The following is a 72,089-nucleotide window of genomic DNA, read 5'->3' as shown; positions in this document are numbered from 1 at the left end:
CTTGAGTGAGCCAGACATCTTGGGGAGCCCCACCAAAGCCCACAACGGTGTCAAGATGACTGCCAATAGTTTCTTGTTTGAGGGGATTCAGATGCTGGCTGGCTTTCATACTGTGGAGTCTTTGTCTTTTGCTAAGAAATTTTTCGTGAAAGATGATGATGTCATCTTAGTGACCTATCCTAGATCAGGTAACAAAAGTGTGTGTGTGTGTGTGTGTGTGTGTGTGTGTGTGTGTGCGTGTGTGTGACTTGTGGTGGTTCGGGGTTAACCTTTATCTTAGCCACTTCTCTATTACTGAGAGTAGATACCATGGCTAAGATAACTTATAAAGGAAAATATTTATTTGTGTGCTTGCTTATAGTTTCAGAGTGTTAGTACATAATCATCATAGCAGTGGGTATAGAGGCAGAACAGCAGGCATGTTCTTTTATTAATACCGTAGAGTTCATATCTAATTCACAAATTCAGGCAGAGATTTATGGAAAGATGATAGATAGGTAGATAGATAAATAGATAGACAGACAGACAGATAGATAGGCTGTTGTGGGCTTTTGAAATTTCAAAGCTTATCTGCAGTGACATAGTTCCTCCAAAAATACCCACATTTCCTCCAAGAAGACCATACTTCCTACTAGCTCTACTAGCTCTACTAGCTAGAAATAAAGCATTCAAACATACGAGCCACAATCTGCCTTTTTTTCCCATGTTAGTTACACCATTTTATATTTTACCAAAAATGCTTATAAAATGTTCTACAAGTTTAGTTCCCCAATCCCTGATCCTTGGGTATCTGAGGAGGCACAAATAGGCACGATTGATTAAAATATTGGTGAAAGTAAGTTATATGTTTGAAATTGTGAATGAATTAAAAAGAAAAAAAATATATCTTCAAACAAATATTGACTATTTGCCATCAATTTAACTCCCCTGTTCACAGGTTAGGGAGGGGGCTGAAAAATTCCAATCCTAGACTTCTGCTGTAGGGAATCTAATGACTAGCTTACATCCTCATGCCACTTATGGGACGCAGGTAATTTTTTACTCAGAAAGCCTCTATGTCGACAGAGATTACATGATATTAGGAGTCCATGTCAGGAAACTCAGAGTTAGACTCTATCATCTATCTATGTATCTTTGTATCTATGCATCTATCTATCTATCTATCTATCTATCTATCTATCTATCTATCGGCTTATGTATCATCTACCAATTTATGTACTTAATTCTCTATTTATCATGTTTAAGACTGCTCTTCAGGCATAGATCTGTACATCAAGTAAATATGTAACTGAAAAGACACTAGCACATCACTATTCTGTCATAATAAAAAATAATTTATTCAGCCCATCCTATTTCATGGCTTTGTCTCCCAGGGAAAGGTACATCTGGCAGGTTTCCATTTTCTCTTGTCAGTTTCTAAATCTGGGCTGTTCTCAAGAAACACACAGCTTCCCTTTCCAACACCTGGGGGATGGGAAATACTGAAAGTGGACAGGATATGAGGTCGACTCAGGGTTCACTAATTGTCAGACACCGAAATGGGAAAGATTTGAGCACCGTTTGATTTCCAATTGACTCTGCCATTTCCAGGTGTGTGAACTTGAGCACAGTCCCTCATCCCTGTGTCAAGTTGAGGGTTCTGAGGATCATGGTATTCAATCAAGCTGTTGTGAATAGACATGTTAAAAAATATAGAGGTTAAAATGAAATGAATGTGGTTTATGCTATCACAGGGCTGAACCAGAGGGTGGGTCAGGAGGGATGACATACCTCTTTGTGCACAGTCATCTAATAAGAAATTTTCCTTTCCTTTTATTCTGTCAATGTTGTCACAAACCCGGATAAGTCTAAGGTGCTCCATGTAACCCTATATGAGTTGGGATAAGAGAAAGCACTCAGCCTGCTTATGTAGTCATTACCAATAACCCAGCATAACCACTGAATCTTTATTATGCTGCTCAGATATGAGTAGAAAGACACAAAGACCTATGGATAATAGGCAACTGGAAGAAAGTTTGAACAATCAATATAAAGTCATAGTTAGATAGATGTGAGATGTTGTGGCATGCCACTCACTATAGGGTAGCTGTAGATTACTGTTTCAAAAACGAAAAAAAAGTCATGTTCACAAGAGTCAACATGAAGACATGATATTCATTTGAAGAGGTAGATACGTTTAAAATAACATAAAATTGTGCAAAATCTACACCACATTAAGCCAAGTATTTATTTATTCTTTAATATGGCTGTTAAATTTTAGTGAATGGAGAAAATAAGAAGTAAGGAGGGGCAGGGCTGGAGAGACAGCTACACAATTAAAAACACTTTCACACTTTCTGATCTTGAAGAGACCTCAGTGTCTACATATGGTGGCTCACAATCATCTATGACTCCTATGTAAGTCATAGAATTTGGGAGTCAAGTCAGGACCTCAAACAGAGTAGGAACCTGGAGGCAGGAACTGAAGCAGAGGCCACCTATGAGTATTACTTACTGGCTTTCTCCTTCTGGCTTACTCAGCTTGCTTTCCTGTCTTATTTGTACTAGGACCACTCACCCAGGGGGGGTACTGTTCACAGAGGGGTGGCCCCTTCTACATTGATCATTGATCAAAACTCTTCCCCACAAGCTTCCCAACAGGGCTGTTTGATGGTGGCTTTTTCCTCAGCTGTGGTTTTCCTTTCCCAGCTAACTCTATCTTATGTCAAGTTGACAAAAACAAACGAATGAACAAACGAACATATACATAATCAGCAATATGTGTGTGTGTGTGGGGTTAAAGGTGGAGGACGTAGTAGAACAAAGGCAGAAGGAAAGTAGAGAGGGTGATAATGTGGGTGAAGAGTTTTAAAAAGGTGTGTGGATGTGAGGGTCAGGGTTATGGAGATGATGACAGTCCAGGAATGGGGGAAGTGTTCACCTCGATTACAAGGTGTAATGAAGTCATGTGGAAGTTTGCTGGCTTGTATCAAAACAGAAACCACAGAAAAGATAAGTCTAAAAACAAAAACAAATAGAAATGGCTTCATCTTTCAACATACAAAACATCTTTACTATGATAATATAATGCAAAATTTGATTGTTCCCATTGCCCCACAACCAGGAACACACTGGATGATTGAGATAGTCAGTCTGATTGTATCCAAAGGGGACCCTACTTGGGTCCAAACTGTCAAAAACTATAACAGGTTTCCATGGATTGAATCTCAACATTGGCAGAAAATATTGATGGACCAGGATGGCTACACATCTTCCCATTCACCTGTTTCCCAAGTCTTACTTCACATCCAGGGCTAAGGTGAGTGGATGCTTTCATCTGTGATGAAGTCTAAGAGGAACCTCTTTCATTTGATAAAATGACACATACAAGGGCACGTCTAATTCTGTGTATAATTCCTAAGTCTCATATGTATGGAAACATAATAGAATCCACAGTGCTTCATTAACTTGTGAATGAATCATTGATGTCAAAGACTGCTTGTTAACTCAGAAGTTAGCTTTCAACTTTTCTTTCTTCTTTCCCATGTGTTATATGTGGTTGCATGCCTGTGGGGACAGTTGTGTGTGGGTGCACAAGGCCCAATATTTTTTCCCTTCTTTTTTATGATAATATTTTTTATTTAAATTCGAAAAAAGCTTGTTTTACATGTCAACCACAGTTCCATCACCCTTCCATCCTCCTGTCTCCCCCCAACCCCTATCCCATCCCCTTTCTACTCCCCAGGGAGAGTGAAACCTTCCTTGGGGAATATTCAAAGTCTGTCATATCATTTGGAACAGGGACAGTCCCTCCCCCATGTGTCTAGGCCTCCAATTGATGATTTCCTAGTGTCTACTCCTTCCAGGTGAATTTGCTTCTTTCTGTCCTAGGGCTTACAGTTGTGCTGTTAATTCTCTAATGTAACTATCCTTGGTTTTCTTCAAATGAACTTTCCGTGTAACACTGCTTTCAAAGTGTTCCATAAGTTCAGGTATGTTGTGTCTTCATTCTCATTGAATTCTAGGAAATCTTTAATTTCTTTCTTTATTTTTTTCCTAGACCAAGTAATGGTGCAATTGGGCATTGTTCAGTTTCCATGAGTTTGTAGGGTTTCTGCAGTTTGTGGTGTTGAATTCCAACTTTAACGTATGGTGGCCTGATAAGATACGGGGGGGGGTATTTCATTTTTTATATCTGTTGAGGTTTGTTATGTTGCCTAGTATGTGGTTGATTTTAGAGAAGGTTCCATGTGGAGCTGAGAAGAAAATATATTCTTTTGTGTTTGGATGGAATGTTCCATAGATGTTTGTTAAACCAAATCTGGACATAACTTCTGTTAGTTCTTTTGTTTCTTTATTAAGTTTCTGTCTGGAGGTCATGTCTAGTGGTGTGAATGGAATGTTGAAGTCTCCCACTATGAGTGTGTGAGGTTTTATATGAGCTTTGACTTCTGGTAGCATTTCTTTTATGAATGTGGGTGCCTTTGCATTTGGGGCAGAATGGAGACTTTATACTGCTGGATTTCGCCTGTGATGAATACAAAACAACCTTCTTTATCTCTTTTGATTGATTTGACATCTAACTTGTTAGATATTCAATAGCTACATATGCTTGTTTCGTGGGTCCATTTGATTAGTCTACCTACCTATTTTTGTGCCAATTCTAGGCTGTTTTCAGAACTATAGCTCTATAGTAGAGCTTAAAGTCAGGGATGGTGATGCCTCCTGAAGTTCTTTTATTGTACAATGTTGTTTTGGCTATCCTGTGTCTTTTGTTTTTCCATATAAAGTTGATTATTATCCTTTCAAGGTCAGTGAAGGATTGTGCTGGGATTTTAATGGGGATTACATTGAATCTGTAGATTGCTTTTTGGCAAGATTGCCATTTTTACTATGTTTATCCTACCTATCCAAGAGCATGGGAGATCTTTCCATTTTCTGGTATCTTCTTTAATTTCTTTCTTTAGAGCCACAAAGTTCTTATTACATAGGTCTTTCACTTGTTTGGAAAGTGTTACCCCAAGATACTTTATGTTGTTTGTGGCTATTGTAAAGGCTGATGTTTCTCTGATTTCTTTCTCAGCCTGTTTGTCATCTGAATAAAGTAGGGCCACTGATTTATTTGAGTTTACCTTGTATCCTGCTAGTTTTCTGAAGGTGTTTATCAGCTGTAGGAGTTCCCTGGTAGGGTGTATTGGGTCACTTATGCAAACTATCATATCATTTGCAAATAGAGATAGTTTGACTTCTTCCTTTCAAATTTGGATCCCCTTGATCTCTTTTTGTTGTCTTATAGCTTTAGCTAGAACTTCAAGTACGAGATATGGAGAGATATGGAGAGAGAGGACAGCCTTGTCTTTTTCCTGATTTTAGAAGAAACGCCTTAAGCTTCTCTGTAAGGAATACAGTTTTTCCACCCGCCGCCCGGTCTTGTCCCGCCGCCACACCAGCCCCAAATAACACACTGAGACTCTGCATTAGATATAATTCTGTTGGCCCGGTTACTTGTTTCTTATCGGCTAATAACCCATATCTGTGTATTTCCACGTGGTCTTACTGAGAGCGGAGGAATGGCGGTTCTGTTCTCTCCAGGCTCTCCATCCTGACTCCTCCTATCTACTTCCTCTTAATTCCTTGTCTCCTAGTCCCGCCTATCTTACTTTCCTATTGGCCAACAGTGTTTTATTCATTAACCAGTATAAGAAACATATACAGACATCTCCCATCACTTCTCTCCATTCAGTTTGATGTTGCTTGTTGGTTTGCTGTATATTGCTTTTATTATGTTTAGTTATGTTCCTGTTATCCCTGATCTCTCAAATACCTTTATCATGAAAGAGTGTTGAATTTTGTTGAAGGCTTTTTCAGCATCTAGGGAGATGATCATGTGGTTTTTCTTTTTCAGTTTGTTTATATGGTGGATCACATTGATAGATTTTCGTATGTTAAACCATCCCTGCAATCCAGGCAAGAAGCCTACTTGGTCATGGTGGACGATTTCACTGATGTTTTCTTGGATTCGGTTTGCCAGTATTTTATTGAGTATTTTTGCATCGATGTTCATCAGGGATATTGGTCGGTAGTTTTCTTTCCTAGTTGGGTCTTTGTGGGGCCTGGGTACCAAGGTTATTGTGGCCTCATAAGAAGATAAGAAGAGTTTGGCAATGAACTTTCTGTTTCTATTGTGTGGAACAATTTGAGGAGTATTGGTATTAGTTCTTCCTTGAATGTCTGGTAGAATTCTGCACTGAAGTCATCTGGCCCTGGGCTTTTTTTTGGTTGGAAGGCTTTCAACGGCTGCTTCTATTTCATTGTGGGTTATATGGCTAGGGATTCCAAACTCCGGTCTTCATTTTTTGTGCAGCAAAACATTGAGGCACCTGGTTCTCAGCCCTCCTAATGCTGAGTCTCTTTAATACAGTTACTCATGTTGTGATGACCCCCCAGACATAAAACTATGTTCATTGCCACTTCACTACTATAATTTAGCTACTGATGTGAAGAATTATATAAATATCTGTGTTCTCTGATTATCTTAGGGGACCCCAGGGTTAAAACTACTTATGTATACCTTTAGATTTTCTTACAACATGGAACAATGCATACTTATAGTGGTTAATTAACATCTCCAGATGGAAGATCAAGTTAATATCTTTACCTCAGAGTTAACACAATGGTGGAAGAGAAGGCAACCCTACATTGAGACAGTCATAGATGGAAGGAAAAGATTTGAGTCATTATTTGGCCTTCACATGTGTGTTCTTGCTTTTTGTAAAGACTTAAGCAGCTTGGTTTTAGGATATGCAGAAATTTCAATGTTGAAATGAAAACAGATAGACATATTAATAAACTCTATTTCTGTCTTTTAGGTTATTTATATCATCAGGAGTTCAAAAGATGTTATCACATCTCTTTATCATATGAGTAAAGACTTTCCTGTTTTAAAGTATCGCAAGACTTTTGAAGGAATTTTTCATTCATTCATTTATCCATGGTGACTGTAAGTAGAAACTAAAAATACCAATTTTATGTCTTGAAATCAAGGCAAGACCAGAGATCTGTGCTGCAGGTTTAAAACCTAAGTCTATGGGTCACAACAGTTTAAAATTTATTTAATGTTGGAATGGAAAGATGGTTTACACATAAGAGTGTGTACTACACTTTCAGAGGTCCAAGTTTGATTCCAAGCATTCAGTTCAGGTTCTGGTCAACTGGTTGTAATTCAAGACCCACAGGTCTAGCACCCTCTTCTGTCATCTACAGACACTGAAATCTTATATATGGAAACCCACACACATACGTATGGGTGTAATTTAAAGTAATAGAAACAACTCTTTTATAATTTTACTCATTGTGTTGGGGCTGGAGAGAGATAGCTTGATGGTTAAGAAAATTGGCTGTATTTCAAGAGGACCAGGGTTAAATTTCCAGCACCAATATGGCAGCTCACAACTGTCTGCAACTCCAATTCCAAAGTATATATCTCCATCATGCAGACATTTATGCAAGCAACAAAAAATCAATGCTCATTAGTAACATAAATAAATTATTAAGTTTGTTTTTTTTTACTCAGTGTGATGTCAAGAATTTCATGACTATCCAGATATATTCTGACTTTTGTTTAACATATTTTTTTCTTCAAAAATTAATTCTTGAATGATATACCATACAGGTATGAGTTATCAACTATCCTTTATGTTTACATTTTTCAGTTTTCAGATATTATATTCACTCATTTAGTGTACATGTTTATGGGGTTACACGATGAGGATATCTTCTGTACATGATTCTATTACTGCTTGATGAATAACACACTGTGGGCAGCAGGGCAGCAAGATAGGTGGGTCTAGGAGAAGACAAGGATTCTAGGAGGTGTAGGCAGAGTGAGTCACCATGTAGGCTACCAGAGGTATAACACCATGCTGGGCATCAATGGGTAAGCCACAGCCTTGTGGCAATATATAGATTAAAATGAATGGGATCATAATTAAGAATTTCTAGCAGATAAGAAACCCAAGCCAACGGCCAACAGAATTATAACTAATATAGCATCCGAGTGTTTGCAGGGAGGGGTGCTCTGAAACAGCTGTGGAAGCAGGCAGGAATTCAATATCAGTTACACACATGCCACAGTGCATATGTGGTTGTCTGAAAACAAGTTGTGAGAATCAGTGTCTTCATCAAACTTTCACTGAAGGGGCCATGGACACTTGTTTTTCCAGGGGCCTGTTTGCTAAGACTTCTAAACCATATGAACCCACTATCGTATGTTAACTCTTGGCAAGCCATTGGGAGAAAGCTATTCATTGGTAGCAATCCAGTAGTTATCAGTCCTCCATGGTCTCCACTTCAGTTCCTGCCTCAGATTTCCCTGATGAATGACCTGCAAGCTGAATTAACCCTTCCCCTCCCTCACATCAATGGAATGGAGATGAGAATAGCATTATTTTGATTTGACACACATCAGAAAACTCAGTTTTTAAAAAACTTGATGGATCCTGGAGTAGACACATTTCCAAACCTGAATTGTAAGTAATGTATTTATATTAGACACCAATATATTGTTACTTTTAAACAATTACAATGATGAATTTGATGATATTAAAGGGGGTCAGCAGAGGAAAATGTATCCTTGTCTGAGCTTTAACTCTATAGTTAGAAGAAACACACACATTGTTAACCCTTTTCTAGTCAGAACTCAAAACAAGTGGGGGGGGCTATAGCAGTAGGTCAGCAGTCGATAGCATTGTGGCTCTCATAGAAGACTGGGTCAGCCTGCACCCACACTAGTTCCTCACAGATGCCTTTACCTCCAGCTCCAGCTCTACCAGATCTAGTACCCTCTGCTGGTATCCACAGGCAATATTACTCATGTGCAAACATACAAATAATTTAAAAGTAAATTACATGGACCTGGAGAGCTTGTTTGAAGGTTCTAGGAGGGGAGCGGAGCTACTTATATACCTTTGACTGAAGACCGGTACTTCTTATTTGGGGAAGGTTGTTCTCTTCGACATCCTCTAGAGGGATGCACATGGAGCTGTGGGCTTGGAAGGGGACACCCACCTAGTCAGCCAGATCAGCCGAATCAACCCTGGCAATCAATGGGGTAACAGATGTAGCAGCCAAATCACCCTCCCATCCTCCCTTCACTAGTGAGGTGTGTAGTGCCGTGTCCCTTAGGCCCATACTTCCCCTTCTTCAAGTCCCCTGACATGTGGCTGCCCGATCCTTTCTACCACTGAATCCCCCAAGAAACCTGTAGCAGAACAAAGGACCCAACATCAGGCACCAGTACTGCCCTGCTCCTCCACCGGACACTAGAGAAGAGAGGAAGAGACCCCACCTGGAAGGAGATTGGATGGTGACAGTATAAGAACACGTTCAACAACAGAGACACTTATATGACAACACCAGAATCTAGCGATCCTACGCCGGCAAGACCTGGACACCCCAACACAGATAAAGCAGAAGAGAATGAATGACCATAAAAACAACTTTATGAAAGTGATAGAGCCCCTCAAAGAGGATATGAGAAAACCCCTTAAATAAATGGAAGAAATAACAAACCAAAATATGCAAGAAATCAACAAATCTCTTAAAGAAAGCAAGGAAAACCAAGAAAAAACAAACAAACAGATGAAGGAAACAACTCCAAGTCCATGACCTGAAAACAGAAATAGAGACAATAAAGAAAACATTAGGAGTAGCTTGTTGCTATGTTCTTTCAACAGAATGGTAGTGTTTGGTTTTACCATAGCTACCAGGCCTGCCTAGTCTCAGTGACAGGTGTGGGCTCCATCTTGTGGAGTGGCCTTGTCATCTGCTCTATCCAACACTTTCACAGGTGTTCCATTGTGCTAAGTCAAGCAAATGGACAAGCACTCCTCATTCCCTGCAGACAGTGCCTGCACTGAGGATTTTAGGTGAGACTTCTTTGCAACACTTGGCCTCCATTAGCTTCCAAAGAAGAGCATTCTTAGAAGGAAGCTCCCCCATTAGCTTCTCCAGAAGATGAAATTTTGAACATGTTTCTGCCAACTCAGTTAGCTACTGTGAGGACCCAGGGAAAACATCTGGCCAAACACACTCCATGTTGAAGAAAGAACTTCCATGCAAAGGCATATGGTGAGCAGGGTCTGATCCTTGCTCCAGGAATGTGTTGTGGCCCCAGAAATTTGAGCAAGCACTCTAGATGCACCCAATCAGAAGCTCCAACCTCTAAGGTGAGCTAGTGGCAGCTCAATTCTCTGACCTTCAGACAAGCTTCAATTGTACAAGCAAGATATTACCACACAGGGTAATAAGCTTTACTAGTTACAGATGCACTGCAGGCATCCTGTCAGTAGTTAATGATTTCCAAATGTACTTAAGAACCATGCTGACTGTTTATATTTTGGTATCAAAGGACTGACCATTAATTTTAAACATTGACTTGCCAAGCAACCCCAGGCACAATCGAGCAAGGCATGCAACCCTCTGCTGATCGTCTACTGTCATTTAAAAACTTGACCTCCCTTGGGGCCAGGGTTGCAACCCCTTCATCTGCTGATTCAGAGTGTGGTGGTGTGCACTGGAGAAAGCTTCTACAATGAAGAGTTTACATTGTGTGCTTACATTGAACTGTGCCCCATGAGGTCTCCTGGCAGGTCCTCTGACACAGGTATAACAGTTACAATTGCCATTAACATAGGCTAACTCAAAGATAGTCAAAAGACCACCTAGAAACACAGATGCCTGCCCTGCCACCATGGGAAACACCATGCCCTTCCTTCATCCAAGAAGACTACAACTACATTAAGTAAACAAAAGCTTGACTAAAGAAGATGAGAGCTCTTCCATGACTGTGGATAAATTATAGAAGTGATTCTCTACTCATAGTTGGATGTGAATGAGAAAATGCTCTCATTTCATACATGCAACTTTTTAACTAATGGGATCTGAAGCCTACAAGAGGAGAAATAGATTTTTAAATGAAAATAATTAAAGCTGCAGTCAAATGCTCTACCACTGAGCTATACCCCAGCTTCAGGACACCGAGGAAAATCCTCATGGACCCAAAATACGTATCTGCAACAGGAGTTACTTTCACAAGTGTCAACACAGTCATCACAGAGCCTGTGAGTAATGGTGCTGCTCCTTGTCTGCATGAGGCGCCGGCCACACGATGTGAACACAGACAACTTCCCTTAGAAGAAAAGTCATCAAATCTAGTATCTACTGTCTGACACACAACCCTCAGAAACCCAGTGGCTGCTGACAAAGAGGTGACTCCTGTCATTGCCCCTAAAATCATGGCTGTTATTAGCCGGGTGCCTGTCAGCATTGATCTGGAGAATTCACAGAATATATCATTGGCAACACCAGGTCCTCAGACCCTGACTGGCCTGGTCAATGTCTCTCTGGTTCCAGTGGATGCCTTAAAAGGTCCTGTGAAGGGCTCAGTGACCACACTGAAAGGGTTAGTAAGTATCCCTGCTAGGCCTGTGAATCCCCTAAAGAGGCCTGTGAATGTCCTCACTAGGCCTGTCAATGTCCTGGCCACTCCAGTGAATGCCACCGTGGGCAGTAATCCCTGCCAATTTAGGTCCTTGAAGGCACATCATCACAATCTCATCATCATCAACATCATCATCATCTGTCGCAACCACCTCAACCAGCAAGGAAGAAGCAATGCTCAGACTCTTCTTTAAGCAGTTTATTCAGGAATCTTAAACAATCTTCTTCTACTCCTCACAGCCCAGCAAGCCCTTCAATTGCACTCACTGCCCAATCAGCTCATGCCACCTGGCAATCCGGGATAGGCCACAGAAGGAGGAAGCACACCAGATCCATCAAACACTTCCAAATAATAAGGCTTGTTTACAGCTAAGCTCAGACTACCTGGCATCCATCCAGGCACCACCTTGGGGCTGTGGCTTCCCACAATCATCATCATCATCAGAAGAAGATGAAGAAGAAGAAGCAGAAGAAGGAGGAGGAAGAATAAGGATAAGAAGAAGAAAGAAAGAAAGAAAGAATAAAGAGAAGGAGCAATTGAAGGAGGGGCTACTGAAAACCAGGTGGGCTGGTTGGTCACCACAGACAGGAAAATAGTAATTCCTGAAATGACCGCTCCCAGCCTAGTCTGGCGAGCTCTTAGAACAACTTATCTGGAAATCTTACCCTAGAAGAATTGTTTCAAAGATATGTGGTAGCCTGGAGATTGCCAACATTGACCAAACAAGTTGGCAGAGGCTGTCGCAGGGTACTTAGAACAATACCAATCAGGGACCTAAGACCGATATGCTTTTACAAAAACGGGTCCTTCCTACCCATTTGAACATCTAGAAGTGGTCTTTAATGACACTCCACCCAGAAGAATGTACCAATACTTGCTGGATCTGGTGTGCACTTTTGAGTAGAAGACTGTTACCCATATAAAGGCTTAACTTGGAGCTTGGGCTCATGCTACAAATCATTAATTTGGGTTGAGAGATTTATTAGAACTTTGAGATGACACTGACCAAACATTACTAAGAAGCAGATTTCCCTTGTGCAGAAATTCTGCCACTTTTACTGTTTAGGGTACATTGTGCTCCCTGTAAATGTGATTAATCTTCTTTTGAGATCATGTCTGGCCACCCATGTCCACTGCTCTCAAACACCTCATAGTAACCAAGTGAGTATGGACACACACACCTCCAACAGATCTTGAAAGACTTGGTTGCCACTGCACAAAAAATTTGGTAACCCTCAACCCTCCATTAAATGTTAAGTTGTAGGTATCAATCTATGAGCATACCACACCCATACCAAGGTGACTTTCAACCTTGACTGAGAGTGGACTGTGAGAGCTGTCCCAGAGCAACCTCTGAAACTGGCCATCTCAAAATAATCCCAGAATGGAGACAATGGCTCAGCACCCACTCTGCCTCCTCATGTCCTCCCAAGCCTGTGGATGTGTGCCTATGCAGTCCCCACTAAGTGTACTGAGCCTGTTACATAAGTCAGTCTGGAGAGCAACTTTGTCCCAGGGCATGGCCAATTCCTGGGCAGTCATTAGTATAACTTACTGCCGCCTAGAGGGCTTCTGTCTCATCTCCTCCAGGTAGTGCTAGTTGGGAATGCACCCACCTTGGATCAACCCTCACCATGCTGTGATGGAACTGCCTACACCAATAAAACAGAATGAGATTCACTTGCAGATGGCCTCAGCTGGTGAAAGTTTATTAACAAGTGGCCAAAAGACAAGATAACAATTTTTGGAGATACTGACTTTTCAAGACACCCATAGTCAATCTTCAGAATCAGATGGATTCACGGGCAGCAATGTTCATCCAACAGCATAGAGGATTTGATGACTGCTGAAAAGGGGGGGCATATCCATGCTTTTAAATGAAGAATAAAATTTTGATGCTGATCAGTTAGAAATAATCACAGAAAATTCTAAAGTGTTCTAGAAAAGATTAAGGGTAGAGTTTCAGATGGTGGAGGCAATGAAGTACAATACGGATTCCATGGACACCCTGGCTGGCTCTGCTATTGCTGTCTCTCATGATGATAGTACCAGGACTTCTGTTAGGACCACGTGTCTTAGACACTCTGTCCAGGTTCATCAGAACTAGAGTAAAAACAATAAATCTGTAGATGATATAACAGATGTCATCAAGCCATATATTCAAGAAAGATTCATAAAGTGTCATGAAGGTTACACATGTGGGAATGAAGTAGAATATGGTAGAAAAGACCAATTATTAAATATTGATCTATTGGCAGGTTTTTTAATTACATAAAGCTCTACTTGTATTGCCTGTTTCCAAGAACAACTTTAAGTAGAAGAAAAAGATCAGGAAATGTAGCTGAAATAAGGGGTCGTTGCCCTTAATGACCACCTGATGACCAGGAAGCTTCCAAGAATCGAGCTTGCCTGACTGCCCCAGCTTGTGGTCTTAGAGTGTAAAATGGGACTGTAGACTGGACTTGGGACCAAAGCCTTTCATGAATTATCCTGGCTTCAGTCTACCAGTGACGCTCCTCTGTTCCATCATCTCTGCTATTGGAGGGTCTGCTTGTTCCTGAAGGATTTCTGCAATACTGCTTGAAACCTCCGAAGTGTTGTCACATTTAATTCTGTCACTCTGCCAAATACCACCCACGTGAACTCTCACACTTATGTAAGATTTGTTCTTCTTGGAAATCTAGAGGGCTGTCCACTGCACTTTGCTCGACATTGGCAGGTGGGCTCTTAACAGCCTCCACTGAAGCATATAAGGGCCATTTACATTCAAAACCTGAGTGAGCCAGACATCCCGGGGAGCCTCACTGAAGCCCACAACTGTATTAATATGACTGACAATATTATCTTATATAATAGAGGTCAGATACTGCCTGGCTTGATGACTGTGGATTCTATGTCCTTTGCTCAGAATCTTTTGTTTAAAGATGATGATGTCATCATAGTTACCTATCCTAGATCAGGTAAGGAAAGTGTATGTGTGTGCGGGGTTACTTGAAGTGTTTTGGTGGTTAATCTATTTCTTAGCTACCTTTTTTTATTGATGTGAGTAGATAGATCCTCTGGCTGAGACAGCTTACAAAGGAAAATATTTATTGGGGTTCTTGCTTACAGTTTCTGAGTGCTTGTACATAATCATCATGGTAGAGGTGCACTAATGTCTATGTGGTAGTAACTTAGACCTCACATCTGATTCATAAATGCAGACACAGAGAGAAAGAGACAGAGACAGAGACAGGGAGTCACAGAGACAGACAGACAGACAGAAAGGGCGGCTTGTTTAAGCTTTGAAATCCCAAGGCCATCACCCTTGACATAGTTCCTCTGAAAAGGCCTACATTTCCTCCAACAAGACCACTCTTCTTAATTCTTCCGAAGTAGCTCCACTAGCTGGAGATCATGCATTCAAACACATGAGTCTATGGGGGGGATCCACACCCAAATCAAAAATATCTCTATGTTTTTCCCATGCCCATTGATCCATTTTTCATTTCCACTAAAATGTTCACCAAATATTCAAAATATTCAGTTTCCCAAACACTGTCCTTTGGGGCTCTTAAGAGGCACAAGTAGGGGTGATTGAGTAAAACATTGGTCAAAGTAAGTTGCATATTTGAAACTAACAAAGAATAAAAATAAATAAACAAAACAGGTGCTGGAACCTCAGTCTCTGTCGCCAACACCAGACCACGCAGCTGCTCACCCAACACTGTTAATCAGGCACTAGTGGTCCCAAAAAGTTCAAAGTCCAAGATGGCAACCCTCAAGGACCAGCTGATTGTGAATCTACTTAAGGAAGAACAGCCTCCCCGAACAAGATTGAGGTTGTTGGGGTTGATGCTGTTGGCCTGGTTTTTGCCATCAGTATCCTAATGAAGGACTTAGCAGACAAGCTTGCCCTTGTTGATGTCATGAGAGACAAGCTGAAGGGAGATATGATGGATCTCCAGCATGGCAGCCTTTTCCTCAGAACAGCAAAAATTGTCTTTGGCAAAGACTATAGTGTGACTGCAAACTCAAAGCTGGTGATAATCAGAGCAGGGATGTGGATGTGAGGATTACGGTTATGAGATTGATGAGACTGCAGGAATTGAGGAAGGTTTAGCCAGGATTAAAAGGTGTAATGAATTCATGTGGGAGTCGTAAACCTAACAATGAAGCCAAATAAAACTGCTTCCATCGTCCATCGTTCAACATATGAAATATGTACTTTACTATGATAAGTAGCACAAAATTTGGTTGTTGCCATTGTCCCCAAACCAGGAACACACTGGATGATTGAGATAGTCAGTCTGATTCTCTCCAAAGGGGACCCAACTTGGGTCCAAACTGTCGAAAGCCATACCAGGTGTCTATGGATTGAATATGAACAGTCACAGAAACTACTGATGGACCAGGATGGACCGCGTCTCATGGGTACACATCTTCCCATACAACTGTTTCCCAAGTCTTACTTGACATCCAGTGCTAAGGTGAGTGGATGCTCATTTCTGTGATGAAATATAAAAGGGCTATCTTTCATTAGATAAACTGGCACAATCATGTCCAAAATATGTGGACCTTACACTCACTTTCTTAAGACACACAAGTATGGAAACAATTCAACTTGGCACTGCTTATTAACTTGTGAGTCAACCATTGATATCAAGGAATACTTGTTAACTTAGAAGTTAGAGGAGCAGCCTATGGCAATTGACTTCAGGGGACTGTCCCACCAGGAAACAAAACCCTAATGTGTCAGAGCCAGCCAACCTGTCAAATACTTCCTGAAATGGGTTGTGAGGATTAAGAAAGAAAGAGACAAGCAACAGAAGATAGAATGCAGCAGACTCTCAGATACTGCATCAGATACAAATTTATTTCTCATAGGTCTTCTATACCCAAAACAAGAAGGTGGGCATGGAAAATACATCCTTACCATGGTTCAAGGAGCAAACACATCCTTAATTCTCAGAACATCTAGTAGCTGTGCCTTTGGTTAAACATCCTGCTATTTGGCCAAGAGGAAATGGATTCACTGTGGGCTTGCACACTGTGGGGTACAACTTGTATAGGCAAGGCCCCAAGAGACTTGGCACCACAATGTTTCTTGCTATGCTGTGACTTTTCATGTTTGACACTGTCATTTTTCTCTGATCTCTGCCATGGTGTGAATGAGCCTGGGGATATCCCCACTGCCATTATTGCAGTGTGATCATATCTTGGAAATACCCTTCCTGGTGGGAATGTTTTACTTGTGGATTATTATGAAGGTGATTTCCTCCTAAGCTGTATTGTTTAACTTAAGCAATGGTTTTATACAATAATAGTGTTAGTTTTAATAGAATTTTGATGAGTGAGGGTTCTTAATACATATAGTAAGAATTATGAGAGATTAGTGGAAAAATGAACATAGGTGATGGTAGGATAAAATGTCCCCTCCCTAGCTGATCTGAACAAGGGAGTTCATGGACCCCACTCTGACAGCTGGGAAAACAGTATCAGTTGGGGGGACTGAGCAGCATATGAGGCCTCTGCCATTGGAACAAGTATTTATCCCTGGTTCACAAATGGGCTTTGGGAGCCCATCTCCTAATGAGGGATACTCTCTCAGCCTAGATGCAGGGTGAAGGGCCTAGGTCCTGCCTAAAATGAAATGACAGACTGTGATGATCACCATGGGAGGCCTCAGCCTCCCTGGGTAGTAGGTGGGTGATAGGTGGGCATGGAAAGACAGGAAAGAGAGGGAACTGGGATTGGTATGCAAACATAAGATTTTTCATTTAAATAAAACTTTACTTTTAATGAAATAAAAAAAAAAAAACCACTTCCCCTGTTTTGATAAAGCAGAGGCTGCAGAAGGGTTATACAACCCAGAATGCATGACTTTTTATTGAGGAATCATATAGATTGTGCCTTGGATAATGATTTAAAAATTGATTTCCTGTAGCCCAGCTAGGTTAAATTTTTTTAAATTTGAATGTTAGAAGATGTGTTGACAGTTTTCAGAGTGAGTCATAGCTGAAATAGCTTTGAAGATAACTTAAAGATAGACTATGATGTTTTTGTTAATAGCTTTGAAGTTAAAGACCCAAGAAGACAAAGTTTTAGAAGGGCACATTATTAGAAGAAGCCCATTTATTGTTAACTGGTGTGCCTCTCTTTCTGTCATGGCTTGGTGACCAAAGACAATGATTAATTCCTTGTGTCCATTTCTTCCCTAAACAAAAGCAAAAACAAACACATGTTGATTAGTGGGTATGCACCCTGAGAAATTAAAATAGGGATGACTGATTCTTTTTCATATATAAAAGTATAGATTTGTGATTGTTCTAACATGTCTATTAGATTGCCTAATGAGATAAATAATAAAAGGATAGGTCCTTTCTTTGTCACCACAATATGAAGCCTGGAAGTAGAAGAACTGGCTGAGAAAAATGCTATTTGCTTACTTATGTTAATCTACAACAAGTTAATTGGATACGAATGTGGGTTCTTTTTACTGTATCAAGTGAACTGTTTAACCAAGTAAGGGAAATGGGGAAAATGTGTTTTTTTTAAAGTTCTTTAATTTATTTCTATTAAAACAATACTTTTTTTGCATACCAATCCAAGTTAACCCCTCCCATCCTTCCATCCCATCTATCTTACCCCCACCCCAGCCCCATCCAATCCTCACAAAGTGTGTGAACTCACATTGCGAATCAACAAAGTTTGTCGCATCACTTGAGGCAGGACCAAGTCGTACTCCCCCACAATATCTGGGCTGAGAAAATATCCCTTCTTATCAATGCATTCCTTCCTGTTCTCCCCCCCTTCTCTTCCAGCCTCTCACTTCCCCCAGCCCCCCCCCCATTTACTCAGGAGATCTTGTCTGTTTCCACTTCCCAGGGGAATTCATGTATGTCTCCATTGGGTTCTCCTTGTTACATATATTCTCTGGGGTTGTGGACTGTCGGATAGTTATCCTTTGCTTTATGCCTACTAACATCCAATTATCCATGATGAGTGAGTACATACTGTATCTTTCTGGTTCTGAGTTAGTTTATTCAGGTTGGGGTTTCCTACTTTTTTAAAATTTCATTTTACATATTGATCCCACTTCCCTCTCCCTCCCTCCCTCTCTCTTTCCCTTTCTCCCTCCCTCCCTCACATACACCTCTACCGCCCTCCCCTCCCCGCCCCCCCACTCCACATGTAGGGTGATGTCATCCAGAAGGGGTCATATAATTCTGTCAAGTCATCTGAAGTAGGGATTAGGACTTCTCTCCTGTCTCTAGGTTAAGAGGACATCCATGGGGGATGTGACCACAAGGTCTTTTGAGCACCAGGAATACATCCTGGTTCCACTGACTGAAGTCCCTAAGACTGCTCAGGCCTTCTAGTTGAGACCCATATTCAGGGGGTCTAAGTCAGTTCCATGCTGGATTCCCAACTATCAGTCAGGGGGCCCATTAGCTCCTCCTTATTCAGGTCAGCTGTTTCTATGTGTTTCTGCAGCCTGGTCTTGTCCTCCCTCTCTGCATCTAAATTCTAGTTTGGCTCAGGGTTTAGTTGTGGGTGTTTGCTTCTGTTTCCCACAGGTACTAGATGAGGGCTCCTTCATGGTGGATAAGTTAGTCGTTGATCTCATTATCAGGGAAGGGCATTTATGGTAGCCTTTCCACTGTTGCTCAAATTGTTAGTTGGAGTCAGTCTTGTAGGTCTCTGGATATTTCTTTAGGTTCAGTTTTCTCTTCAGTCCTATAATGGTTCCCTCTTTTATTCTCTCTCTCTCTCTCTCTCTCTCTCTCTCTCTCTCTCTCTCTCTCACGCTCTCTTTCCCTCCCTCCCTTCCTCCCACTCTCTCTCTCTCTATTTTCTGTCTTCTATTCCTCCCCTGACTTAGCCATCCTAGTCCCACGTGCTTTCCTCTCCTCCCCCTCTCTTTCTCCTCGTTCCCTCTCCACTCACTGCCCCCCCACTCCCCATGTGCTCTGGAGAATTGGTCACTTCCCCATTCCGTGAGAGACCTTGATGAATTTCTTAGAATATACCTTGTATCCTAGTTACTCTGGCGGTGTGCATTATAGGCTGGTGATCTTTTGCTCTACGTCTAAAACCCATATATGAGCGAGGACATACCATGTTGCTGTTTTTGTGACTGGGTTACCTAATTCAGGATGGCTTATTCAAGCTCCATCCACTTGCCAGCGAATTTCAAGATTTCATTGTTTTTTCCCACAGAGCTGGTATTCCATTGTGTAGACGTGCCACATTTTCTTTATCCATTCTTCAGTTGAGGGGCATCTAGGTTGCTTCCAGTTTCTTGCTCTTATAAATAATGCTGCTAAGAACATAGCTGAACACATGTCTTTGTTGGATGGATATGCATCAAGTGGGTATATGCCTAAAAGGGGGATTGTCGGGTCCTTTGGTAGACTGATTCCTATTTCCTGAGGAACACCATACTTATCTCCAAAATGACTGTACAAATTTGCATTCCCACCAGCAGTGGAGGAGTGTTCCCCTTTCTCCACATCCTCTCCAGCATAAGTTGTATACTCTCTACAAAAATATGTTTTTTAACTTTATTAATTGCAATCATACACTTGAAAACTAAAATGTAACCACAGTGTAATTTTTGTGCTTCGTGAAAGATATTGGTGAGGCATATAATCTGTAAGGGGAAACATAAAATCAATTAGAAACATGAAGAATGAGAGAGTTAGAAAAAAACCTGAAGAGAAGGAAAACATCTAGAATGAGAGAAAGAAATCTCAAGAAATTCTGTAAAGGAGGAACACAGAAGAATAAAGGAAATGCCAGAGAGTAACCATCCTGTGTGTGTGTGTGTGTGTGTGTGTGTGTGTGTGTGTGAGTGTGTGTGTGTGTGTGTGTGTGTGTGTGTGTCTTTTCCCTCTCTCCCTCAGATGAAATCTTAGTACACTGACTCCATGGATTGGCTTTGAGCCTTGCACTAATGGAGGCTGTTATGAATGGCAGCAGTATACTTCTGGCCTCAAGATTTGGATCAATGGCATGTGTCTTAAGATCTTATTCAAAGGTTTTTGCCTCAAGATACAGATCACTGGTGTGCCTTCCATTTCGGGATTGTAGTTCATTTCAGATACAGCCAAGTTGGCAACCAAGAATAGCCATTACTTACGTGTTTCTAAGGATTCAAAACTCCAGTCTTCATGTTTTGTGCAGCAAAATTTGAAGCACCTGGTTCTCAGACCTCCTAATGCTGAGTCTCTTTAATCCAGTTCCTCATGTTGTGATGACACCCAGATATCAAACTATGTTCATTGCCACTTCACTACTAAGATTTATCTAGGGATATGAAGAATGATATAAATTCTGTGTTCTCTGATTATCTTAGGGGACCCCAGGGTGAGAACTACTGTTTTCACCACTGAAACATTTATGTATCCCTTTAGAATTTCTTACAACATGGAGCCATGCATACTTACAGTGGTTAATTAAACATCTCCAGATGGAAGATCAAGTTAATATTATTTACCTCAGAGTTAACAAAATGGTGGAAGAGAAGGCAACCCTACATTGAGACAATCATAGATGGAAGGAAAAGATTCGGGTCATCATTTGCCCTTCACATGTGTGTTGTGGCTTTTTGTAAATAGTTAAGCAGCTTGGTTTTAGGATATGCAGAAATTTCAATGCTGAAATGAAAACAGACATGTTAATAAACTCAATTTCTGTCTTTTAGGTTATTTATGTCATCAGGAATCCCAAAGATGTTGTCACATCTCTATATCATATATGTAGAGACTATCCTATTATGAAGAATTATAGGACTTTTGAAGAAATTATTCACTCATTTATCCATGGTGACTGTAAGTGGAAACTAACACACCAATTTTATGTCTTAAAATCAAGGCAGAACCAGAGGTCTGTGGTGCAGGTTTAAAACCTAAGTCTATGGGTCACAGTTTAAAATTTATTTAATGTTGGACTAGAAGGATGGTTTACACAAAAGAGCGTGTACTACACTTTCAGAAGTCCAAGGTTGATTCCCAGCATTCATTTCAGGTTCTGCTCTACTGCTTGTAACTCAAGATCCATGGGTCTAGAACCCTCTTCTGTCATCTACAGACACTGAAATCTTATATATGCAAACCCATACACATATACATATGGGTGTAATTTAAAGTAATAGAAACAACTCTTTTATAATTTTAACCAATGTGTTGGGGCTGAAGAGAGATGGCTTGGTGTTTAAGAAAATTGGCTGTATTTCAAGAGGACCAGGTTTAAATTTCCAGCACCAACATGTCAGCTCACAACTGTCTGCAACTCCAATTCCAAAGTACACATCTCCCTCATAGAGACATTTATGCAAGCAACAAAAAAAAATCAATGCTCATTAGTAACATAAATAAATCATTAAGTTTGTTTTTATTTACTCAGTGTGATGTCAAAAATTTTATGACTATCCAGATATATTCTGACTTTTATTTAACACATTTTTTTTTTCAATTCAAATATCAATTCTTCTTTGATATACCATACAGGTATGAGTTATCAGCTATCCTTTATTTTTACATTTTTTAACTGTTTTCAGATATTATATTCATTCATTTGGTGTATATGTTTATGGGGTTACATGATGAGGATGTCTTCTGTACATGATTCTATTACTGGTTTTTGAATAACACACTGTGGGCAGCAGGGCACCAAGATAGGTGGGTCTAGGAGAAGACAAGGATTCTAGGAGATGTAGGCAAAGTGAGTCACCATGTAGGCTACCAGAGGTATAACACCATGCTGGGTATTACTGGGTATGCCACAGCCTTGAGGCAATATATAGATTAAAATAAATGGGATCATAATTAAGAAAGAACTAGCCAATAAGAAGCCCAAGCCAACAGGCAACAGAATTGTCTGAAAACAAGTTGTGAGAATCAGTGCCTCCATTAACTATGTGGCTTTCAGTGATGAAACTTTCATTGAAGGGGCTATGGACACTTGTTTTTCCAGGGGCCTGTTTGCTAAGACTTCTAAACCATATGAACCCACTATGGTATGTTGACTCATGTCTGGCTTCAATGAGACCTCATGAAGAGCATCCAATCTGATAAAAAATCCGGGAACTACCTGGCCTCAAGCAGAAAGTGGTCTTGCCTTTTTGAGTCATACCATAGCAGGCAGTCCCCGGACACCACAACCAAAGTTTCTGATCAGATGCTATGGGCCAATGATAAAATGGCTCATGTATTAATAAAGAGTCTATACCCAACCACTTCAAATAACACTCAGCCACAGCTGGAATTCCCCTGAGCAGTCTTTAAAGGAGCTGCTTTACCCTCTCCTGGAGTCAAAGACGTTTTGTGCAGGCCCCAGATTGCTGGGTTTTTTTGTTTTTTGTTTGTTTGTTTTTTTTTTTTTTTGAGAATAAGGCTGATTTCTGCAACTGCACATCAGGTGTCTTCGGGTCATTTGGAAAGATCCAAGGACCCTACAACATCACCAGACTTTGGGTCATGTGCCTTTAAGCACCGAACCATTTCATCAGTTCTTGGTATTTCCTTCCTGATTACTTATTATCTAATAAATATATGATTGCTAGGTAAAACACTTTTTGCAGGCATTTGGATTCTATCCAGCTGTTTTTAGACGCTTTTTTTTTTTGTTGAAAATTCTAAGAGTCAGGCTGAAACATGGTTCAGTGTTAAAGCACAATTTCTATTTTTTAGAGGAAACATGATCAGTTCCCAAGACCCATAAGATGGCTTACAACCATCTATAATTCCAAAATCACATTGTTAAGCTTCCTGTCCAGCTCTGTACCCACCTCAGTGTCCTCAAAGTAACACATGGATGCTTTATTAGTTATAATCGTGTTGGACACTGTCTAGGGCTTCTTATTGGCTAGCTCTGTCTTAATTACAAACCCTATTTTTAAAAATCAGTCTATGTATTGTCATGATGCTATGGCTTACCCAGTAATGCCAAGCAGGGTATTACTTCTCCAGCAGCCTACATGGTGACTCACTCTGCCTACATCTCCCAGAATCCTGCTGAACCTACCTATCTTGCTGCCCTATTTCCCACAGTGTTTTATTCTTCAACCAATAATACAAACATATGCACAGAAGACATCCCTATCATTCCTCATTTCGGGCAAAAAAAAAAAAAAAAAAGAAAGAAAGAAAAAAGAAAATTCTAACACAGTAAAATTGTGTCTGTGTGTGTGTGTGTAGTAAAAGAGGTATAAAGTAAGAACTATAGTAACAGCATTTAGTCCATTAACATTTAGCACAATTTAAAGACAATATTATGTCATCTATCCTTTCTTTGTGAGTCTAAACTCTTAAATGTAACTTGTCATTTATCATAACTAAGGAAAACCATAACCAAAACTATCTGTCTTCAATTCCTTCAAACTCCACAGAAGGATAATATATAATCTCTAGAAATGTCAGGGAAGTTTTACACTCGTACTTCCTGTCTACTCTAATGTTTTTATTTTCCTTCTCAGGTCTTTGATGAGGTTGAAGACTTGACAGTCATAGTAATATCCTCTCTTATTTTAGACAGACAAGATTTAGAATTTCCGGATTAGGACTGTTACCAGAGTAATCTCTGTCATGCCTTTACACTGATACTGCACATTTATGCAAAACATGTAGTATATACCTATTGCAGAATGTTGCTCTTGCTGATAGCACGTTTTAATTAGTGTATGTTTGCCTTTCCTTTTCCTGGAGTATAATTGACATTGGGTATCATTGTATACAGTTATTGCATCAGGCTTAAACCTTCTTCTTTAATCTAATAGGGGAATTGTGGGCATTGGGCTCTTGACCTGAAACGGCAGCCACACCCCTTTGGGTGTGGATTCGGGAAATAGAAACGGAAAAGGAGGGGCTTGGGGCGTGGCTTTCCTTTGTGCATTCTTTCTGTTGGTTTAGCAGATCTGATAGGAAAACAAGGAAATGCTGAGGCAGGTCTTTTATTTTTCTGTGTAATTGTTCCCCAAAATACCCACATTTATTGGTCTAGTGATATAATTACATCCCTGACTTCAGTTCCAAGAGATTCTAAGCCCTTTTCTTGTCTGTGGGAACATACATACATACATACCAGCAAACATTCACATGCATGAAATAAAGTTAAAAAGTCTTTTAAAAACTGTAGATAGGAAGCATGTATAGGTTTTTTTTATCTACAGAAAATGAATGTGAGCTATCTTAGCCAATGTCATAATTGTATTGTGGACCACTAGAGGGGCAACTTGACATCCATTACTTTCCTCAAAGTAAATAGTAATTTATAATCCAGATTAGAATAAATATTCATGAGGTACTAAGTTTAGTACTCACTTCCTTTTTCACCCTATCTACACAGTGGTTTATGGATCTTGGTTTGATCACATCCTTGGATGGTTGACAAGAAGAGACACAGAGAACTTCCTACTAATGTCCTATGAGGAGCTACACAGGGTAATTCCCCTTTCCTGGCCTTACTACATTCCTCCTATTTTTCTACCTTTGTTTCTTTCCTTTCTAATTCTCTAGGGGAAAACAATCAATTAAGGCAGCAGGTGACTGTTAGAGTGAGCATCCCCTGTCTACTTGACACACCTGGAGGAGGGACTACTGATGGAGAAAAATGCCTGTACTGCATGTCTATGAAAGCATTTTCTTGATTAACGATTAATATAGGTAGCTGAGCCACACTGGCCCAAGCTTCATAGGCAGGTGGGCTTGGGTTGTTGTGAAAAGTTAGCTGAAAACACTGAGCTGACCTTCTGGAACCCAGTTGGAGAGGGGGGATAATAAGAAAATGGGGACAAGACCAGGGTACAGAAATCCACAGAGACAGCTGACCTGAACAAGGGGGAGCTAATGAACCCCTAGACTGAGAGCTGAGAATCCAGCATAGAACCAACTCAGACCCTCTGAACAAGAATCTCAGTTAGAAGGCCTAGAAAGTCTATGGGACCTCTGACAGTGGAACCAGGATGTATCCCTGGTGCATGAAAGGACTTTGGGGCACATTCCCCAAGGAAGGATACTCCCTTAACCTAGAGGCAGGGTGTTAAATAAAATAAAAAAGTTAGCTGAGAAAGTCATAGGGAACTAGTTAGTAAGTAGTATCCCTTGGTGGTCTCTGCTTCGGTTCCTCCTTCAAGGTGATTCCCTGGCTTCACACCAGAATGCTCAAACCCCATAGGTGGATGAACCCCCTACTCCCCCAGGTTGTTATTGTTCATGATTTTTATCATGGCAATAGAAAACCAAACTCACACAGGGACAGTGTATAAACAACAACCTTTCATTGTCTTCATGACCTCAACAATTTCTAACCCAGGCTGTAACTCACTCTTCTCCTAAAACTGCAAAAACAGTGGCTTTCCACCAGCACAACACATGATAAACGTTAGAATACTGAATGTCAAAGGATGTGTTTCCGCTGCCTGGTGTCCAATGTCTAGCAATACAGAAATTTCACAGGAAGAGTTGGCAAGGCTAACTTTTCTGTCTGAGGAGGTATAGGGGAAAATGCACTCACAGTCTCTTGTTGATTTCCTTCTTTAGTCCCCTCTTTCTTGATTTTCTTTCTTTATTGTCTTTCTCTATACTCTCGAGTTTTTTTCAAAGCTTTTAGACCCCAACAGCATCTTCTTGGCAATACAGTGGTCAAACAGTGGCATTCCTGTTCAAGTTCATGAATATCGATAAAAACATGTTATTCATCTCCATCACACGATTAAACATTTTATTTATTATAGGTTAAAAACAAATTTTTCCAAGAACACACGTGAACTCATATCCAAGCAACCTGAAACGGATAAACTGCTGGGCAAGCAAGGTGCTCTTTGCAGGGTTTTCAATGGCATGCCACATCATGCAGTTATAAGGGGCCAAGTTCTTTATATACTTACCTTGAGAATTAATCCTGTAGGAATCCTAAAAGAATAGCAAACCTTAAATGAAAGTGATCAGCTAGCACATCACCTTCGGTCATCAGCCAAACTTAGCACGGAAGATTATCAGCCAGTAGTAGTTGGGTTTGCTTCATTCTTGTTCTCTGACCTTAAATGTTTCACTTTAACGATGTGCCTTTATACAATTTTCGCCTAACTTTGCTGTTCTCAAAGACATGTTTCACCTGTAAGGCACTCTGAGAGCTGTGAACACGTGTCCCAACATTAAGGTTAAGAGAATTTAAAGTAGCTTGGGTACTGGGGCTCAATCATTTGCCTTAACTTGAGCTATAATCCATGGAGCTCCTTAGGTGAAACTCACAGATGATGGCTGTGGGAAGTATCCTGGTATTTACATTTATTCTCCAAAGCTCTGAATTTACTATCATTTCTATTATCAAATTAGGCAGTACAGCTTAGGGAGATGTCATCTTCTTGACAGTTCATAGGTAAACATGCCACATAGAATAGGATTTTTTCAAGAGATAAGCACACTATATTACGGGCAGCAGAGATCTCCCCATTCCACTCTCATCATGCTCGATACCAGAGAAAGGGAACTTCAGCAAACATTTAAAGGCGCAGCAGAAGCAAAAGGCCTCCCGGAGTGTGCAGTCCTATGGCCTCGGCCAAACGAGATTGGCTCATCAGAGGATTCCCTTCTGTTGGGCTGATAACTGCACCTTCAATTGCAACTCACCGCTCCTCTGGTGTGGCCAACAGCAATGTGTGGTTGATAAGTGTTAGACAGGTCTTACTAAAGACATGTGCTTCATATAAATGTTCCTCCAGTTCTGGTATAAGAATCTGTTGGCATTTCTTCAGGATAGTAGCCTTGCACATGTTCGAGTTTCAAGCTCGGTGTCGTTAGTGCATGGAAGTTGCACATCCCAACACCCTGATCACATCAGCACATTTGATGTGGCACCTTGCTTGATACCTTCAATCTTGGGCAAATGGACAATCAAAGGGACTACTGAATTGAAAAGTTAGGAGCGGGACATTTTATATAGAGTTCCAGAGAATGTACCAGCCTCAAGTCCTAATTCTGAACTAAGTTCTGGCCAATCTGCATCTCACCACTATAAGCTATATATTAAATGTAGCAATTCCAAAGATCTGAAGAATAGGGGATTTCATATAACTCTCTTTTTCAAATGCACTTCTATTGGCTGACATAATCCAGTGACCACTGAGATTCCTATTATGTTTTGTGGTATACAGTGTTTTAGAAATCATATGTTTGTTCACCACCTCCAAATTTCAAACCAATTTACACCGATGTGGATTCATGAGCCTTGGCTTTCCAATAAAATTTGCCAATGAAAAGTTGGCAATGAAGGGTAACGATGATCATGATAGGGAGGACTAGGAAATATTACATGTATTCTCATATGAAATCCAGATTAGCAGTGTGTTGGGCACTCTGGGAAAAGGTAAAGATGGACTGTTCAGTTGAGGGTAAGGACCCCTATGGAGGGTTGAGACTGACAGCAAAGAATGTTAGATGATGAGGTGAATGTGTGCTCAGTACAATGATAGATATGTATAATGCATGACTTGAAATTAGCCCAGCAGATCAGAGGATTAGCTGCTCTTCTAGAGGACCTGAGTTTTGTTCCCAAACACATGCCACTTAGCAGAAATCTGCCTGTAAGAATTCCTTCAGGGCTATCTGATTCCTTTCTTTTGGCATCCTTGGACACACACACACACACAGACACACACACACACACACACACACACACACACATACACACACACACTAAACTTTTTCTGCAATCTGGGGCTGGCAGTCAGACTTAAGGAATAGGTTTTCTTTACACAATTCCTTTATCATTTACAATATAAGACATAATATGAGAATTGATGAAGGTGGGGCTGGAACAATGGCAAAGTGATTAAGTGTACATTCTGCCCTCTCTGAGGACTTGGCTTCAATGCCTTGCACCCATTTGTGGCTCACAGCCAACTCTTATTGCAACGCAAAAGGATCCATTGCCATTTTCTGGCCCAGATGGTACTGCATGTACATGCTATACATGTTACACAGTATATATTCATCATCAAATTATATCCTACATCATATAACATATTATTACATATTAATATAGCATATAATTAAGGAATTATACAAATTTACAGTATAAATTTATAAATATACTACATGCTTATCTATTAGTATATATTATATATAAAATGAATAATGTACCATGTTCAACATACATTATTATGTCACACAACAGGGAAGTATTCGCCTTGATGAAAACTCAAGGGCTCTGTCAGCATCAGTGTTAGTTTCTACTCTCTTGATCATTCTCTTCCACCCACAGGATCTCAGAGGCAGCATTCAAAAAGTGTGCCGATTTTTGGGCAAATATCTGACTCCAGAACAACTTGATTCTGCTATGCAAAATGCATCCTTTTCGGTCATGAAGGATAATAGGATGTCCAACCACGTGTTGCTAAGAATTCCAAAACATGATACTGACTCCAATATACCATTTCTGAGAAACGGTGAGTCAAGGTAGAGCATAAAAGTTGTATTGTAGTAATGGGTAGGTTTTCAATGTTTGTATAAAGCATGAGGCATGAAAATGGGGACGTGCTTGGAAGGGAGCAACATGTTCTATCATATTCTTTCAGAAGAGTCACCCACCAAGCTGTTATTGAGAATCTTAGAACCATGGTTAAGCTTAGGAGGAATGAGAGGTACCTGTGCGCTGTGGCTCTGGGCATGCAATGGATAAGTCCTGTCTATACACTTAGCCCATTCAGTGTCAGTGACATTCTCCTAGTCTGTAAGAAAACTGAAGTAGAGTCACGGTAACAAGACTTTATAATTCAGTGTTTTGTGGGATTACAACAGATGACACGTACAAACATCCATGTGTCTATATGATGGATAGAATGACATTCGTTCATAATAGAATCTGTTGACACATGTAGTAACTTGGATGGCTTCCACTGACTTTATGCTGAGTGACAAAAGTCAACAACATAAATCTATACATAACCTATGTATGTAAAATTCATAAAATGAAAATATACTTACAGATGTAGATTATGTTTTGTTTATGTTTGTGGATCCAGGCTGATGGGGCTTAATGGTTCATTTTGACTAAACTAGTAGTACTATGAGGAGGAGTTTGTAGCTGTGGACTACCTACATATTTCAGTGGAAATGGACAATGAAAAAAATCCCACATGGAGAAAAATGATGTGGAACACATCCATTCTTCTAGGGTAGATTTTATTTTCTGATCACAGCACTGTGTAAATCTTCTCTTACCTTGATACAATCTATGTTGGAAAAATCGTTTAAAGACACACACTTTTGGTGCCAAGTCAAATAACTGTTACTCTCTCATGTGGTTTTCCCCACTGGTGGGTGATGGGATGGAGTTTCACTTTCGAAAACGTCCTCAGTTTTCCCTCAAAGGTTCTAGACTAGGGTTCTCCAGGTGACATTTCTGGTGCTCACAGCTGCCACACTGAAATCATCTCAAGTCCTGTCCCAAGTGTGATAATGGAGTTTGACAACTGAGAGTTGGCATAGAGCAGAAAGTTCTAGGATGTCTTATATTCTTCTGGATGCCAACTGGATTGGTGAGATGAGAGTGTGACAAGCTTGGCTGCACACGTGTGATTTTGCTCATTTTCCTGGTGCTTTTCCTTCTGTGTTTGACAGGCCTTTGTGGGGACTGGAAGAATCACTTCACTGTGGCTCAAAGTGAGGCCTTTGACAAAGTCTATCGGGAGAAGATGTCGAGCCTGGATCCTGGTCTCTTCCCATGGTCAGAAGACTGTTGATTCCCCTCCATCCTAGACAGGATTTCTCAGTGAAGCACTGGTTGTCCTGGAAATCACTGTGTAGACAGGCTGGCATTGAACTCAGAGATCTGCCTGTCTCTGCCTCCTGAGTGCAGGGACTGAATACATGCACCATCACTGCAATGCTGTCTCAATGGATTACTCTAAGCTTTGTAAGAACTGTTATTGTTAGCTACTCATACTTATAAACAAATCTAGACGTGATTCTGTTTTCATCTGGTTGGAAATTAGTCATCTAGAATCAGGAAATTTCAAATGTGAAAATGCCCTCATGTGATTGGCCTTTGAGAGGGCCCTCCCATCTCAAGGTGATACCATCTTTGGGGAAGTGGCTCTTGGATATATTAAAAAGAGCAATCTTGGCAAGCCATTGGGAGAAGGCCATTCATTGGTAGCAATCCAGTAAGCATCAGTCCTCCATGGTCTCCAATTCAATTCCTGCCTCAGATTTCCCTGATGAATGACCTGCAAGCTGAATTAACCCTTCCCCTCCCTCACATCAATGGAATGGAGATGAGAATAGCATTATTTTGATTTGACACACATCAGAAAACTCAGTTTTTAAAAAACTTGATGGATCCTGGAGTAGACACATCGGTACCTACTTTCCAAACCTGAATTGTAAGTAATGTATTCATATTAAACACCAATATATTGTTACTTTTAAACAATTACAATGATGCATTTAATGATATTGAAGAGGTCAGCAGAGGAAAGTGCATCCTTGTCTGAGCTTTAACTCTATAGTTAGAAGAACCACACACATTGTTAACCCTTTTCTAGTCAGAACTCAAAACAAGTGGGTGGGTCAGCAGTCGATAGCATTGTGGCTCTCATAGAAGACTGGGGTCAGCCTGCACCCACACTAGTTCCTCCCAGATGCCTTTACCTCCAGCTCCAGCTCTACCAGATCTAGTACCCTTTGCTGGTATCCACAGGCAACATTACTCATGTGTAGGGCAGGCAGCTGTAACCGCAGGAAAAGGCAGCAGGGGGAAGTAAATTCTTAGCTAAGGTCTTAATTCACAAAATTCCCCCTTACCCATCCTCGGGGGGACCTGGCATCCCCAGTCTTAGGTGGGAGGTTTCCCTACAAGTTGCCCGTCATAGGTGATCCTCATTTCTGCAGCATCTGTAACCAGACCTCATGACTGCTGGGAGAGCCATGGGCCAGACTGAGCAACACTTGTCTATGTAACTGTTCCTTTTGTGCAAAGATTTGTCGGAACGTGCATAGCGCAAGAATCCCTGCCCCGGCCGCTACCAGTCCCAAGACCCCTAGAGACAATGCACCGCCCCAACGCTGTATCCAACCTCTGACCTGGGCCATGGCATTCCACCAGCCCTCTGCTGAAATAGGAGTAACTCGAGTCTTATTGACCTCTACTACATGGTGAGCCAAAACATTGGTAAAGTTTACAAAAGAATGCCAAGGTCCTGCCAAGTGTGCACTGAGGCAGTTGACCCCTACAGAGACATTTGCACTTCATATAAGGTGAGACAAGAGGAATGACAAAGTGTGAGCAGGAGGCCTGCTGCCCCGACCACAATACACCAACTTGTTCCTGAAGCAAGGCAGTTTGCTGGTTTAAGTTAAGGAGTCCAAACTGAATATACACATTCAGGGCACTTTGCGTAGCCAGAGCTTCACTGACTCTGCCCGCGGCGGACTGAGCAACAGCAATGCCGCTGACACAGCAATGGCAGTAATGATGGCAGCAGTGATATCAAAGTCCCTTCTTGGGTGGTAGAGGATAATCTCTTCTCCCCCAGGTCAGTCTTCCACCACCATGGGGGCAAGGGCAGGAACTCAACTACCAGGGCACCAGTGTCGGTCGGGGACCAGCAGTTGCTCAGGGAGCAGGTTCTGGAAGAACAATTGAGAGATTTTCCCTCCCCCAAGGACCCATTATCTGTGGAATATTTAAGGGGAGGGGGATGTCTGGATGACCACAAAGACCCTTTCCCTTCAATCACATGGCTCTTGTGGTGCACAGTGTCCCCAAGGCAGAGACCTATGCAAGCCACAGTTTCTGGGGACCTTCCTGCATAGGGGCCTCTGTACAGGGGGCCATGCAGTAGAATTCCCCTGTTCACGCTGGAAGTTTATAGGGTATAGGACATCTCTAAGAGCCAAGCAATTGCTCATACTAGCATTGGGGTGAAAATCAGCAATGGAAGCATTACTGAAAACTATTCATGACACTGAGAATGACCCATTGGGCAGTTGAGAAATATTAAGAACTCTCTGGAAGCAAAGGCTCCCCTATGTCAGGAAGGTCAAATTACTCAGTGGTGAAATTTCCAGCAGAATGTTGGCAGGCGGTAATGCCAGGGAACTATTGGTGGAAAAGAAAGAGGGAAACAGGGAGCTCTCCTGACTAATTAGCATCAGGATGGTGAGGGTGTTTCCTCACCAAGGCTCAAACTGTCTGTCCCTCCATGGGCCAGGGGTTCCAGTAAAGCAGGACTAGATTCCAAATCAGGATCCACAGGATCCATGTCGTTCTGTGTCCAGATACGTTTCTCTGTTCCTGGGGGAAAACCATAAACAGCCCCTTGAACTCTAGCTAATAGGCGGTGGGTGGTTGCCATTGTCCTGTAATTATGTCCTTCCATCTGACCCATCCCAATGTTTGAGAGGGTTTTTTCCAATTTCTCTCCATGACAGACAAATTTTAAAATATAATGTATGGTAGATAATTGAGAATTGGGGGGAGGTCCTATATTCCCACTTTTTTATTTTATTAAAATATTGTTTAATGGTGGCATGAATGTGCTCCACAATGGCTTGTCCCGTAGGATTGTGTGGGATGCCAAATGAATGATAAATATGATGTTCCGTGCAGAAGGCTGTGAAGCAATGGCTAGCATATGCGGGGCCATTATTTTTTTTAAGATATCAGGAACACCCATATAGGCAAAGGCCTGTAAACAATGAGAGATGACATCTTTAATCTTTTCTCCAGAGTGTAGGGACACAAAAACCACCTTGGAATATGAATCCACAAAAATATGCATATGATATTAGCTATTAGGATAGCTACACCAGCTTGTATCTTGGGTCATATGATTAGAAGATCTTTTCCCAATCCTTTACTCTGATGTACAATCTGCAGTTGAATTTGAAGTGTGTTTCTTGTATGCAGCAGAAGGATGGAATTTATCTTCTTGTCCATTCTGTTATACTGTGTCTTTTTATAGGCGTGCTAAGACCATAAATACTGAGGGAAATGAGAGACGATTGATATTTACTTTTTCTTTATTTTGGATTTGGTGGGGTTGGTGGAATTGTGAGTAGATTTTCCCTGTTTTTGTTATTTTTTTTTTTTACTTCTGGTAAATTGGGATTGCCTATTGCTTAAGTTTTTGTGAGTGTATTTAACTTCCAGAGTTTTCCTTCCAGAAATTTCTGTAGGGCTGGATTTGTGGATATGTATTTTTTTTCAATCTGAGTTTGTCATGGAATATCTTGTGCTCTCCATCTATAGTAATTGAGAGTTCTTTTGGGTATAGTATTCTGGGCTGACATCTGTGGTCTCTTAATGTTTGTAGATTATCTATTGAGGACCTTCTGGCCATCAGAGTTTCCATTGAGAGTTTAGGTATAAATCTGATAGCTCTGCCTTTATGTTAGTGGCATTTTTCCATGGCCGCTCTTAATACTCTTTCTTTATTCTGTATGTATGGTGTTTTGATTATTATGAGGTAAGGGAACATTTTTTGGTCCAGTATGGTGTTCAATAAGCTTCTTGTACTTTCATAGGCATGTCCATCTTCAGGTTTGAAAGGTTTTTTCGGTGATTTTGTTGAATATATGTTGTGCTCTTTAAGCTGGGCTTCTTTACCTTCTTCTATACCTGTTATTCTTAGGTTTGGTCTTTTCATAGTGCCTCACATTTCCTGTATATTTTGTGAAAAGGATTTGTTGGATTTAAGATTATTGTTATTATTATTTTTGGTCAACGAATCTATTCCTTCTAGTTTATCTTTAGAACCTAAGATTCTCTCTTCCATCTCTTGTATTCTATTGGTTATGCTTGCATCTGTAGTTCCTGATCATTTACCCAGCTTTTCTATTTCCAGCATTCCCTCAGTCTCTTTTTTCTTTATTGTCTCTATTTCTGTTTTCAGGTCATGGACTTGGAGTTGTTTCCTTCATCTGTTTATTCATTTTTTTCTTGGTTTTCCTTGCTTTCTTTAAGAGATTTGTTGATTTCTTGCATATTTTGGTTTGTTATTTCTTCCATTTATTTAAGGGGTTTTCTCATATCCTCTTTGAGGGGCTCTATCACTTTCATAAAGTTGTTTTTATGGTCATTCATTCTCTTCTGCTTTATCTGTGTTGGGGTGTCCAGGTCTTGCCGGCGTAGGATCGCTAGATTCTGGTGTTGTCATATAAGTGTCTCTGTTGTTGAACGTGTTCTTATACTGTCACCATCCAATCTCCTTCCAGGTGGGGTCTCTTCCTCTCTTCTCTAGTGTCGGGTGGAGGAGCAGGGCAGTACTGGTGCCTGATGTTGGGTCCTTTGTTCTGCTACAGCTTTCTTGGGGGATTCAGTGGTAGAAAGGATCGGGCAGCCACATGTCAGGGGACTTGAAGAAGGGGAAGTATGGGCCTAAGGGACACGGCACTACACACCTCACTAGTGAAGGGAGGATGGGAGGGTGATTTGGCTGCTACATCTGTTACCCCATTGAATGCCAGGGTTGATTCGGCTGATCTGGCTGGCTAGGTGGGTGTCCCCTTCCAAGCCCACAGCTCCATGTGCATCCCTCTAGAGGCTGTCGAAGAGAACAACCTTCCCCAAATAAGAAGTACCGGTCTTCAGTCAAAGGTATATAAGTAGCAGCGCTCCCCTCCTAGAACCTTCAAACAAGCTCTCCAGGTCCGTGTAATTTACTTTTAAATTATTTGTATGTTTGCACATGAGTAATGTTGCCTGTGGATACCAGCAGAGGGTACTAGATCTGGTAGAGCTGGAGCTGGAGGTAAAGGCATCTGTGAGGAACTAGTGTGGGTGCAGGCTGACCCAGTCTTCTATGAGAGCCACAATGCTATCGACTGCTGAACTACTGCTATAGCCCCCCCCCACTTGTTTTGAATTCTGACTAGAAAAGGGTTAACAATGTGTGTGTTTCTTCTAACTATAGAGTTAAAGCTCAGACAAGGATGCATTTTCCTCTGCTGACGCCCTTTAATATCATCAAATGCATCATTGTAATTGTTTAAAAGTAACAATATATTGGTGTTTAATATGAATACATTACTTACAATTCAGTTTGGAAACTAGGTACCAATGTGTCTACTCCAGGATCCATCAAGTTTTTTAAAAGCTGAGTTTTCTGATGTGTGTCAAATCAAAATAATGCTATTCTCATCACCATTCCATTGATGTGAGGGAGGGGAAGGGTTAATTCAGCTTGCAGGTCATTCATCAGGGAAATCTGAGGCAGGAATTGAATTGGAGACCATGGAGGACTGATGCTTACTGGATTGCTACCAATGAATGGCCTTCTCCCAATGGCTTGCCATGATTGCTCTTTTTAATATATCCAAGAGCCACTTCCCCAAAGATGGTATCACCTTGAGATGGGAGGGCCCTCTCAAAGGCCAATCACATGAGGGCATTTTCACATTTGAAATTTCCTGATTCTAGATGACTAATTTCCAACCAGATGAAAACAGAATCACGTCTAGATTTGTTTATAAGTATGAGTAGCTAACAATAACAGTTCTTACAAAGCTTAGAGTAATCCATTGAGACAGCATTGCAGTGATGGTGCATGTATTCAGTCCCTGCACTCAGGAGGCAGAGACAGGCAGATCTCTGAGTTCAATGCCAGCCTGTCTACACAGTGATTTCCAGGACAACCAGTGCTTCACTGAGAAATCCTGTCTAGGATGGAGGGGAATCAACAGTCTTCTGACCATGGGAAGAGACCAGGATCCAGGCTCGACATCTTCTCCCGATAGACTTTGTCAAAGGCCTCACTTTGAGCCACAGTGAAGTGATTCTTCCAGTCCCCACAAAGGCCTGTCAAACACAGAAGGAAAAGCACCAGGAAAATGAGCAAAATCACACGTGTGCAGCCAAGCTTGTCACACTCTCATCTCACCAATCCAGTTGGCATCCAGAAGAATATAAGACATCCTAGAACTTTCTGCTCTATGCCAACTCTCAGTTGTCAAACTCCATTATCACACTTGGGACAGGACTTGAGATGATTTCAGTGTGGCAGCTGTGAGCACCAGAAATGTCACCTGGAGAACCCTAGTCTAGAACCTTTGAGGGAAAACTGAGGACGTTTTCGAAAGTGAAACTCCATCCCATCACCCACCAGTGGGGAAAACCACATGAGAGAGTAACAGTTATTTGACTTGGCACCAAAAGTGTGTGTCTTTAAACGATTTTTCCAACATAGATTGTATCAAGGTAAGAGAAGATTTACACAGTGCTGTGATCAGAAAATAAAATCTACCCTAGAAGAATGGATGTGTTCCACATCATTTTTCTCCATGTGGGATTTTTTTCATTGTCCATTTCCACTGAAATATGTAGGTAGTCCACAGCTACAAACTCCTCCTCATAGTACTACTAGTTTAGTCAAAATGAACCATTAAGCCCCATCAGCCTGGATCCACAAACATAAACAAAACATAATCTACATCTGTAAGTATATTTTCATTTTATGAATTTTACATACATAGGTTATGTATAGATTTATGTTGTTGACTTTTGTCACTCAGCATAAAGTCAGTGGAAGCCATCCAAGTTACTACATGTGTCAACAGATTCTATTATGAACGAATGTCATTCTATCCATCATATAGACACATGGATGTTTGTACGTGTCATCTGTTGTAATCCCACAAAACACTGAATTATAAAGTCTTGTTACCGTGACTCTACTTCAGTTTTCTTACAGACTAGGAGAATGTCACTGACACTGAATGGGCTAAGTGTATAGACAGGACTTATCCATTGCATGCCCAGAGCCACAGCGCACAGGTACCTCTCATTCCTCCTAAGCTTAACCATGGTTCTAAGATTCTCAATAACAGCTTGGTGGGTGACTCTTCTGAAAGAATATGATAGAACATGTTGCTCCCTTCCAAGCACGTCCCCATTTTCATGCCTCATGCTTTATACAAACATTGAAAACCTACCCATTACTACAATACAACTTTTATGCTCTATATTGACTCACCGTTTCTCAGAAGTGCTATATTGGAGTCAATATCATGTTTTGGAATTCTTAGCAACACGTGGTTGGACATCCTATTATCCTTCATGACCGAAAAGGATGCATTTTTCATAGCAGAATCAAGTTGTTCTGGAGTCAGATGTTTGCCCAAAAATCGGCACACTTTTTGAATGCTGCCTCTGAGATCCTGTGGGTGGAAGAGAATGATCAAGAGAGTAGAAACTAACACTGATGCTGACAGAGCCCTTGAGTTTTCATCAAGGCGAATACTTCCCTGTTGTGTGACATAATATTGTATGTTGAACATGGTACATTATTCATTATATATAATATATACTAATAGAAAAGCATGTAGTATATTTATAAATTTATACTGTAAATTTGTATAATTCCTTAATTATATGCTATATTAATATGTAATAATATGTTATATGATGTAGGATATAATTTGATGATGAATTTATACTGTGTAACATGTATAGCATGTACATGCAGTACCATCTGGGCCAGAAAATGGCAATGGATCCTTTTGCGTTGCAAGAAGAGTTGGCTGTGAGCCACAAATGGGTGCAAGGCATTGAAGCCAAGTCCTCAGAGAGGGCAGAATGTACACTTAATCACTTTGCCATTGTTCCAGCCCCACCTTCATCAATTCTCATATTATGTCTTATATTGTAAATGATAAAGGAGTTGTGTAAAGAAAATCCATTCCTTAAGTCTGACTGCCAGCCCCAGATTGCAGAAAAAGTTTAGTGTGTGTGTGTATGTGTGTGTGTGTGTGTGTGTGTGTGTATGTGTGTGAGTCCAAGGATGCCAAAAGAAAGGAATCAGATAGCCCTGAAGGAATTCTTACAGGCAGATTTCTGCTAAGTGGCATGTGTTTGGGAACAAAACTCAGGTCCTATAGAAGAGCAGCTAATCCTCTGATCTGCTGGGCTAATTTCAAGTCATGCATTATACATATCTATCATTGTACTGAGCACACATTCACCTCATCACCTAACATTCTTTGCTGTCAGTCTCAACCCTCCATAGGGGTCCTTACCCTCAACTGAACAGTCCATCTTTACCTTTTCCCAGAGTGCCCAACACACTGCTAATCTGGATTTCATATGAGAATACATGTAATATTTCCTAGTCCTCCCTATCATGATCATCGTTACCCTTCATTGCCAACTTTTCATTGGCAAATTTTATTGGAAAGCCAAGGCTCATGAATCCACATCGGTGTAAATTGCTTTGAAAATTGGAGGTGGTGAACAAACATATGATTTCTAAAACACTGTATACCACAAAACATAATAGGAATCTCAGTGGTCACTGGATTATGTCAGCCAATAGAAGTGCATTTGAAAAAGAGAGTTATATGAAATCCCCTATTCTTCAGATCTTTGGAATTGCTACATTTAATATATAGCTTATAGTGGTGAGATGCAGATTGGCCAGAACTTAGTTCAGAATTAGGACTTGAGGCTGGTACATTCTCTGGAACTCTATATAAAATGTCCCGCTCCTAACTTTTCAATTCAGTAGTCCCTTTGATTGTCCATTTGCCCAAGATTGAAGGTATCAAGCAAGGTGCCACATCAAATGTGCTGATGTGATCAGGGTGTTAGGATGTGCAACTTCCATGCACTAACGACACCGAGCTTGAAACTCGAACATGTGCAAGGCTACTATCCTGAAGAAATGCCAACAGATTCTTATACCAGAACTGGAGGAACATTTATATGAAGCACATGTCTTTAGTAAGACCTGTCTAACACTTATCAACCACACATTGCTGTTGGCCACACCAGAGGAGCGGTGAGTTGCAATTGAAGGTGCAGTTATCAGCCCAACAGAAGGGAATCCTCTGATGAGCCAATCTCGTTTGGCCGAGGCCATAGGACTGCACACTCCGGGAGGCCTTTTGCTTCTGCTGCGCCTTTAAATGTTTGCTGAAGTTCCCTTTCTCTGGTATCGAGCATGATGAGAGTGGAATGGGGAGATCTCTGCTGCCCGTAATATAGTGTGCTTATCTCTTGAAAAAATCCTATTCTATGTGGCATGTTTACCTATGAACTGTCAAGAAGATGACACCTCCCTAAGCTGTACTGCCTAATTTGATAATAGAAATGATAGTAAATTCAGAGCTTTGGAGAATAAATGTAAATACCAGGATACTTCCCACAGCCATCATCTGTGAGTTTCACCTAAGGAGCTCCATGGATTATAGCTCAAGTTAAGGCAAATGATTGAGCCCCAGTACCCAAGCTACTTTAAATTCTCTTAACCTTAATGTTGGGACACGTGTTCACAGCTCTCGGAGTGCCTTACAGGTGAAACATGTCTTTGAGAACAGCAAAGTTAGGCGAAAATTGTATAAAGGCACATCGTTAAAGTGAAACATTTAAGGTCAGAGAACAAGAATGAAGCAAACCCAACTACTACTGGCTGATAATCTTCCGTGCTAAGTTTGGCTGATGACCGAAGGTGATGTGCTAGCTGATCACTTTCATTTAAGATTTGCTATTCTTTTAGGATTCCTACAGGATTAATTCTCAAGGTAAGTATATAAAGAACTTGGCCCCTTATAACTGCATGATGTGGCATGCCATTGAAAACCCTGAAAAGAGCACCTTGCTTGCCCAGTGGTTTATCCGTTTCAGGTTGCTTGGATATGAGTTCACGTGTGTTCTTGGAAAAATTTGTTTTTAACCTATAATAAATAAAATGTTTAATCATGTGATGGAGATGAATAACATGTTTTTATCGATATTCATGAACTTGAACAGGAATGCCACTGTTTGACCACTGTATTGCCAAGAAGATGCTGTTGGGGTCTAAAAGCTTTGAAAAAAACTCGAGAGTATAGAGAAAGACAATAAAGAAAGAAAATCAAGAAAGAGGGGACTAAAGAAGGAAATCAACAAGAGACTGTGAGTGCATTTTCCCCTATACCTCCTCAGACAGAAAAGTTAGCCTTGCCAACTCTTCCTGTGAAATTTCTGTATTGCTAGACATTGGACACCAGGCAGCGGAAACACATCCTTTGACATTCAGTATTCTAACGTTTATCATTTTTTGTGCTGGTGGAAAGCCACTGTTTTTGCAGTTTTAGGAGAAGAGTGAGTTACAGCCTGGGTTAGAAATTGTTGAGGTCATGAAGACAATGAAAGATTGTTGTTTATACACTGTCCCTGTGTGAGTTTGGTTTTCTATTGCCATGATAAAAATCATGAACAATAACAACCTGGGGGAGTAGGGGGGTTCATCCACCTATGGGGTTTGAGCATTCTGGTGTGAAGCCAGGGAATCACCTTGAAGGAGGAACCGAAGCAGAGACCACCAAGGGATACTACTTACTAACTAGTTCACTATGACTTTCTCAGCTAACTTTTTTTATTTTATTTAACACCCTGCCTCTAGGTTAAGGGAGTATCCCTCCTTGGGGAATGTGCCCCAAAGTCTTTTCATGCACCAGGGATACATCCTGGTTCCACTGTCAGAGGTCCCATAGACTTTCTAGGCCTTCTAACTGAGATTCTTGTTCAGAGGGTCTGAGTTGGTTCTATGCTGGATTCTCAGCTCTCAGTCTAGGGGTTCATTAGCTCCCCCTTGTTCAGGTCAGCTGTCTCTGTGGATTTCTATACCCTGGTCTTGTCCCCATTTTCTTATTATCCCCCCTCTCCAACAGGGTTCCAGAAGGTCAGCTCAGTGTTTTCAGCTAACTTTTCACAACAACCCAAGCCCACCTGCTTATGAAGCTTGGGCCAGTGTGGCTCAGCTACCTATATTAATCGTTAATCAAGAAAATGCTTTCATAGACATGCAGTACAGGCGTTTTTCTCCATCAATAGTCCCTCCTCCAGGTGTGTCAAGTAGACAGGGGATGCTCACTCTAACAGTCACCTGCTGCCTTACTTGATTGTTTTCCCCTAGAGAATTAGAAAGGAAAGAAACAAAGGTAGAAAAATAGGAGGAATGTAGTAAGCCCGGGCAAGGGGAATTACCCTGTGTAGCTCCTCATAGGACATTAGTAGGAAGTTCTCTGTGTCTCTTCTTGTCAACCATCCAAGGATGTGATCAAACCAAGATCCATAAAGCACTGTGTAGATAGGGTGAAAAAGGAAGTGAGTACTAAACTTAGTACCTCATGAATATTTATTCTAATCTGGATTATAAATTACTATTTACTTTGAGGAAAGTAATGGATGTCAAGTTGCCCCTCTAGTGGTCCACAATACAATTATGACATTGGCTAAGATAGCTCACATTCATTTTCTGTAGATAAAAGAACCTATACATGCTTCCTATCTACAGTTTTTAAAAGACTTTTTAACTTTATTTCATGCATGTGAATGTTTGCTAGTATGTATGTATGTAGTCCACATGGGTGCAGTGTTCCCACAGACAAGAAAAGGGCTTAGAATCTCTTGGAACTGAAGTCAGGGATGTAATTATATCACTAGACCAATAAATGTGGGTATATTGGGGAACAATTACACAGAAAAATAAAAGACCTGCCTCAGCATTTCCTTGTTTTCCTATCAGATCTGCTAAACCAACAGAAAGAATGCACAAAGGAAAGCCACGCCCCAAGCCCCTCCTTTTCCGTTTCTATTTCCCCGAATCCACACCCAAAGGGGTGTGGCTGCCGTTTCAGGTCAAGAGCCCAATGCCCACAATTCCCCTATTAGATTAAAGAAGAAGGTTTAAGCCTGATGCAATAACTGTATACAATGATACCCAATGTCAATTATACTCCAGGAAAAGGAAAGGCAAACATACACTAATTAAAACGTGCTATCAGCTAGAGCAACATTCTGCAATAGGTATATACTACATGTTTTGCATGAATGTGCAGTATCAGTGTAAAGGCATGACAGAGATTACTCTGGTAACAGTCCTAACCCGGAAATTCTAAATCTTGTCTGTCTAAAATAAGAGAGGATATTACTATGACTGTCAAGTCTTCAACCTCATCAAAGACCTGAGAAGGAAAATAAAAACATTAGAGTAGACAGGAAGTACGAGTGTAAAACTTCCCTGACAGTTCTAGAGATTATATATTATCCTTCTGTGGAGTTTGAAGGAATTGAAGACAGATAGTTTTGGTTATGGTTTTCCTTAGTTATGATAAATGACAAGTTACATTTAAGAGTTTAGACTCACAAAGAAAGGATAGATGACATAATATTTTCTTTAAATTGTGCTAAATGTTAATGGACTAAATGCTGTTACTATAGTTCTTACTTTATACCTCTTTTACTACACACACACACACAGAGAGACACAATTTTACTGTGTTAGAATTTTTCTTTTTTCTTTCTTTTTTTTTTTTTTTTTGCCCGAAATGAGGAAATGATAGGGATGTCTTCTGTGCATATGTTTGTATTATTGGTTGAAGAATAAAACACTGTGGGAAATAGGGCAGCAAGATAGGTAGGTTCAGCAGGATTCTGGGAGATGTAGGGAGAGTGAGTCACCATGTAGGCTGCTGGAGAAGTAACACCCTGCTTGGCATTACTGGGTAAGCCATAGCATCATGACAATACATAGACTGATTTTTAAAAATAGGGTTTGTAATTAAGACAGAGCTAGCCAATAAGAAGCCCTAGACAGTGTCCAACACGATTATAACTAATAAAGCATCCATGTGTTACTTTGAGGACACTGAGGTGGGTACAGAGCTGGACAGGAAGCTTAACAATGTGATTTTGGAATTATAGATGGTTGTAAGCCATCTTATGGGTCTTGGGAACTGATCATGTTTCCTCTAAAAAATAGAAATTGTGCTTTAACACTGAACCATGTTTCAGCCTGACTCTTAGAACTTTCAACAACAAAAAAAAAAGTGTCTAAAAACAGCTGGATAGAATCCAAATGCCTGCAAAAAGTGTTTTACCTAGCAATCATATATTTATTAGATAATAAGTAATCAGGAAGAAAATACCAAGAACTGATGAAATGGTTCGGTGCTTAAAGGCACATGACCCAAAGTCTGGTGATGTTGTAGGGTCCTTGGATCTTTCTAAATGACCCGAAGACACCTGATGTGCAGTTGCAGAAATCAGCCTTATTCTCAAAAAAAAAAAAAAACCAGCAAGCTGGGTCCTGCACAAAACATCTTTGACTATAGGAGAGGGTAAAGCAGCTCCTTTAAAGACTGCTCAGGGGAATTCCAGCTGTGGCTGAGTGTTATTTGAAGTGGTTGGGTATAGACTCTTTATTAATACATGAGCCATTTTATCATTGGCCCATGGCATCTGATCAGAAACTTTGGTTGTGGTGTCCGGGGACTGCCTGCTATGGTATGACTCAAAAAGGCAAGACCACTTTCTGCTTGAGGCCAGGTAGTTCCCTGATTGTCTATCAGACTGGATGCCCTTCATGAGGTCTCATTGAAGCCAGACATGAGTCAACATACGATAGTGGGTTCATATGGTTTAGAAGTCTTAGCAAACAGGCCCCTGGAAAAACAAGTGTCCATAGCCCCTTCAATGAAAGTTTCATCACTGAAAGCCACATAGTTAATGGAGGCGCTGATTCTCACAACTTGTTTTCAGACAATTCTGTTGCCTGTTGGCTTGGGCTTCTTATTGGCTAGCTCTTTCTTAATTATGATCCCATTTATTTTAATCTATATATTGCCACAAGGCTGTGGCATACCCAGTAATACCCAGCATGGTGTTATACCTCTGGTAGCCTACATGGTGACTCACTCTGCCTACACCTCCTAGAATCCTTGTCTTCTCCTAGACCCACCTATCTTGTTGCCCTGCTGCCTACAGGGTGTTATTCATCAACCAGTAATAGAATCATGTACAGAAGACATCCTCATCGTGTAACCCCATAAACATGTACACCAAATGAATGAATATAATATCTGAAAACAGTTAAAAAATGTAAAAATAAAGGATAGCTGATAACTCATACCTGTATGGTATATCAAAGAAGAATTGATATTTGAATTGAAAAAAAAAATGTGTTAAATAAAAGTCAGAATATATCTGGATAGTCATAAAATTCTTGACATCACACTGAGTAAATAAAAACAAACTTAATGATTTATTTATGTTACTAATGAGCATTGATTTTTTTTTTGTTGCTTGCATAAATGTCTCTATGAGGGAGATGTGTACTTTGGAATTGGAGTTGCAGACAGTTGTGAGCTGACATGTTGGTGCTGGAAATTGAACACTGGTCCTCTTGAAATACAGCCAATTTTCTTAAACACCAAGCCATCTCTTCAGCCCCAACTCATTGATTAAAATTATAAAAGAGTTGTTTCTATTACTTTAAATTACACCCATATGTATATGTGTGTGGGTTTGCATATATAAGATTTCAGTGTCTGTAGATGACAGAAGAGGGTTCTAGACCCATGGATCTTGAGTTACAAGCAGTAGAGAAGATCCTGAAATGAATGCTGGGAATCAACCTTGGACTTCTGAAAGTGTAGTACACACTCTTTTGTGTAAACCATCCTTCTAGTCCAACATTAAATAAATTTTAAACTGTGACCCATAGACTTAGGTTTTAAACCTGCACCACAGACCTCTGGTTCTGCCTTGATTTTAAGACATAAAATTGGTGTGTTAGTTTCCACTTACAGTCACCATGGATAAATGAATGAATAATTTCTTCAAAAGTCCTATAATTCTTCATAATAGGATAGTCTCTACATATATGATATAGAGATGTGGCAACATCTTTGGGATTCCTGATGACATAAATAACCTAAAAGACAGAAATTGAGTTTATTAACATGTCTGTTTTCATTTCAGCATTGAAATTTCTGCATATCCTAAAACCAAGCTGCTTAACTATTTACAAAAAGCCACAACACACATGTGAAGGGCAAATGATGACCCGAATCTTTTCCTTCCATCTATGATTGTCTCAATGTAGGGTTGCCTTCTCTTCCACCATTTTGTTAACTCTGAGGTAAATAATATTAACTTGATCTTCCATCTGGAGATGTTTAATTAACCACTGTAAGTATGCATGGTTCCATGTTGTAAGAAATTCTAAAGGGATACATAAATGTTTCAGTGGTGCAAACAGTAGTTCTCACCCTGGGGTCCCCTAAGATAATCAGAGAACACAGATACATCATTCTTCACATCAGTAGCTAAATTATAGTATTGAAGTAGCAATGAACATAGTTTTATGTCTGGGTGTCATCACAACATGAGGAACTGGATTAAAGAGACTCAGCATTAGGAGGTCTGAGAACCAGGTGCTTCAAATTTTGCTGCACAAAAAATGAAGACTAGAGTTTCGAATCCTTAGAAACACGTAAATAATGGCTATTCTTGGTTGCCAACTTGGCTGTATCTGAAATGAACTACAATCCCGAAATGGAAGGCACACCAGCAATCTGTATCTTGAGGCAGAAACCTTTGAATCAGATCTTAAGACACATGCCATTGATCCAAATCTTGAGGCCAGAAGAAGTATACTGCTGCCATTCATAACAGCCTCCATTAGTGCAAGGCTCAAAGCCAATCCATGGAGTCAGTGTACTAAGATTTCATCTGAGGGAGAGAGGGAAAAGACACACGCACACACACACACACACACACACACACACACTCACAGACACACACACACACACACTCACAGACACACACACACACACACAGACACACACACACAATGGTTACTCTCTGGCATTTCCTTTATTCTTCTGTGTTCCTCCTTTACAGAATTTCTTGAGATTTCCTTCTCTTGTTCTAGATGTTTTCCTTCTCCTCAGGTTTTTTTCTAACTCTCTCATTCTTCATGTTTCTAATTGATTTTATGTTTCCCCTTACAGATTATATGCCTCACCAATATCTTTCACGAAGCACAAAAATTACACTGTGGTTACATTTTAGTTTTCAAGTGTATGATTGCAATTAACAAAAGTATAAAACATATTTCTCCAGCAGCCTTGTTCCCTCCTGCAGCTGTAGGAGGTGTTTGGGCTGCTGGCTAGACACCTGCTCTTTAGTCTTTATTGCCTGATGGTATGTTCTGGGCCCCACTCTACCCAAAATGCCCCAGAGACCTGGCAGCAACATCCCCACAACCCTAACCAGCCCCCACCAAATAAGAGACCACTGGAACCTTGGCCCTGCCTGTAACAGAAGGAGAGTGGCTGGATAGCCATGACCTCTGTAGACCTCACCTCTGGTGTGACATCCTGAGCCCATCCCATACATTGAAGCACCAGAGACCTGGCAGCACCTCCATACACCACCTACCATACCCAAATATACCAACCACCCTGGAGGCAGGACCTTGTCTGCACCTGGAGAGGTGATCACCTGAACCACAGACCGCAACCACCTACAAGAAGAGCAACCACCTAAGCCATATGACCCACCTGCACCAACTGGAGAAAGAGATGGGTAGATGTCAGTGTAAAAATACATCCAACAGCACAAGGGGCAATATGGCACCACCAATAAACAACTTTTCCTAAACCAGCAAAACCTGACCATCCCAACACAGATGGTGCAGAAAAAAGAGACATTGAAATAACATTATGAAGATGATAGAGCACCTTAAAGAGGAAATGAAAAAAATCCCTTGAAGAATTGGAGAAAAGGCAAACAAAAATTGGAAGAGATCAACAAATTCCTTAAAGGAAGCCAAGGAAAGCAATCAAAGTGGTGAAGAAAATCATTTAATACATGAAAAGTGAAACAGAGGCAATAAGGAAAACAGAAATTAAGGGAATTGTGGAAATGGAAATCTGGGTAAATGAACAGAAAGTACACATGCAAGCAAAGAAACAGAATTCAAGAGATGGAAGAAAGGACCTCAGGCATTGCAGATAAGGTAGAGGAAATAGATTCTTCAGTGAAATATAATGTTAAATGCAATATATTCTGAACACAAACTATCTAAGAAATCTGGAACACCATGAAAAGACTGAACATAAGAATAGTAGGTATAGAAGAAGGAAAAGAAGTTCAGCTCAAAGGCACAGAAAATATATTCAATATTATTATAGAAGGAAACTTTCAAACCTAAAGAAAGGCATGCCTATGAAAGTACAAGAAGCTTACAGAACATCAAACGGATTGGATGGCAAACACTGTCCCCTTGCCACATAATACTCAAAACATTAGTTGTTGATCTCACTATCTGGGAAGGGCATTTATGGTAGCCTTTCCACGGTTGCTCAAATCATTAGTTGGAGTCAGTCTTGTAGGTCTTTGGACATTTCTTTAGGTTCAGTTTTCTCTTCAAACAAATAACGGCTCCCTCTTCTATGTTCTCTCTCTCTCTCTCTCTCTCTCTCTCTCTCTCTCTCTCTGTGTGTGTGTGTGTGTGTGTGTGTGTGTGTCTCTCTCTCTCCCGTCTTCTATTCCTACCCTGACTCAATCTTCCTAATCGGACATGCTGTCCTCTCCTCCCCTTCTCTTTCTCCTAGTTCTCTCTTCATTCACTGCCCCCCCACTTCCTAGGTGCTCTGGGGGACTTGTCCCTTCCCCCTTTTGTGAGGGACCTCATATGAATCTCTTAGAATACACCTTTTATCTATCCACCATCATGGATCCCTCATCTAGTACCTGTTGGAAACAGAAGCAAACACCCATAACTAATCACTGAGTTAAACTAGACTCCAGATGCAGAGAGAGAGAGGACAAGACCAGGTTCCAGAAACACATAGAGACAGCTGATCTGAACAAGGAGGAGCTAACGCCTTCCCCCCCCCCCAGACTGATACCTGGGAATCCAGCATGGGACTGACTCAGATCCCCTGAATAAGGGTCTTAGCTAGAAGGACTGAACAGTCTAAGGGACCTCAGATAGTGGAACCAGGATGTATTCCTAGTGCACAAAATGACCTTGTGGACACATCCCCCATAGAGGGATACTCCCTTAACCTAGAGACAGGAGAAAAGTCCTAGTCCCTACTTCAAATGACTTGACAAATCTACATGACCCTACCTGGATAGCATGTGGAATGGGGGAGGGGAGGGTGGTCAGGGTGCATGTGGGGGGGAGATTGGGCAAGAGGGAGGGAGGGAGAAGGAACTGGGATGGACATGTAAAATTAAAAAAAATAATTAAATAAAAAAACACTACACATACCAAATAAAGATAGAATACTAAGAACTGCAAATGAAAAGGGATGAGTAACATACAAAAACAGATATTTCAGAATTATACCTGACATCTCAATGGAAACTCTGAAAATCACAAGGTCCTGGATAGATGTTGTTCAGAACATGGACGCTAGGCCCCATGACTATAGTCAGCAAAGCATTTAGTCACCATACACATTGAGAAAGGTATTCCATGACAAAACAAGATTTAAATAATACAATAATACCTATCCAAATCCAACCATACATAAAGTGTTAGAAGGAAAACTGCAATCCAAGGATTGTAGCTACATCCAAAGAAACATAGTCAATAGTTAGCCGCATACCAGGAAAAGACAGAGAACAGAAATAAATACACACAATACAAACAACAATAACAAAACCAAACTAACAGTTAATAACAATCACTGGTCATTAATATCAATGGGCTAAATTTGCCTATAAAAAGACACAGGATAACAGAATGGATTCAACAAAAGGATCCAGCCTTAAGATGCATAAAAGAATCATGCCTTAACTTCAAAGATAGACATAACCTCAGAGTAACGGGTTGGGAAAGATTTGAGAAACAAGCTGGTGTAGCTGTCTTGCCACCTGCCAAAAAGGCTTCAAATCTAAAGTTGATGAAAACAAATGAAAAACATTTCATGTTTGTCACAGGAAAAATACATCAAGTTGAAGTCTCCATTCTGAACATCTATGTTCCAAATACAAGGACATCCTCATTTGTAAAAGAAAGATTACTAAAGCTTAAATCACACATCAAACCCCATATACTAATAGTGGGAAACTTCAAATCCCACTCTCACCAGCAAACAGGACTGTCAGAAAGAAAATTAACAGAAGACTAAAGAAATTCACAAATGTTGTGACTCAAATGGGATTAACAGAGATCTACAGAACATTCCACCCAAACACAAAGGAATATAACTTATTCTCCAGCATCTTATGGAATCTTTCCCAAAACTAACCACATACACAGTAACAAAGCAAACATCAACCAATACAAAAAAGTAATAAGCCCCTGTATCTATCAGCTCACCATAGTTTAAAGTTAGAGTTCAATAACAACACTGATTGCAGAAAGCCCACAACTTGTGGAAATTGAACAATGCTCAAGTGAATCACCACTGGATCAAGGAAGAAATAAACAAAGAAATTAAAGACGTCCTAGAATTCAACGAAATGAATGCACAACTCACCAAAACTTGTGGGACACTAAGAGAGCAGTGCTAAAAAGAAAGTTAAAAACACAAATTGCTTAAATAAAAAAACCTGCAAATCTTATACTATTGAGTTTATAGCACAGCTGAAATTCCTACAAGAAAAACAAAGAAATCCAACAGGTAACAATCAAATTGAGGGCTGAAATCAATAAAATGGAAGGAAAGAAAACAATGAAATTAACAATGAGACAAAGAGTTAGTTCTTCCAGAAAATCACCAAGATTGACTAACCCTTATCCAGTCTAATCAAAATGCAGAGAAAGAACATGCAAATTAACAAAACCAGAAATGAAAAGGGGGACATAGCAACAGACATTGAGGAAATCAGGAAAAAACACCAAACTCCAAAAAATTTGAAAAATTCATGGGAAATGGATCATTTTTCTAGATAGGTATCACATGTGAAAACTAAATCAAGACCAAATAAACAATTTAAATAGACCTATAGCCCCTTAGGAAATAGAAGCAGCATCAAAAGGCTCCTGACAAAAAAAATTAAAATTAGAAGTAAGAATAAAAAAGGGGCCAGATCATTTCAATGCAGACACCTACCAGAATTTCAAAAAAAAGCTAATATCAGTATTCCTCAAATTGTTCCACACAATAGAAACAGAAGGAATTCACCAATCTCTTTAAAAAGACTCAACCAAGAAAGAGAATTATGGAATAATCTTCATGAACATTGATGAAAAAATCCTCAATAAAATAAATACTGGCAAACTGAATTCAAGAACTCATCTAAAAACAAACAAAATCCACCATTGACAAATAGGCTTCATCTTAGAGATGTAGGGATGGTTCCACACATGATAATCCACCATATAAATGAACTGAAAGGAATGAAAAAAACAGAGGGTCATCACATTAGATGTTGACAAAATCAAACACTCCTTCATGATGAAGGTCATGGAGAGACTAGGGATACAAGAAACACACCTAAATATCATAAAGGCAAATACATAAGTGACCCTAAAAATACTACCTGGGAACTGCTACAGCTGATAAATACCTTCAGTAAAATGGCAGAATACAATATTAACTAAAAAAAAACAAAGTAGTCCTTTTATATACAAAAGATAAATTGGCTGAGAAAGAAATCAGAAAAGAAACACGCTTCACAATATCCAAAAAATGGCATAAAGTATCTTGGGGTAACTCTAACCAAAACACCGAAGGACCCATATGACAAGAAACATAAATCTTTGGAGAAAAAAAACTGAGGAAGATATCATAAAAAAGTAAGATGCCCCATCCTCTTGGATGGATAGGATTAACATAGTTAAAATGGCAATATTACCAAAAGTAACCTACAGGTTCAATGCAATCCCCATCAAAATCATAGCACAATGCTTCACAGAACTAAAAAGAACAATACTCAACTATATATGGAAAAAACAAAAAATCCAGGATAGCCAAACAATCTTTAAATTAAAGGAACATCTGGCCCCACGTCCTTAGGCCTGTTGGGCCCACTACTCGGGGTGAGCCTTCGGCTCTGCACAGGATCAACACCGCTCCATCTCCTTGGAACTTTCTGTGTCGGTTCTGTGCATACTGAACCTGCCTATCCAAGCAGGACAATCTTAAACCTACACTCACCTGATCTTTGGGCCCCATCGACTGCCCTCTGCTTGAGTGCTTGAGAGCATACTAGCCTGCCTTCCCCACATGATAAGTCCTGGAGTAGCCTCTGCTTGAGAGATCTCCAGTGATCATGGATCATCCAGAATTACAGATGTCGAACCCCTGACCCACATGTACCTACCGGGAGAGCAGGGTAGAAAGAGAGAGACTCTGCCTGCACCCACTGGAAGAAGCGATGGGAAGATGGCAATACAAGAAAACACCAAACTATATACCACCTAGACATGAACACACAAAAGCAAAGGGAGCAGAAGAGAGTGACTTAAAATGTAACCTCATGAAAATGCTAGAGGCCATAAGAGGATCTGCGAAAATCCCTTAAAGAAATGGAAGAGAAAACAAACAAAAAATTGGGAAAATTTGAGGAAAAGACCAAGCCAAAAAAATGCAAGCAATGAACAAATCACTTAAAGAAGGCAAGGAAAGCCAAGAAAAAAGAAATCAAACAGAAGAAGAAAACAATCCAAACAGTTCAAGACCTGAAAACTGAAACAGAAAGGGAGGGAGATGAAACTGAAATTGATTTGTAAAATAACAAAAAAGACACAAACAGAACATCTACGGGCATCAATATCTGTGACTTCAAGCTCTATTATAGAGCTTTAGCAATAAAAACAGCTTGGCAATGGAACATAAAACCAGATAGGGTGTCTAATGGAATCTAGTTGAGGACCCTGATATTAATCTACTCACCTGGGAAATTTTGATTTTTACAAAGAAACTAAAAATTTTTTAAATAGAGAATAAGAATCATCTTCAACAAATGGTGCTGGCATAACTGGAGGATGATATGTAGAAGAATGCAAATAGATCCCTATCTATCCATGCACTAAACTCATGTTCATATGGATAACTGTCTCAACATCAATTGAGCCACACTGGACCTCATAGAAGAGAAAATGGGAAGAAGCCTTGAAAACATAGGCACAGGACTCCACTTCTAAATAAAACACCAGTAGCACAAACACTGAGAGAATCCACAGATAAATGAGACCTCCTGAGCATGAGAAACTTCTTAGGCAATGGACAGGGTGAATGACAGCCTACACAATGGGAAACGAACTTCAATGTCCCCGCAAATCACTGGGAGCTGATCTCCTATTTACACGAAGAACTCAAGAAATTAAACATCAAAAAACAAAATAATCCAATTAAAACTGGTGTACAGATCTAAACAGAATTCTCAACTTAGGGATCTCAATTGGTGGAAAGGCACTTAAGGAATTGCTCACCATCATGGAATTGCAAATCCAATCAATTTTGAGATATCATCTTATACCTGTCAGAATGACTATAGATAATAATTAAAAAAAAGCCTCATGACAACTTACACAGAGATGATATGAAATAAGGGGAACACTCCTCCATTGCACAGCTGCTTTGGAAATCAGTGTGGTGGTTTCTCAGAAAACTGGGAATCAATCTACCTCAAGACCCAGAAATACCACTCTTGGTCATATAACCAAAGGATGCACACTTATACCACAAAGACCTTTGCTCGACAATGTTCGTAGCAGCTTTATTTGTAATAGCCAGAACCTGGAAACAATCTAGATGCCTTTCAACAGAATAACAGATAAAGAAAATATGGTACTTTTATACAATTGAGTGTTGCTTAGTGTTAAAAATAAAAATGAAAAAGTGAACAATGCAGGCCATGGGATAGAAGTAGAAAAACCCCAACCTGAATAAGATAACCAAGACCCAGAAAGATAAATACAGTATGTACTCATACATGGATAATTGGATGTTAGTACACATAAAGCAAAGGATAACTATCCGACAGTCCACAACCCCAGAGAATATATGTAACAAGGAGAACCCAATAGAGACATACATGAATTCCCCTGGGAAGTGGAAACAGACAAGATCTCCTGAGTAAATGGGGGGAGGGGCTGGGGGAAGTGAGAGGCTGGAAGAGAAGGGGGAGGGAAGGGGGGAGAACAGGAAGGATCAGTATGGATAATGGTCAAGTTGGAGCAAGAACCGACAGGGAGAGCAAGGACAGAGGTAGCTTGATAGAAGGAGCTATTGTGGGTTTAATTGAAAGCTTGGCACTAAGTAAATTCCCAGGAATCCATAAGAATGACACCACTCAGACCCTAATCAATAGTGGAGAGAGTGCCTGAACTGACACTCCCATGTAATCAGACTGGTTACCACCTTGACTGTCATCCTAGAGCCTTCATCCAGTAACTGCTAGAAGCAGATGAAGACGTAGGTTTCTAAGTACTGCTCCAAGATCATGGAGTCCAGTTAAAGAGAGGGAGGAGCAGAAATATGAGCAAATGAGTCAAGACCATGATGGGGATAATCACAGAAGCAGCTTATTCAAGTTAGTGAGAATTCACTGACTCCAGGCTGACATCTGGAGAACCTTCATGGGATAAACCAGGCCCTCTGAAAGTGAGTTACATTTGTGTGCCTTGGGAAGTTTATGTGGCCACAGTCAGGGGGAACAGGACTCATCCCTAGTGTATAAACTGGCTTTATATTTCATCACAAAATTGAGCATCCACTCACCTTAGCACTGGTTGTGAAGTAAGACTTGGGAAACAGTTGTATGGGAAGATGTGCAGCCATGAGACGCGGTCCATCCTGGTCCATCAGTAGTTTCTGTGACTGTTCATATTCAATCCATAGACACCTGGTATGGCTTTTGACAGTTTGGACCCAAGTTGGGTCCCCTTTGGAGAGAATCAGACTGACTATCTCAATCATCCAGTGTGTTCCTGGTTTGGGGACAATGGCAACAACCAAATTTTGGGCTACTTATCATAGTAAAGTACATATTTCATATGTTGAACGATGGACGATGGAAGCAGTTTTATTTGGCTTCATTGTTAGGTTTACGACTCCCACATGAATTCATTACACCTTTTAATCCTGGCTAAACCTTCCTCAATTCCTGCAGTCTCATCAATCTCATAACCGTAATCCTCACATCCACATCCCTGCTCTGATTATCACCAGCTTTGAGTTTGCAGTCACACTATAGTCTTTGCCAAAGACATATTTTTGCTGATCTAAGGAAAAGGCTGCCATGCTGGAGATCCATCATATCTCCCTTCAGCTTGTCTCTCATGACATCAACAAGGGCAAGCTTGTCTGCTAAGTCCTTCATTAGGATACTGATGGCAAAAACCAGGCCAACAGCATCAACCCCAACAACCTCAATCTTGTTCTGGGAGGCCTGTTCTTCCTTAAGTAGATTCACAATCAGCTGGTCCTTGAGGGTTGCCATCTTGGACTTTGAACTTTTTGGGACCACTAGTGCCTGATTAACAGTGTTGGGTGAGCAGCTGCATGGTCTGGCATTGGCAACACAGACTGAGGTTCCAGCACCTGTTTTTTTTTCCTTGTTAGTTTCAAACATGCAACTTACTTTGACCAATGTTTTACTCAATCACCCTTACTTGTGCCTCTTAAGAGCTCCAAAGGACAGTGTTTGGGAAACTGAATATTTTGAATATTTGGTGAACATTTTAGTGGAAATGAAAAATGGATCAATGGACATGGGAAAAACATAGAGATATTTTTAATTTGGATGTGGATCCCCCCCAATAGGCTCATATGTTTGAATGCATGATTTCTAGCTAGTGGAACTACTTCAGAATAATTAAGAAGAGTGGTCTTGTTGGAAGAAATGTAGGCCTTTTTGGAGGAACTATGTCAAGGTTGATGGCTTTGGGATTTCAAAGCTTAAACAAGCCACCCTTTCTGTCTGTCTGTCTGTCTCTGTGACTCCCTGTCTCTGTCTCTGTCTCTTTCTCTCTGTGTCTGCATTTATGAATCAGATGTGAGGTCTAAGTTACTACCACATAGACATTACTGCTGGTCTGCCACTATGCCCCCTGCCATGATGATTATGTACAGACACTCAGAAACTGTAAGCAAGAACTCCAATAAATATTTTCCTTTATAAGCTGTCTCAGCCAGAGTATCTTTCTACTCACATCAATAAAAAGGTAGCTAAGACATAGATTAACCACCAAAATACTTCAAGTACCACACACACACACACACACACACACACACACACACACACACACACACTTTCCTTACCTGATCTAGGAAAGGTCACTATAATGACATCATCATCTTTCAACAAAAAATTCTGAGCAAAGGACAAAGACTTCACAGTCAGCAAGCCAGGCACCATCTGACATCTATTATTCAAGACGATATTGTCAATCACCTTAATACCACAACAGGCTTGAGTGAGGCTCCCCGACATGTCTGGTTCACTCGTGTTTTGAATGTAAATGGCTCTTATATGTTTCAGAGAAGGCTTTTAAGAGCCCACCTGCCAATGTTGAGCAAAGTACAATGCACAGTCTTCTAGATTTCCCAGAAGAACAAAACTTATATAAGTGTGAGAGTTCACATGGGTGGTATTTGGCAGAGTGACAGAATTAAATGTGACAATACCTTCAGAGTTTTGAAGCAGCGTTGCAGAAATCCTTCAGGAACAAGCAGACCCTCCAAAAGCAGAAATGATGGAACAGAGGAGCGTCACTGGTAGACTGAAGCCAGGATAATTCATGAAAGGCTTTGGTCCCAAGTCCAGTCTACAGTCCCATTTTACACTCTAAAACCACAAGCTGGGGCAGTCAGGCAAGCTCGATTCTTTGAAGCTTCCTGGTTGTCAGTTGGTCATAAAGGGCAATGACCCTTTATTTCAGCTACATTTCCTGGTCTTTTTCTTCCACTTAAAGTCGTTCTTGGAAACAGGCAATACAAGTAGAGCTTTACATAATTAAAAAACCTGCCAATAGATCAATATTTAATATTTGGTCTTTTCTACCATATTCTACTTCATTCCCACCTCTGTAACCTTCATAAACACCTTATGAATCTTTCATGAACATATGAGTTGATACCACCTGGTGTATCACCTATAGGTCCATTATTTGTATTCTAGTTCTGATTAACATAGTCAGGGTATTTAAGACACATGATCCTAACAGAAGTCTTTGTATTATCATCATAAGAAACCCAATTAGCAGAGCCAGTGGCGTCCCCATGAGGTCCATGTTGCACTTCACTGCCTCTCAGTTGTACCTCCACCCTTAATCATTTCTAGAACTTTTCAGCATTTTCTCCTATTATTTTTGAGTGATCACCATGAAAATGGAATTCTTCATTTAAACCCATGGATATGCCTTCCTTTTCTGCCATCATCAAATTGTCTATGATTTTGGAGCAACGTTGCTGCCAATGAATCAATCTGATTCTGAAGGGTAACCACGAAGAGGAAATCTCTTCTATAATTTATCCACAGCAATGGAAGAGCTCTCATCCCATTCAGATAAGCATGTCTAGTTACCATAGTTGTACTCTTCTTGGGTGAAAGTTGCGCCTGGTATTTCCCACAGTGGCTGGACAGATGCCTGTGCTATTGGCTGGTCTTTTGACTGTCTTATAACCTTAGGGCAGTGGCAATTGTAACTTTTATACTCATATTGTGGATCCCCCCACAACATGTCAAGGATTTGGAGTTCAATGCAAATACATAAGAGTCTCTAACTCCAGTATGCAATCCACACTCTGACTCAGCAGAAGAAGACAATGTTGCCTTGAACTTAAGGTAGAGTGAGTTTTTAGTGGAAAGGAGACCATAAGCAGGGGGTTGCATGCCTTCTAGGGTGGGTTAGGTGGTAAGTGATCAAGACAATTTTAAAAATAATTAGTCAGACTATTGATACCAAAACATAAACAGCTAATGGGATATCTGTGAGTACATTTGGAAATTATTAACTGCTGACAGAAAAATTATAGTACATCTGGAACTCATAAAGTTCATAGCCTGATGATATCACACATGGTGATATCTTGCTTGTACAAATAAAGCTTATCTGGAGTTCAGAGAATGGAGTTTGCCCAATCTAACCATGCAGGTCTGGATCTTCTAATTGGCTGAATCTAGAATGCTTTCTCAAGTTCCTGCTGCCACAGCATGTTCCTGGGGCTGGGGTCAGACCCTAGTCACCAGATGTGTGTATATGGAGGCTATTTATTTTCTTATTGTTTTTTTCTTATTTTACATATTGATCCCAGTTCCCCCTGTCCCCCTCCCTAAGTCTCTCCCTCCCCCATGCCCCACCAACACCCTCCCATCCCACCTCCCCCACTCCACAGTGAGGTGATGTCTTCCAGGAGGGATCAACAAAATCAAAAAAATCAACAAAATCTGTCAAGTCATTTGAAGGCTATTTCTTAAAGGTGGAGTCTATGTGGCTATGTAAGCTTCCCTAGGTCATCACAGTAGCTAGTTGAATTGGCAACATCATGGGCAAAATTTTATCTTCTGGAGAAGCTGATGAGAGTGCTTCCTTCAAAGAATGCACTTTTTGGGGATCTAATGGAGACCAAGTGTTGTAAAGACGTTGGCTCACCTAAAATCCCCAAGGCAGGCACTCTCTGCAGGGAATGAGGTGTGTGACTCTCCACTTGCTTGACTTAGCACCATGGGACACCAGTGAAAGAGTTGGATAGAACAGATGACGAGCCATTAAAGGTAGGATTACAGATTAGTGGGACAATGTGACAACTAGAGGCTAATAAAATTAATAGTATTCATTCTTTCATTCCATATACCTCCAAAGCTGAGGACCACAAATGCAGGAGGGGATACATGTAAGTGTTGGGGTAATAACTACTGTCCCCCCCCCCCATTCTCAGGGAAGTCTCCATGGTAACAGATTGACCTTGAAATTTCAGCATCTTTGCATATTTTTAGGTAGAGATAAGAACTCAGAGGTTAAACTCCTAGATCCTTCTTGGAGCTCTATCTGTCAAATGCATACTTAATGCTGTTCTTCTGAGCAAACAGAGAATAAGGGGGTACAACTCACTCCTTTCAATTGGTTCCTCCTAAAATGATGTATTGGAGATAACAAGTGTACAAAGATTCTTCATAAAAGACACCCAGGAGGATATGTGTTTGCCCCAAATATTTACCAGTAGCTGCTTACTGGAGACTGAGCAAACATGAAGGTTGTAGAGGTTCTATGGTTTGAATGATATTATCTTTGGGAACACATCCATTTCAGTGTTTATAGAAAATAGGCCTTAATGGTTATAGTAACACCCTCCCTACCGTTGAACTGTGGGCACGCAAACATGCGTGTCTAGTACCCACATGCCTGTCATCCCAGATCTCGAAAGACTGATAAAGAAACATCATGATCTTGAGTCTAGCCTAGGTAATATAGCAAGCCCAGGGCCAGTCTAGTCCACATAGTCACATCTACTCTCAGAAACAAACAAATCATCAACACTGCCCACGTTTTCCAATTCTAGAGTTAATTGAAAGGCAAAGTGAAATCAATTCATCAATTTTTATTAGTATTTGAGTTGAAAAGGAAATTTCCACAGTCCTCAGGAGTTTTCTACACACACATATATAGAAAAGGTTTTTACATACATAGGAAAGATAAATTTGGGGATGGAGAGTTGGCGGGTTAAGAGGATCAGTAGTGAATTATATGCAAGGCTCATATATGAAACTCAAAAATGCCATTAAAAATGAAAAACCTTCAAAAATGAAAAATAAATTGAATGTATTTTATTTGACCACTATATATATATAATTTTTTTATTTATTGGTCTCATGTACAGTACATCCCAACCACTGCTTCCATTTCTCCCAGTATCCCTCACCTCACTCCGGACAGAAATTTCTAAATAAACAGAGACTTATATTGATTATATACTGTTTGGCTACTGGCTCAGGCTTCTTATTTGGGTAGGTCTTTCTTAATTATTAACCCACTTCTATCAGTCAATATACCTCCACAGGGAGAGACCGCTAAACTAGTTCCATCTGAATGGTAATATGGAGACCTAATATAAGAGAAGCATCCTAAAACTCATACATATATGAGGACAATCTAAGAGAAATTGACAAATAACAAAATAGACAGAACCTCATCTGGGGATTTCTTGTCACCAAATGAAGCATCCTATACCAAAATGGGTTACTAAAACTACGTAAATTGCTCTGCACAAACTGAGAGCAGGGTCGCATTGCTGAATGCAACACCTGTACATCTCATGGAACTGGATGAAGTCAAGCTCATGCCTGCATAGATCCTTCACCCTATAACCTACATCCTGGCATTGCTGGCACAGGAAGGTACTGCACAAGATACCAAAAGAAAAGCATGAATACCAAACCAGTCACAAAAGCCTTTGATCAACAATGGTGTCCTGTCTTCAAAATATGCTACTACAATGGTGGCACAAACATGGAGGGTGTAACCATCCAATACCTAAAGGCGTGGGCATAGTGATTTCACTGGACCCAAGATGATGATAAATGGGTGTTTATTGGGGAACATTTAAAAGATTATAATGAAGAACCACTGCAGTGTTTCTCAGCCCTTCAGGTTGGATCCAGTGACCCAAGAGAAAGACTGCATGAGAGAGACCATGCCTCTGCTTTTCTCTTTATGCTCCCCTCTGCCTGAAGCCATGCCCAAAGGGGCGTGGGCACCATTACAGGTTAACAGGCAAGACACTGCTGTAATTGCTCTTTTAGTCTAAAGAAGGTTTTAAGCCCAATGCAAAAAACGACATACAATGATGCAAATGCCAAATACATTCCAGGAAAATGAAAGGTAAACATACACAAATTAAAACCTACTACCAGCAAGCGTGAGAATGAGTACTACAAGCCCAGTATCAGGGTAAAAGCATGACAGAGTTTACTCCAATAGGAACCCTAATCTGCAAAGTAGAAGTCTTGTCTATCTAAGATAAGCAAGGAGATAGCTATGATTTCATAGTCTTCAACCTCATCAAAGACCTGGGAAGGTAAATAACAATACTAAAGTTGGGGGGGAGAGGAGGCTGCCGTGGGGGCCGGCTTGGAGTGGGATTCGGCCCACGGCGCTGACCGAGTGCTGGACCGGCGGCCGTCCGGCACCCAGGTCTGCAAGCACCGCTGCTCCTGGTCACTCGGCCGAGGCGCTGGCCACGGGAGCCATCAGGGAGGGCTCGGGCTGCCGGGCCGGGCACCATGTCCATGGAGGACCCCTTCTTTGTGGTGAAAGGAGAGGTACAGAAAGCAGTCAACACTGCCCAAGGATTGTTTCAGAGATGGACAGAACCTTCAGGGTCCCTCTGCAGCAACAAGTGAGGACATCGACTGGACCACCAATGAGCTGAGGAACAACCTCCGCAGCATAGAGTGGGATCTGGAGGACCTTGATGAAACCATCAGCATAGTTGAAGCAAATCCTAGAAAATTCAACCTGGATGCAACAGAATTGAGCATAAGAAAAGCCTTCATCACAAGTACTCGGCAAATTGTCAGGGACATGAAGGATCAGATGTCAACTTCATCCGTTCAGGCTGAAAGGAAAAACAGACAGGCACTGCTAGGAGACAGCAGCAGTCAGAACTGGAATGCTGGAGTAACGGATCGATACGGGCGCCTTGATCGAGAGCTGCAGCTAGCCAACTCCCATTTCATTGAGGAGCAGCAGGCACAGCAGCAATTGATTGTGGAACAGCAGGATGAGCAGTTGGAGCTGGTCTCTGGCAGCATCCGGATGCTGAAGAACATGACCCAGTGCATCGGAGGGGAGCTGGAGGAACAGGCAGTCATGCTAGATGATTTCTCTCATGAGTTGGAGAGCACTCAGTCTCGACTGGACAATGTGATGAAGAAACTTGCAAAAGTGTCTCACATGACCAGCGATCGGCGACAGTGGTGTGCCATAGCCATCCTCTTCGCAGTCTTGTTGGTCGTGCTGATCCTCTTCCTGGTGCTGTAACGCCCCCCCCTCCCCAGGCCCTTCTGCACAGGGACTCAGGGGAGAAGAGAAGCAAGCACTCGGCCACTTACATTCCTCTCCCAGAAACACGCCTCTGCCCTGCTTCCTCCATGTGACGCTGCCACTGAGACAGCTCTCTCTCCCAGCGCTGGAAGGGCAAGGCTGGAAGAGGAAAGCGGTCACCACACTTGAAGCTGGAGAGCAGAAGCCTCGGCAGCCCATCCTTCCGAGGACAGCTAGCCACTGCTTTGCCTTACTGGACCTTGCTCCTGGAGGAAGACTCAGAGTCATCAGAGGAAATAAGAGCCCCACTTACTCTGTTGCTCATTCTGTTGGTCTCTGGCAGCTCCTTCCCTCTGCTCAGACCCTTTCGCTGCTTAGATGGGTGGCATTGTCCCTTCAAAAGAAACCTGGCAGAAATGGGGCATTTGGGGGTGGACATTTCCCACTGCATTGTATTTCTTAGCCCCCAAGAGCTGGCTGTTGAGGAGGACAGAAGGCTCAGAAACACTTTGTAACAGAAATGCAGTGTTTTCATTTTGTTGGGTAAGAGCTGAGATTAAATTGCTTTTCCAGGTGTGTTTGTGGCAGGGCTAAGCAGTAGGAAACAATGAAATCCCTGGGGGCTTGGGAGTGCCGAGGACAAATGGCTTTAATGGACAGGCGCAGTTGAGAGCAACAGCACCGATGTTGTCCAGCTTGATGAAGGGCTGGTGATGTCTGCAGAGGCCGGGCCAGCCCTGCTGACTGTCTGTCCCAGGGATTTCTCCCCAGAGGTGCAGCTGCATTCTTAGAGCACCCATCCACATAGTGTTGAACAGCACTCAGTTGGGTGGGGCATGCCTTCTCCTCTGGTGCCTATTCCAATGGCACTCTGAGTGAGGTGGAATGTCAGACATATATTACATTTATGCAGAAGCTGTCCTGACACAAACAGGCTGGTCCTGGATCAGACATCCCTTACTCTGTGAGTAATAGCTTGGTGGTTAAGAGAACTTGATTCTTTGTTCTCTGAGATGACACCTTGACTCCATCATGCATTTGAATAGCTGAGCCGGTCCAAATCCACTGACAGATGGTCTATTGGGTTGAAGCAGCTGAGAGCTGCTGACACTAAACTTCAGGCTTCGGGTAGCTTTTTAGATGCTTCGGTTTGCTCATATCCAGAGGATTTTTTATAACGTCCCTGATGTATAACCTGGTATTAAAGTAGCTGTCAGGCCCAGAGCTAGCCCTTCACAAAGGAGGCTGCTGCCACTCAGTTGTCTTCTGTGCTGGGAAGAGCAGCAGCTGGACAGAGTTTGACCTTTGACCTCTCGCTTTGCCTTTCTGTGTATTTCTTAGCATACCAACTTTAAAAAAAAAAAAAAAAAGAAAGAAAGAAAGAAATCCTGGGTTGTTCATATTCCTTGGGATTTGATTTAGGATCCCTTTTTTGTTTTGTTTCCCAATGATGTGCTTACCCAGCTGACTTTTAAATTGCACTTTTAAATAAATATTTGTAACAATTTAAAAAAAAATACTAAAGTTGGCAGGAAGCACAATCGTGTGACTTCGTAGAGTTACAAGTGAAGACAGAAGCAACTGGCTACCTGGACAGTCACCCAAGGACTCACAGCAATGTCAGGGCGACCAACATTAGCTAAGGCCTAAATTATAAGACAGACCATCTCAGAATCAAGAAAATTGAAAAACTGTCTTACCATGACTTGACAGGTTTCAGCAGTCAATCTTCTTTAAGTTTATCTCCTGAAAGTTCAGTTAAGACAGCATGTCCAAGATCAACCATGGGGGTAGTTCATTGCCCAAGAGGCCAGTAATTAGGGAAACAATAAATCCCAGATGGTGTGTAATCGGTACCCAACATGCTCTTTGGGATTGCTCAGTCCTATCAGAAGAAATTGTGTCTCATGTCAATGGAGTACTAATTATTAAAACGTTTAAATGACATATTCTACAAGTCTTTGAAATATTTGAAAATCCTATCTATGTCTAACTAACCTCATAGGTATAAGAAGCATGGGCAACTATAATCTGTAATTCTCAGAAACATAGTTGCTCAATGGCTGAAGCTTCCCAAAATAATTTAGCAAGGATAATAACTTCAAAATGTGTGTGTGTGTGTGTGTCCTTGAAGTGCACAGTCTGATTTAGGTCAGAAATTTTTTTCTATTGCCCAATGTATTTCTACTTTTTAATAATTTTTTTATTTTTATTTTATGTGCATTGCCATTTTTCCTGCACGTATGTCTGTATAAGGGTATGGGATCCCCTGGAACTGGAGTTACAGACAGTTGTGAACAGCCATGTGGGTGCTTGGACTTGAACCAGGGTCCTCTACAAAAACTGATCGTGCTCTTAACCACGGAGCCATTGATCCAGCCCCTTCATTTCTATGTATACCTTTAAAATTACTACCTGCTGGTAAAGGAGTTTGGTTACAGAAGGAATGAGTAGGGCACGTTTTTACTGTTTCCTTAACTTGTCGCCAGGTGATGGAAAGAAATCTATTTTTAAAACTTTGCTATTCACCTGGTGTTTCTATGAAATTCAAGGACTCCCACACATTTCCTATTAATAAATGGTCAATTTCATCATTGCCTTTGCTAGAATACCTGGTGTGTGTGTATACACACACACACACACACACACACACACACAGATGAGTCCTATTCCTGATTATTTCCTGTAATTGTATGAGCAATGAAGCTAATTCTGTATCATGAGGAATAAATTCATCAGTTTAAATGGGTAAGACAACTCTCTCTGCATATTGAGAGTTGGTAACTTTATTGAGAGGTTCTGTAAAATCCATAAAAACCATGAGAATGGCATACAATTCTGCCTTGGTACAATTTATACCAAGTTTTAAAGGTTTTGAACCACTTTACTTATGTTTCCTGTTTTATATCCTGCCTTACCTGACTAGTTTGCATCAGTGTAGAATATATGAACTCCAGAAATGGGTGTTTTCCTTACCATGCATGGAAGGATCCAAATGGTTATCTATATGAATTTTATTCTTTCACTTTTGAGATAGTTGTTGCTCAAGTTACTGCAAGCTATTTGCCAATATCCATTATGTATTCCTCTCAGTTGTTGAAGTCTTAATTTTCCTTTTAAAATAAAATCAGAAATCATTTTTATTCAGTTTATATGGTAGAAATATCCATTCCAATATGACATCTTCCCTCTTCTGAACGGTATGCTCTGAAGGGTACACACTCAGTTGAGCTTTGGATCCACACGATCCACCTATGCCTCTAGTATTCTCCTTTCTACAATCTAATTCTTTTTTAGCTTCAGCTGATGATATTCTTGGACTATTTAAGTCCTTGACCTCTTTTAGGGTCTTTTTCAAATTTTTTATCTCATGTCCTTCTGCTCCAATAATAGTCTGTAGCTATGAAATCTCTCCTAGCAATTTTTGAAGATCATTAAGAGGGGGAATGGGAGAGAGGGAGAGAGAGGGAACTGGGATTGACATGCAAAATAAGAAATATATATATATTCTGATATCAGGCCCTTCTGATCTGTATTTTTCATGATCTGATTTTATGTAAACCTATTTTATATCCTAAATAACTGATAGGATCTCCTCCTTGTCTTTTTTTCAGAGGCAATTTGGAATCCCCAGTGAAGTAAAACTTCCTTTACTTCCTCAAACATTTTTTTCTAAGATCTCCTGCCTTAGAATCAGCCAACAATATATCATCCAATTAGTGGAAAATTATAGATTGTGGAAACTGATTGTATGTTTCCAATGTTTTTTTGCACGAAATATTGGCACAGGGTGGAGCTATTTAACATTCCCTGTGACAAGACCTTTCATTGATATCTCGAGCATCTGAGAATTATTGTAAGTACACACCACGAAGGGAACATATGTATGTATGTATGTATGTGTATATATAACAGTTTTTTATTTTCAATATCTATCCCAGTTCCCTCTCGCTCCCTCCCATGCCCCCTAGCCCCTGCCATGACATCCCCCCCACTCCACAGAGAGAGTGATGCCTTCCAGGAGGGATCATCAAAATCTGTCATTTGGAGTAGTGTCTAGGCCCTCCCCCCTGCCTCTAGGCTAAGGGAGCATCCCTTCCATGGGGAATGTGCTCCCATAGTCCTTTTGTGCACCAGAGATACATCCTGGTTCCACTGGCAGAGGTCCCTTAGACTGTCCAGGCCTTCTAACTGACACCCACGTTCAGGGGGTTTGAGTCGGTACAATGTTGGTTTCCTGCTATCAGGCCAGAGGACCATGACTTCCCCCTTTCAGGTCAGCTGTCTCTGCGGGTTTCTGTAGCCTATGTCTTGACCCTTTTCTTATCACTCCTCCCTCTCTGCAAAAGGATTCCAGGAGTTCATCTCAGTGTTTAGCTATAGGTATCTGCTTCTGTTTACATCAGCTACTAGATGAGGGCTCTATGATGGTAGATAAATTAGTCTCTCCTTGAGCACTGGGACAGAGGGTGGAGCCAACAATCCAGACAACTTTGGGGAATCTCCCAGAGTGGCTCTGAACACATGAGACCTACCCATCCATGAGGGACCACCCGTAATCTCCACCTGCCTGATCTCTGACCCCCACCGCCGGACCTCTACTGGAGTTCCTGGCCCCTCCCAGAGATCTGCCTATCTCTGCAGGACCACTCTGAGTTCCTGCCTACAGGATCATTGACCCCCATCGCAGGGCCTCTGCTAAAGAGGCCTCAGCTGTAGAGTGCCAGGCCCAGGCTAGATCTGCCTATAGGCACAAGGAACATCCTGAGTCCCAGCCTTTGGAATCTTTGATCCCCATTGCAAGTCTTCTCCTGGAGCCTGATTTGTGACCCCCATCGCCGGGCCCCTCCCTGTGGAGAGACCTCCTGGAGAGCTTGGACCATCCAGAGCTACAGTCATCAAACCTCTGACCCACCTAAGCCCACCAGGGAAGTACCATAGAGAGAGGGAGAGACCCCACCAACACCTACTAGAAGAAGCTATGGGAAGACAATACAAGAAAATACCTAACAACAGAAAGACAAGCCGGCACTACCAGAATCTAGGGAATCTACATCAACTAGACTGGAATACAACAAAGCAGATGAAGAAGAAGGGAATGACTTAAAAATTATCATCATAAAAATGATAGAGGCCCTCAAAGAAAATGTGAAAATCCCTTAAAAAATGGAAGAAAAAACAAACAAAAAGTAGAAGAAATGAATAAATTTCTTAAAGTAAAGAAAGTACAGAAAGCCAAGAAAAAACAATTAAGCAGGTGAAGGAAATAGTTCAAGTCATAAAACTGAAAAAGACAAAATAAAGACAACACAAACTGAAAGAATGCTGGAAATAGAAAAACTGGGCAAGCGATCGGGAACTACAGACGCAAACATAACCAACAGAATTCAAGAGATGGAAGAGAAAAATCTCAGGCACAGAAGATAAACTAGAGGAAATAGATTCATCAACCAAAGAAAATCACAAATCCATAATAAAAAACATCCAGGAGATGTGGGACACCGTGAACAGGCCAAAACTAAGAATAATAGGCATAGAGGAAGGTGAGGAAGCCCAGCTCAAAGGTGCTGAAAACATACTCAACAAAATCATAGACCAACCTTTCCCAATAGGAAGAAGGACATGCCCATGAAAGTACAAGAAGCATACTGAACACCAAATAGACTGGACCAAAGAAAAAAGATCCCTCAACATATAATAATCAAAATACCTAACATACATAATAAAGAAAGAATATTAAGAGCAGCGAAGGAAAAAGGACAGGTAACATATAAATACAGACCTATAAAAATTACACCTGACTTCTCCATGGAAACCCTCAAGGCCAGAAGGTCCTGGATAGATGTTCTACAAGTACTAAGAGTCCACGGATGCAAGCCCAGGCTGCAATACCCAGCAAAACTCTCAATCACTATAGATGGAGAAAACAAGATATTTAATGACAAAGCCAGATTTTCCCAATACGTATCTACAAATCCAGCCCTACAGAAAGTTTTGGAAGGAAAACTCTAACCCAAGGAAGTTAACTACACTCACAAACACGGACGCAGCAGATAATCCCACTACACCAGAAACCAATCAGGACAAATATATTCACAATACCTTTGCCAACAACAAATCTAAAACAAACAAGCATCAACAATCAATGCTCCTTACTCACCCTCAACATTAATGGTCTTAACTCACCTATAAAAAGACAAAGACTAACAGAATGGATATGAAGACAGAATCCATCCTTCTGCTGCAAACAAGAAGCACATCTAAGCTTCAAAGTTAGACATTACCTCGAGGTAAAGGGTTGGGAAAAGATCTTCCAATCAAATGGACCCAAGAAGCAAGCAAGTGTGGCTATCCTAATATCTAACAAGTTAGACTCCAAACAAAAATTAATCAAAAGGGATGAAGATGGCCATTTCGTATTCATCACAGGAGAAATCCATCAACACAAAGTCTCAATTCTGAACATCTATGCCCAAAATACAAAGGCACCCACATTCATAAAAGAAATGCTACTAAAACTCAAACATCACACACTTGTAGTGGGAGAATTCAACACACCACTCTCACCACTAGACAGGACCACAAATCAGAAACTCAACAAAGAAACAAAAGAACTAACTCTCAACTGGGTTTAACTGACATCTATAGAACATTCCATCCAAACACAAAAGAATATACCTTCTTCTCTGCTCCACATGGAACCTTCTCTAAAATCGACCACATACTAGGTGGCATAAGAAACCTCAACAGATACAAGAAAATTGGAATAGTACCCTGTATCTTATCAGACCACCATGCTTTAAAATTGGAATTCAACAACACAAATCTCAGAAATTCTACAAACTCATAGAAACTGAGCAATGTGTAATTGCACCACACCTGGGTCAAAGAAGAAATAAAGAAAGAAATTAGTGACTTGCTAAAATTCAACGAGAATGAGGACACAACATACCGAACTTATGGGACACCTGGAAAAAAAGTGTTACAAAGGAAGTTCATTGCACTAAGTGCCTATATGAAGACAACAACAGAGGATAATCACATAAGAGAATTAACAACTGAAAGCCTTAGAACAAAAAAGATCAAACTCACCTCAAAGGAGCAGATGCCAGGAAATAATCAATTTGAGGGCTGAAATCAACAAAATAGAAACCAGGAAAACAATACAAAAAATCAATGCAACAAAGAATTGGTTTTCTGAGAAAATCAGTAACATAGACAAACCTTTATCCAAACTAATGAAAAAGGAGAGGGAGAACATGCAAATTAACAAAATCAGAAACAAAAATGGGAAGATAACAACAAACACAGTGGAAATCCAGACAATTTTCAGGTCATACTTTGAAAACCTGTATCCCACAAAAATTGAAAATTCAAAGGAAATGGACAAGTTTCTGGATAACTATCACTTACCAAAATTAAACCAAGAAGAGACAAACAACTTAAATTTACCTATAACTCCCAATGATATAGACACAGTCATCGAAAGCCTTCCAACCAAAAAAAGCCCAGGGCCAGATGGAGTCAATGCAGCCCCCCCCCCGACTATGGGTCTCAGCCAGAAGGACTGAGCAGTCTAAGGGACCTCAGATAGTGGAACCAGAATGTATTCCTGGTACACAAAAGGACCTTGCGGGCACATCTCCCATGAAGAGATACTCCCTTAACCTAGAGACAGGAGAGAAGTCCTAGTCCCTACTTCAAATGACTTGACAGATCTACATGACCCCACCTGGATGGCATTCCCCTACATGTGGAATTTGGGTGGGGAATGGGAGGGGAGGGTGGTCATGGTGCATGTGAGGGGGTTGAGAGAGTAAGAGGGAGGGAGAGAGGGAGGTGGAAATGGGATTGACATATAAAATAAGAAAAAAATACTTTGACTCAAAAGAAAAAGAAAAAGAAAAGGGGGTCATGACAATAAACACTGAGGAAATCTACACAATCTTCACATCACACTTTGAAAACCTATACTCCACAAAAGTTGAAATTTTAATGGAAATGGGCAATTTTCTGGATAGATATCACTTACCAAAATTAAATCAAGAACAGATAATTGATTTAAATATACCTATTACCCCCAATTAAATAGAAGCAGTCATCAAAAGTCTTTCAAACAAACAAACAAAATGCCCAGGGTCAGATGTTTTCAGTGCAGAATTCTCCAAAAATCCAAAGAGTAGCTAATACCAGAACTCTTCAAAGTGTACCCCAAATAGAAGCAGAAGATTCATTGCCAAACTCTTTTTATGAGGCTACAATTACCTTAGTACAGAAACCACACAAAGTCAAAATTAAGAAAGAGAACTACAGACTACTATTCCTCAGGACCATTGACACAAAAATACTCATAAAATACTAGCAAATCGAATCCAAGAACATATCAGAGAACTCATTAACAATGACCAAGTGAGGTTTGTCTCTGGGGTGTGGGGATGGTTCATCATACAAAAATCCTTGAATATAATCCCCCATATAAACAAAGTGAAAAAAAAACTCACATGATCATCTCACTAATTGCTTAAAAAGCCTTCGACAAAATCCAACACCTCTTTGTGATGAAAGTCTTGGAAAAGGCAGGGATAACAGTAACACACCTAAACATAATAAAAGTAATATAGAGCAAACCAACAGCCAACATCAAACTGAATGGAGAGAAGCTTAAGGCGATTCCTCTAAAATCAGGAACAAGACAAGGCTGCCCTCTCTCTCCATATCTCTTCAATATCGTACTTGAAGTTCTAGCTAAAGCTATAAGACAACAAAAGGAAATCAAGGGGATCCAAATTGGAAAGGAAGAAGTCAAAGTATTAATATTTGCAGATGATATAATGGCATGTATAAGTGACCCTAGAATTATACCAGGGAACTCCTACAGCTGATGAACACCTTCAGCAAAGTGAACAGATATAACATTAACTCAGAACAATTCAATATCCCTGAATGACAATTGGGAGGTGAATGAAATCACAGAAACAACCCCCTCAAGCATAGCAACAAATAATATAAAATATTTTGGAGTAGTTCTAACCGAGTGAGTGAATGACCTGTATGATAAAAAAAAAAACAAAAAACAAAAAACAAAACAAGCAAACAAACAAACAAACAAAAAAAACCCTCAAGTATTTGGAGAAATTGGAAAATTATCAAAATGTAGAAAGATCTGTAGGATGAACATAGAAAATATGGCCATCATAACAAAAGTAATGTACAAATCCCATGCAATGCCCACCAAAATGTCAACACAATTCTAAACAGTACTCGATTTCATGTGAAAAAACAGGATGGCTAAAATAATTGTACACCATATAAGAACTTCTGGGGGTACCACCCTCCTTGATTTTAATATTTACTACGGAGTTGTAGTTAAAAAAAAAAAAAAACTTCAAGTTAGTTGCACAAAACTCAAGTCCAAGTGGATCAAACATGTAAACATAAAACCAGATACACTGAATCCTATACAAGAGAAAGTAGGGAATGCTTGAACACATTGGCACAGGAGACAACTTCTTCTTCTTTTTTTTTTTTTTTTTTTTTATCAGCTGAGTCTGGGTCTCAGCCTTGAGGGCTGTAGATCTCAAACATTGCCAGTCTCAACAATCATGGGACAAAAATCCTTCTTTTTTAAAATTTATTTTATATAACAAAGTCCAATTAAATGAAAACAAACATTTATACACAATATTTGGGAATTTGGGCGTCGTTCTTTCCAAACTACTTCCTGCTGGTAAGGGGCGCTGTCATGGGGGATTCGAAGAAGATTCAGAAATCCTGGCTGTAGTCTGTAAGGCTGCTTTGTCCAGCTGTTTTGAATGTAGGATCACCTGGTACTCTGTTTCAGGTGGTCTGGCGTGATCAAACCACATTAGTCTTGAAGGAATCCACATCTTTTCATTTTCTGTGGAAACAAAAATAGAAATCCTTTTCCCCAGTAACTTGTCCTTGAACTTAAATTTTGGAGTCAAAGCATTTTTTAATTTAATTTATTATTTTACATGTCTATCCCAGTTCTCTCTCCATCCCTCTCTCCCTCCCTCCCTCCCTCCTTCCCTCCCTTTTATCCTCTCTGCCCTCTCACATGCACTCTAACTGCCCTCCCCTCCCATCACCCCACCCCAATTCCATATGTAGGGGAATGCCATCCAGTTGGGGTCATGTAGATCTGACAGGTCATGTGAAGCAGGGACTAGGACTTCTCTCCTGTCTCTAGGTTAAGGCAGTTATCCCTCCATGGGGGATATGTTCACAAAGTCCTTTTGTGCACCAGGGATACATCCTGGCTCCACTGTCTGAGGTCCCTTAGACTGCTCAGTCCTTCTGGCTGAGACCCATATTCAGGGGGCCTGAGTCAGTCCCATGCTGGCTTCCCAGCTATCAGTCTGGTGGCCCTTTACCTCCTCCTTGTTCAGGTAAGCTGTCCCTATGTGTTTTTGCTGCATGGTCTTGTCCTCTCCGTCTGCATCTGGGTTCTAGTTCGACTCAGTGTTTATGTATGGGTGTTTGATCCTGTTTTCAACAGGCATTAGTTGGGCTCCATGGAGAAGTTAGTTGTTGATCTCATTCTCCGGGAAGGGCATTTATGATAGCCTTTCCACAGAAGCTCAAATTGTTAGTTGGGAGCATTCTTGTAGTTCTCTAGAACCCCATCACAAAAAGAGGAACACAGTATGTACTCACTCATATATGGATTTTAGACCTAGAGCAAAGGATCACCAGCCTATAATTCACATCACCAGAGGAACTAGGATACAAGGTGTATTCTAAGAGATTCATATAAAGTCCCTCACAGAACTGGGAAGGGACAAGTCCCCCCAGAGCTCAGGTGAAGTGGGGGGGGGGCAGTGAATGGAGAGAGAACTAGGAGAAAATGAGGGGGAGGAAAGGAAAACATGTGCGACCAGGACG

General features: G+C 40.7%; 3 protein-coding genes across 3 annotated transcripts; 2 read left to right on the top strand and 1 right to left on the bottom strand.

The window, feature by feature from the left end:
- Positions 1-14,306: 14,306 nt before the first annotated feature.
- LOC127238564 (sulfotransferase 2A1-like) lies at positions 14,307-30,428 on the top strand. The gene is made up of 6 exons (XM_051207183.1): positions 14,307-14,439; positions 15,740-15,948; positions 21,168-21,294; positions 24,809-24,903; positions 28,724-28,907; positions 30,082-30,428. Exons 1-6 carry the CDS (start codon positions 14,307-14,309, stop codon positions 30,201-30,203), a joined length of 870 nt encoding a protein of 289 aa, XP_051063140.1. The 3' UTR covers positions 30,204-30,428.
- A 5,487-nt stretch (positions 30,429-35,915) lies between these two features.
- On the bottom strand, positions 35,916-55,633 carry LOC127238495 (sulfotransferase 2A1-like). Its single transcript, XM_051207113.1, has 6 exons — positions 55,462-55,633; positions 53,920-54,128; positions 45,032-45,158; positions 41,429-41,523; positions 37,437-37,620; positions 35,916-36,262 (listed from the first exon to the last, which is right to left on the bottom strand). The coding sequence occupies exons 1-6, from the start codon at positions 55,631-55,633 to the stop codon at positions 36,141-36,143; spliced, it is 909 nt and encodes a 302-aa protein (XP_051063070.1). The 3' UTR covers positions 35,916-36,140.
- Positions 55,634-60,272: 4,639 nt separating this feature from the next.
- LOC127238580 (syntaxin-6-like) lies at positions 60,273-61,181 on the top strand. The gene is given in 2 exon segments (XM_051207204.1): positions 60,273-60,510; positions 60,512-61,181. Coding segments are annotated over 2 exon segments (759 nt in total). The 5' UTR covers positions 60,273-60,421.
- The last annotated feature ends 10,908 nt before the right edge of the window (positions 61,182-72,089 follow it).

Source organism: Phodopus roborovskii, unplaced genomic scaffold (genome assembly GCF_943737965.1).
Source record: "Phodopus roborovskii unplaced genomic scaffold, PHOROB, whole genome shotgun sequence".
Classification (NCBI taxonomy): Eukaryota; Metazoa; Chordata; class Mammalia; order Rodentia; family Cricetidae; genus Phodopus; species Phodopus roborovskii.
This window is presented reverse-complemented; position numbering and strand designations above follow the sequence as displayed.

What these genes read in the sequence shown, in the direction of transcription:
- LOC127238495 (XM_051207113.1), bottom strand. Translation starts at nt 55,633, where the DNA reads ATGTCGGGGAGCCTCACTCAAGCCTGTTGTGGTATTAAGGTGATTGAC. An exon ending in ACTTCACAACCAGTGCTAAG is followed by an intron (nt 45,159 to 53,919) that starts GTGAGTGGATGC and finishes TCTGTCTTTTAG; the next exon opens with GTTATTTATGTCATCAGGAA. An exon ending in TATAGCACTTCTGAGAAACG is followed by an intron (nt 36,263 to 37,436) that starts GTGAGTCAATAT and finishes TGTGTTTGACAG; the next exon opens with GCCTTTGTGGGGACTGGAAG.
- LOC127238564 (XM_051207183.1), top strand. Translation starts at nt 14,307, where the DNA reads ATGACTGACAATATTATCTTATATAATAGAGGTCAGATACTGCCTGGC. An exon ending in AGTTACCTATCCTAGATCAG is followed by an intron (nt 14,440 to 15,739) that starts GTAAGGAAAGTG and finishes TCCCCAAACCAG; the next exon opens with GAACACACTGGATGATTGAG. An exon ending in CCTATGAGGAGCTACACAGG is followed by an intron (nt 24,904 to 28,723) that starts GTAATTCCCCTT and finishes TTCCACCCACAG; the next exon opens with GATCTCAGAGGCAGCATTCA.